Consider the following 65,969-nt stretch of genomic DNA (forward strand, 5'->3'; position numbering starts at 1 on the left):
AGTTAATGGTGCTGTGGCGCCCTCTTGTGGCCACTACCGTACAGCCGTAGTGACGAGGCCAGAAAATGGCGGATTGCACAAATCCCATTTCCCAGTCATTTGTACACACACACATATATGTATAAGGGAAACTTAATTTCGAGCATGTAAAACCCTGATGGCATCCATGTTTCTAAATGCAGCTTGCTCATATTATCATTTATCTGTCATGCATACTGAGGTGGAGCTGATTTCAAATGTGCTTTATCCCACAGGATACCGTAAATACACCTTCTACAGTCCCGTAGACAACTCGGCCACAAGGCAGCTGTGTACTGCCACAAAATAAATTGAATACAGCATGCTAAACATTTTCTCCTATTTTAGTACATCATGCTGTGCAGGAAAATAATACAACATAAGTATTCAAACAGAACAGGCCACCCTCGTGACCGAAAAAACAAAATAACACAGCTAATGATGAGGAAAGGCCACACATGACTTTGTGGAGCATCTTTATTATGCCACAAAATAAAAGCCAGTAGTTCTGAAAGAGGACCTTGCGTTTTTTCTTTTTTTAACTCACCAACAATGACATTCTGACAATGGTGGAAGCTGCTTGTGATATTATAGTTATGTATGGTTGGCTGAGCAGTCGGAGACACAAAGATGAGGAGTGTGGAGGACGAGGTGGGTTTGGAAAGTAGAGAGGAAAAGAAACATTCCTCACGAGTTGAAAATTGGGAGTCAGAGATGGGCGGGGGGGTGGGGTTGAGTATGAAGGTTAGCAGAGAAATAAAAACAGTCATTCATATACCCATCAGGGGAAAAGAACAGATGGAAAGGATGCACAGACATAACTGCGTTACAGAGTCAAACAAGGGGAATGCACACCAGTTCTGCTGAATATACCACATTTATTACTTTTGAACTGATTAATAGAAAGAGCGGGGGCAAGGCCACTCGCATCATTGTCTTTAGAAAACAGGGGGAAGGAGAAAAAACAAACAAGAAAGCAGCCCATAGCGACGATGAATTTACTTGTCCAAGAGAAAGAAAAAGAGGGTAAATAAAGTCCAATGAAGACAGTTAACATAGGGCCCCTCCCCTTTTTTTTAGTTAGATTTAAATTATACAGCGAGCCAGGCTCATCAACTTAACATTTCTTCTGCTTTCACACTCTCGTGGCCCTTTCCCTACTCTTCCTCTCCAGATCCTCCAGACCCTGCCTTCCCCACACACTCTGCCCAACACATGCGAAAAACAAAAGAGGGTCGTCCTTTTACATCTGCAGTCCTCTCAAACCAAAAACATGGCCAGCATGTGTGAAACAGACTCTGGAGTGAGCGTAGTTTGACGCCTGCTTCCGATGAAAATCCACTGAAGAGAAAAACCCCGCTGGGTCCTGGTTGAAGAGTTGAGCATCCTCAGAAGACAGGTGGTGGGGGGGGGGGGGGCAGGGTGTTACAAAAAAAATAAACAAAACAATGAGACAAACTGCCCATTCCTGACTACGGGACACTATCATAAGCCAACACTACAAATTTCTATTGGATTTGTGTGTTTGAGGGAGATTTAAAGACTTGCTCTTGGACCATAAAAACTGAGGATCCTTTCATTTTAAAAAAGGAAAAAAAAGGGGGAAGAAGCAGCATACAAGTGGGTGGGGGGGGGAAGGATATGTTGTGGAATGGGGCAGGGCAAAAAAGATTTCACCTAAGGATGCTATGCATTTAGTTGTAGTCCTATGAATAATCGTTTCCTTTTGTTTTTACTACAAGTTCGAAGTAAGTCTTCAAAGTCAAGAAATCAAGAAAGTCTTCATTTAGTTTTTTTGTCCTTGGTTAATTCTTCACCCCTATTAGAATTTCTTAAAGAGATCTGAATGTGATGATGTAATGGGGTGGACAGGGCTTTAGGAGGGGGGGCATTGCAGTCTTTGACCAAAGCACTGACTGTTACTTGACTCGTCCTTGGCGCTCCTGGAAAACAAACAAAAAGATGGAAGATTACACACGAGAACATACAAGATTTGTATTTTCAATGTGTAGCTGACACAGATTCCCCAAAAACGTCATTCTTTCACGAAGCTAAATGTGCACATCACCATCTTCTATTTTACAGAAAACTCTTGCCCAATTATTAAGGACAGCTACGACACAATTCATAGAAACTTGATTTACGATGGTCAACAGTTCAATGCACTTCAAACAGTCACCGGGTATTGAAATGACTACGTACATATAGCTTGTGTTTATGGTGACGGAGGGAACAAGTTACCTGAATCCTGTAATGAGTCCTGTTGCTTGGGTTGCTGGGATATGGCTCGTTGCCTTGGACCTCCACCTGTCACACAGAGGAGTGAAAGCTGAGCGTAACTGGAACTATTTCACATTCAAACCACAATCACTACTCTTCAAATTCAGATGTTGCAACAGCAGAGGATTGTCATAGAGTCTGATCATGACGTTGATGATGCCAACGCAACTTTGGCAAAGGATAAAATATAGATTACAACTCTGCCTGCAGACCTCACACAGACAACTTGTCACAAATCTGAAAACAATCTTACATTGCAGCATACTATAGTATAACTTGAGATAATGATAGTTCTGGTAACAAACAAAAAAATAATTCTACTTTAAACTTTCACACATCTACCACAGCCGTCACTTCACAAAGTCCGTTACACCGCTGTTGATAAGGGCTCTTTACATCAAATCCAAAATGATCAAAATCATACATAATGTTACTTCAGTAAACTGTATCTGTGTAAATATCTTAGTTGCTGTAAAATATGAGAAAGCAGGCATCAGATAAAGCCACTGGTCTCAACAAGCTCTGGAATATGGACGAAGCATTTCCATAGAAGACTGACAAAACTTACTGGTTTCTCAAGCTCATGTAACAATGCTCAATAATACTCAACAGCAACGTTGTGGCTTTATCAAGTAATTTCCCCTTTAAACATACTGCAAGTATAAGGTAACGCAGATGTGAAAATCCAACTACAAAAACAGTTATTTATATGAACCAGCTGAAAATCACATCACACTTGAGCAGAATTACTTATATGCACAGAATGAAACAAGCCTCTCTCTATCTAACAGCAAAACATAACGATTCACTCGAATTTTATAAGCAGCTGTGTTCAGGAAGGATTCAAAAGAATTGTGGTTTGTCTTGGCATCATTGTTGACTTCATGCATCTTTAGTAAGGCAAGTGTGTTACAAATGCGAGATACAGCTGTGAAAGACATAAAAATCCAAGTATTTAACAGCACCGTGTTCAAATAATTGATCATTCATTTTATGATCCACAACATCTACACATTTCCTCAATTTTTGTTCCATATGCCGATGCTGCTTAATATAACCTGTTTCCACCCAATGAAATGTGTGAGATTCAAATAAAAAAAAACATTCCACATACTGTCAAAAGGCTGCTAAACTGTGTACTTGTTAGAAATGTGTAAATAGCAACAGAAATGTCTGATATGAATGTTGTCTTGAAATCCACTCAGATTTACCATTTCATAGTATCAGCTCTGTAAACATCACCAAGTAAAAGAATTATGGTGTTAATTCTTCTGTGCGTGTTATATTTACGTGGAGGGTTACACATAAGAGATAGTTAACATCTAAACAAGAGAAGATAAATTCAATTTAAATTCAGACAAAGATCTCAATACAGCTATAAACCCTTTAGGTCCTCTTTTGATGTGTAACGTACAAAGCCATGTTGTTCAGCTTACTAGCTGTCAAATAAACAGGCTTCAGATACAACACAAGGTAAAGAGGGCCCCTTTTTTGATTCCTTTCTTTCATCCCTTTATTTAACAGTAACTATGTTACCTTTTTCACACACTCTTCCTCCTCCTGACGCTTCTCGTAGTGAGAAAAGTCATCGAAGATGGAAGTGGTGTGTTTATATCCAGCGATGATCTTTAGCACCTGCCTGGCCTTGTCCAGTGGTACCTCCTGTGTGTCCCGAGAGTTGGTCACTGGCTTGTTTTCGTTGTTCTCCAGTCGAATGTGCCTCAGCTGACTGTTGGGAACGTCCTTAACAAAGATCCAGCGCACATCGAAACGACCCTTCCACTTGTCCTGTGACCACACGCCAGCAGACGTGTTGTAGTCCACGGGTGAGCGCATCTCTGCTACACCACAGAAGTGACCGCTCCCATTGACACTGAAAAGAAGAAAAAGTGGCCCCTTGGCCCCCAACGAGCGGTAGGCCGTGTCGAGCCTCTTGTTGCCATGCTCCGTGCTGCACCAGATGTTGTACTTGATGGAGCGGTGGATGTCATCCTCGGAGTAGCTCTTGATGATAAACACCCGGCCCTGTTTGGGGTTCCAGTCAAAGTCCTTGGGGTTATAACTGTTGACCATACGCAACTTCTCTAGGACCGGGTGAGGCTCAGAGGGAATCCCAGGAACAACACCCACCCCAGAAGAGCTGGGAGGCGACTGGCCTGTTCCATTCCCACCGGCATCCCCAAAACCATTGGCCCTGTTCCGTGGAGGGACCCAACGGGTGGGCTGAGATGGTTGCTGCTGTTGGCTTGGAGGAGGACCCTGGGAGAGGGGAGGCTGGGGCATTGAGGCCATACCTGGCTGCCCAGTGGGTGGAAGCTGATGCTGCCCCATCTGGGAAACAGGTGCTACCAGCTGTCCATTGCTCAGGGGCATGTGTGGGTTCCCTGCAGCAGTAGCTCCGGGCTGCGGGGAAGCCTGATTTGGCGGCTGCCCGTTGCTGGGAACAGGGGGCACCTGCTGAGGGGCGGCAGCTTTAGGCATGGTACCCTTGTTGTCCCAAGTGCCAATGTCCATGTTGTGTTTAATGGGCGGAGGAGGCAAATTGGCACCAGCCATACCACCCTTGGTTTTCAGCTTGGGTTGAGGCTTGGCTGGCTTGCTGGCAATATCGGCCCAGGAAGCGGGCTTGGCAGGGGCAATTGAGACAGGAGGCATGCTGGGAGGTCCCACAGATGACACAGGGCCAAGGGGTCCCCCACCAGGCAAGCCAGAGCCAACCACCTTAGGAGTCATGTCCCCGTTACCACCAGGAGCAACACTGTTGATCTTGAGCCCCGCCATGCCCTGGTCAAGGCTGTTCATACCAGGTGCCTTGTTGAGAGGCTCGTTGGCGGCGGGTGCAAACGGGGACGGCCCATCAATCATGGCCCCCCCAAGGGAGCTGGGAGCGTAGGCATAGCTGCTGCTGTAGCCAGAGCTCTGCGGTGTTGCCGACTGTCCCTGAGAGCTGTTATTGCCCCAAGCCGAGAAGTCGATACCACTGGGGAAGAAGTTGAAACCGTGCTGACCAAGGAAAGGGTTGCTCCCCAGGGGGCCTGGCTGGCCAAACATAGCGTCCGGGAGGTAGTGGGGCTCCCCATTGCTCAGCTGTCCATAGGAGGCCAGGTAAGGCATAGGAGGGTCCCCACCTGTGGACCATGCTGCCTCGTTTAGAGAGTAGGAAAATCCTATGGAGGGGCTGTAGTAGCTGGGCATGTACGAGTCCGACATGGCCGTATAGGCATTGCTCTGAATAGAAAAACATCAAAGTTTTAGTGACAAGAAGAAAAATGTTTCATGCAACAACACCCATTACCAATAACTTAATATACGCATATGTTTGATGAGTATTCCTGTTTTTTGTAGATCCGAAAAGTCAGAACAAGATAAGTTATTTTATGACTATTAATTTATTATTTACCAAATATTCACTATTATTCATTATACTATATTCATTAACTATAGAACTATAAAAATACCAGATTTCCCTCCTATCATCTAATCTGTAAATTCATGACACTTAACTACTTTGTGCTTAGAAAAGCAAATGCTCCTAATGCAGCCACAAATTCTTAAGGTCTTGTATTGTACCCTTGCAAACGAGGATGAGCGTTCACACAAACCTAACACGGCCTCATGGCAACTGAAAACATTTTACTTCAAGTGTGTACATTGTGGCGGAGAACTTGTCTAGTTGTTATTAAAAAGTGAAATAAATCTCTTTCGTGATATGCTCTCCATCTTTAAATGCTCATGTTAAAAATCGGGGGAGGAAGAGAGCATCTCAAACAAAACGACAAATCCATGTGGGCTTGGTGTTGCACAGACTGTGCTCTATGATACACATTGACGTCATGTCAGGGATGTCAAAATAATGAATTAATGCCTGCATACCATATTCTGTTAGTATAAAGCCTGGATAATCAAATGATTCAAGATAATCATATCCTCAAACACATTTTTCATCTAAGGTAGATTGTTAAGTGTCAATACTATTGATGTTCTGAGTCAAACTGCAAATTCAGGCAGCAGGATCAATCAAGGTATTTATAAATGGCCTGAGCTATTTGACCATCATTATTGTGGACTGCTTGACTCTACATTAGTTATATTCCAAGCATAGACTTAATAATTGTAATATTAATTATACACATGCATACAATCTCACTCTTCACATTGGAAGTCAACTCCTAAAATCCAGGTTACACCTGCAGATATTATCCTCCAACTGCACCACAATTATTGGTCACACATATAAAGGATAGCCCCAAAACAAACAAACAAATTAATCATAACTTGAGGGTTCTTCAGTCATTGGTGATAGAGCTGCACCAGTGAGGCAGTACAAGCTTACCTGTCTGGCCTGAGTATTCAGGTAAGGCTCAAACTCATCGTCATTCAAAGTATCCTTTTGTGTCACAGCTCCGTTTTGCACTGAAAAGAAAAACAAACAACGCTGTTAACAAAACACATGTTTGTGTGAGGCTGCACATTAAGACACATTACATGAGATCATTCATTTCCTCATTGGGGGAAGAACACAGTATCTATCACATCAGCATCATCACTGCTTGTTGCATAACAAAAAACACTCTCTGCAATTATTTATGAGTCTCACAGGAAAAGACACTAAGCAGAGCATGACACATTATTACCGCTCAATAAGCTTCAGATTACACTGCATGCAATTAACAATGATGAAAGGGGGACGACTTAGACGCTTTTGTCACTTTGAAACTAAGTGTAAACTTTAAACTAAGACTTGCAGACCCACACGACACAATGTATATTACATGTGATATAGGTCACTGTGTTATAGAAGGACTGAGGGCAGATGAGTGCATGTTTAACTGGGAGGGGGCAGTGGTCCTCGGTTTGTTGTCACAACTCATGTGGTGACATGAGGTTGTGTGTTGCCTCTCTGGAGGTGGAGGAGTGAGACGGACACACACAGGTTGGTTCATGCACATGATCAGACAGCGGGGAGGCGTGAGGCCCGTCAGGACACAGGGACAACATGTCGGAAGACGTGTGTCTCTTTGGTTTAACTTAGCAGCCAAGCTAGCGTTAGCAGGCTAGCAGTGGGGCTAGCTTCACGCAGTGCGCAGTGTCTCCATGTTAACGAGCGCCAAGAGCCCTTTCAACATGACGGACCTGGCTAGCGTTAGCCGAGTGGCTAGCGTGCTAGGACGGCACCTGTAGCCCCAACACCGTGGACATGTCCTACAGTCCCCGGGGTTCTAAGTGTGTGTGTGTCCTCACACGTGTGTCACTCGCAGTACATTGTGTAGCGAGCACAACCAGGAAGATAGTGTCGATGAGAGTCATGTTGCCATTTAACGCCGCTAGTAGCTAGCGAAGAGGAAGCTAATGCTAACAGCGGGGAGCTCGCAAATGACATCTCGGGGATGCAAAGGGAACCCGGGAGCAAGGCAGAGGAATTGCACCTTTGCATTGTTGTGTTACTGAACAACATCTCGACAACACGCACACGGACACGTTCGCTAGGAGCCGGAGAGCTACCGCATCCGCAACGTAAAAAAAAAGATCCGCATTCCCTCCGCCTCCATCGGGTCGCTGTCTTACCTTTATTCGTTTGGCCTTTCGGTCTCTGGATTGGGTCCAGGTGATTCATGAAGGTTTGATTTATGAGAAGAGAGGAAGGGGAAGAAAAAAATAATGGATGGAAGCGATGTGTCTCCCAGCAGTCGGTTCCTCTGGCAGGTGGTCAGGCCTCGGAGCTAAGCTATCCCCCGCTAGCCGCCGCGATGCTGAGAGATGTTGGCCCTCGTCGATGTTCAGAAAACACCTCTCTTTACCTGCTGCTGGAGAAGGCTGCTGGCGGACATGTCTTTCCCCCCCCCGGCGCCTGTGTAACTCTATGTACTCCGAAATTAAAGCGGCAGGGCGTAGAGATGGTGTCGCTATGGAAGAGTTTCAGCCAAGCGCCCCTCTCTCTGCACAGAGCCTGGTGTCTACACAATGGCGGGCTGCAGTTTGCCTGACACACTCCTCAACATGGCTGGGCGGCCTCGTCTACCCACGATGGCATTTATTCACGGCGGACGCGCGCCCCCTTGTGGTGCGGAGGAGCCAGGTACCAGTCGCAGCATCCGAATATTGACCCCATAGCAGCAGATTTTATAATAATAATATGAGATGACATAATTTCCCATTCATTTTGACTTAGACTCTAGAGGTCAAGCTACGTGCTGAGGCTGGGAAAACGGCAAAACTATAAAGTGGGGAAGAGCGGTGAGGAAAAGTAATAATGATAATAATTCATTATTATCTAACTCCCCTTGTAGGATAAACACATTGAGACAAGACAATCACAAATAGGCACAGCTAAGTAATAATAAGTAGCATGCAATACGTATGTGTGTATTTTACTATATTTTTTATATACCTTACACTTAAGTGTTATTATCCTGACACTTAAGTATTGCATGCTACCCTATGATTACTTACTGATGCCTCTTTTTTTACTTTTGCTGCTTTAATATTGCAAATTTCCTCATGGCGTGACCAATACAGATCATCTTTTCTTACGTACTTAAGTGTAATATGGACCCAAAGCAGCATATAAAGGAGTAACTTATAACAACAAAATAATAATAATAATAATATTATGATATAAAATCCTATTTAATAAATGTTGACTTGTTCTATAGAGGCCATGCTACATGCTAAGGCTATAACAGGCAACAATTCAAAACTATAAAAGTAGGAAAGTGGGTTGAGGGAAAAAATACTTTTATAAAGCACTAACCTCCAGTACAAGTAAGTAAAAGATGTTACTTTAATCCATAAGTCTTACGATCAGTAAAGTAAAAAATAAACCCATCTCAATAGAATGAGCCTTTATCACACACTCACAGAAAAACAGCAATCGTCTTTTTCAGGGATGATTTGAACAAAAGAGAGAATTCCTGCCCCTGCCACAAGGTGGACTCCTCGTCTCTGTGATGATTTGTGAATGCAGACGCTGTGAGGTCATGAGCAGTGTAGCTCCTGTGTGGTGTGTAATTACCACTCATCTCCATCGAGGACTATAGACTTTCCGTTTCACTTCCTGTGAATCGCACTAAAGCGTATTCACATACAGATGAAAGACATTTTTTGTCTGCAGATCCCTTTATAGTTGTCGCATCTCAGTAAACAGGCTGTTCATTTATAAAGTGCTACTGCTTTGACATTAATGAGAAGTGTCCATATGTGATACTGGTTCAGTCTGTGAGTCATGCTTTAAGAAGATCAACATAGAATACATTAGACTCTATCTCATCCATTATCATTGTTCCATAGATAAGACAAGACATGGCACAATGAGATCAGAGACAATCCTGTATTAGTCCTGTTTTGTTAATAAGTTAACATGGGGTAAAAGAAAAAGAAAACATCAAAACTATGGCTTATTTTTCATTTGAACCAGTGGGACTCGCTGTTTGTACCATCACTATGTCTTTAGCCATTAACGGTGATTCTCGCTGTAAAATGTCATTTCTATGTATCCCTTGTGCCATTTTTTCCATAAAAATATTGAGGAAAAATTTTAACTTAACATGGGGTAACTCACAATACGTTATGATAAACATACATGTCCCGCGATTACACTAATATCAAGATACAGTGATTCCGCCAAAATAAATATATTGAGAGATAATCATTTCCGATACATGACAACACCTGTCTAAGTGAAGAAGGGAACAAAATGCCCCTGAAGGTAAGGGCATAATCTGGTGTCCGTTTCAAACTGAGGTGAATTAAGTGCATTAAGTCCTATCTGGGTTTAGTCTTTAACAAACACACTGGAACTTGTCCACATGTGCCATCATTCCAGTGCGAAATAACCATAAACTGGCAAAAGTCAAAACTCTATATATATATATTACACTAAATAAGTAAATATCGATATTTATATATCATGAGTCAGGACGACCGTATATTGCCACATCTTTAATTGGTCCCATACATATGATACATGCACTATACACACAAGTAAATACAAAATGTTATATGCATTGTAAACACAGTGTATACAGTGGTTAATGCGTTTCTGTAAGCAGATAACAATGCTGGTTCTCCTTAGTAGCTTTTCGATAACTTATTTTACATCTATCTACGTTTAAAACTTTCACATATGTCATTGTTGTTTAATCAGCAACTTCCTCTCAAACACATCTTATTATCCGCAGTTATTCTTTGCTGTAAGTACCTAGTTTATTGCTCAGAGTTGACATAATGCAGGGCTGTGCATGGGGTTATATGACCCCCACCCCCCAAGTTACTGTACTTATCATTTTTCAGGGCTAAAGGGTTGGTCAGATGGCATGTGACTGAATTGCACCTTAGAGCACACGACACAGGGCCAGGAATAACCCCACTCTTGGAGTCACACACACATCAAATGGCCCGGGACATCGATCTCGAGATTTTCCCTCCAACCCTGTAGAAAATCTAAAATTCACACGCAAATATAACACAACAAAGCTGTGGAAAAAAGATATGGCAGAAGATGGCACAATGTGTGGGACGGTTTCAGGCAAAACGAGGGGAGCAAACCAGTAGCACGACAAGACGCTTGACTTGTGAAACACGCCCAGGACAGTAGCACGGCATGCGTGTATCATATTCTGCCTTTCAACTCTCAATCATTTTTTGGGTGCTTGATTTTTTTCCCCTCCCTGGGGCTTGTTGACTGCTGCGGATTGGACAGGTGGCAAAGCCCGGAGAAGAGCTGGCCATTTACCATCCAATAAAAATAGCTGTGGTCTCCATGATGTCGCCGGAGAGTAAATCATAGCTCCTGACTATACACAGGGAGAAATCAAATGAGAGGAAATAAAAGAGGATCTGTGTTTTTCTTAACACCATCACCATTCTCCATGCCATATCTGCATTTCTCTTTTATTGCCTCGACTCATTTCACTTTGCATTTCGTGCTCTGGATTTCACTCCAGCTCTGTATCAGGTTTCTCCCTCTCTGCAGGTGTTCCCACCTATTTTGTTACGTCTGCATTTTCAGGGGGCGAGTAAATCTACATGACCAGGACGATGTAAAATATCAGACGTCCACAGACCACGTTGGCCTCACCAGCCACCAATAACACTGCCATCTTCAGCCAGTCACACCAGGTACAGTTGCCAGAAAGGGTGTGCGAACTAAAGCCGGAGTCTGATCTCACTCCCATACCTGGCATTCTGAAGCCACAACACCATGCTACCGATGTGGAACCCGATCAGTCATAAATCTTCCCTGTTTGACCATGTGACGTGCCAAATTTGTGATTCTGCCCTCCGTCCACCCTCTGCATCTCGTTTCCCCCCCGTCCGCTGCCATCCACAGTGCCCTTCTAACGGCAGCACCCTCTGGTAGCAGGATTGTCAGGCAGGAAGGTGATAATCCCATATGCCCAGATTTTGTTGTTTCTGTGTGCAGCTTCCATGTGTTCTTATAGCGTTTTCTTTGGCTTATATACATGTGTGAGTGTGTGAATTTGTGATTGTGTGTGCATAACTCCGGTGACCCAGCGGCAGTTTGGTGGCAGGCTACTCTTGGTAACAGGATGTTAGGAATGTAGCACTTGTCAGCCTCTCCAAGGATGCTGTTAGTTCAAATTCTGTCCGTTTCAGAGGGTTAGCCTTTAATAAACAGTTTGTATCTACCTGTGCAGAAGCTGCCGCCCTGTGTGTGTGTGTGTCTGTGTTTTTGATGTGAAGTGTGTGCAGATTCATTTCTTGGTAATGTGTAAGATTCAGGTGAAAGGGATCTATTAGCAGAAACTGAATATAAAATAATCTCACTGGTGTTTTCACTAGTGTGTTTCACCTAAATTCTATGAATTCTTTTTTTGTTAACCCTTAACCCTTTATATCAGAAGCAGGTCCTCTCTATGGAGGCAGCCATGTTTTTCACAGTAACCTTTTGAGTTTTTATGACAACTGAAGTCTGCCACAGGTTCTCTTTCATGTTTGGAAGGGGAGGGTGAGGTGAGGGGTGATCAGCTGCAACATACAAAATTCACCACTAGATTTCTCTAAATTCTACAGCCTGAACCTTTAAGTAAATCTTTCAAACGTAAACATTATATAAACCAAACACACAAGACTAGTCATAAAGCCAATTCAGTTTTTTTTATTAAAAAACATTGACTATAAAATCTTCATTGCAGATTAACAGGTAGGATTAAAGCAAATATTTCTAACTCAACTCTTCAACATAGACTGTTTATAAAAAGCTCTGCATACATCATCCAGCACAGAAACAACAAAAGAGTGACAGGTTGTTGTCGAACTGTTTGAGGAGGACTCACTTATGACAAGGAATAATTCTGAAGTTGTTCTGGAGCATTAACACAGGCCAAGAAAACAGCCCATTCCAAACAGGCAGGTTTAGGACAGTCACTGAACCTGTCGTGAAACATCAAATTACTCTGACCAAACCCATGAGTTTTGATATAACAGTCAATTAAACAATATCAATAATTATTGCAATATCATTTATCATCAATAGCAATATAATAAAAATCTAACATCGATATAGTGCTTATGCATTGTGCAAGAACAGTGAGGAGTGATAGCACATAAGTGTTTGTCATTCTCTGCTCATAAAGAAGAATTTAAAACCACAAACTTCACTCAGCAAAAATCGGTCTTAAAAACCTAAAAGAAATTACAATGTGACATTTATCCATGTCCTCTGTTCTGAAATATTTTTTGTATTAATGTTGATGTAATATTTGGCCATATCACTCAGCCCTATATTGCAAATAAACTTTTTTGTTTAAGTTTTGAATATATTAAAAACATTTTAGAGTTTTACAATTTTTTTAAGTTCCAAATGACATTTTATGTCATAATATACAGTAGAAATTGATTCTCATTAAAGCTATTAAGGCCACAAACTGTTCTGTGTGATCTCGTGTAAGGTTTCATGTCCCTGCAGGTCGATTTTCAAACTGTGCTGTCATGAACGGAAACTGAGGACGTCCCATTAGGGTCATGCATTAATTGGTGTGAAAACTAAACCCATTATTGGCTGTGGATAGTAGTTGGACAGTAAAATAAAATCTACGTGGTTTCATATAAATAGTCCACAGCAAGTGTGATCTTTAAAAGTCTCTATTCGTGTTTAACTGACTTCGAGACTCGAGTGTGTAGATTCCTGGAGTCCTGCGGTGATCTGTCTGGACACAAGGGAGTTGTTTTAAAGAAGATAATAGCTGCACAGTTGCACATTCTATCACAGAGGATTTACCACTAACATTTGTGTAGAAGGATGAATGAGCCAGACCTGTCCATATGTGGCCCTTTGTGTGTGTGTATATGTGTGTGTGTGTGTGTGTGTGTGTGTGTGTGTGATTCAAATGACACTTTAGTGATGATTTTCAACAGCTGAGATGAGTTTGTGTGGAAGTGGAAAATGGGGCAGCTGTACATCTCTCTCTTGGACACATGCACACACACACACACACACACACACACACACACACACACACACACACACACACACACACACACACACACACGCACACACACACACAGACACACACACACACACACACACACACACACACACACACACACACACACACACACACACACGCACACAACCACATTGAGGCACATAAACAACAGCGGAATCCTGAGGTCCGACCCCCTTGGGACCAAGCCAGACTGAGACCTTAATAAAGGCCTTGTTGTTTCAGGAGGTGGCTTGTATGGTTTCGTGTTCATATCTCAACAAGCCCCACACACTTAAGAGACCACCCCCATAAGCTCAGTGATCACATTGTCTTGATTCGTCATTACATTTTACACTTTGTCTGCTTCTGACATTGTGTCCATTTACTTTAATGATCAGCTATAGCGGGTGGATTAAAGTATGTGCGTGCAGTTACTTCTTTAATGTACGAGGATATTTCTAGCATGGAGTATAAACTATTAATGGTGTTGTTGCAATGTGAATAGTGGTCTAAATAAAACCGGGTTGCCATTACTACCTCGACTGGCCCTGCAACATCTCAGCCAATGGGAGACTTTGTTTGGTCAGACCTCTTTTAAGAGGGGCGGGACCTAGATGTGCTGCAGGGTCACAAGGAGTGATGTAACCTGTGTTTATTTTCGGCATTTACACGTAAGGGTAGACACACGGACACCTCCACACACACACGCACACACGCACATACGCACACAGCAGCAGCAGTAGACTCTTGCACATATTGTTCTTTACATGCAAAAAATGAATGAGCACTGTTTGGTATCACAAATCTACATTACCGACTTACTAAGTTTTGACTTTTGGATCACTGACATTTTTCTAGCCACTGGTTGTCTCACTTGCCGTCTGCCTAGTTTGGTCACTCGATGACAAGTGTTGCGGCCTACACACACACACACACACACACACACACACACACACACACACACACACACACACACACACACACACACACACACACACACACACACACAGGAATGACAGTGGTCTGGCTGTTCCAGCAAACACGGGGTGATTATATTGAGAAAGGTGTGCCTATCACTAAGGACGACAACTGAGACTAAGAGACAGAGAAATTAAGTCATGGCCATTAATACTTATAGCGGCCTCTCTCTCTTCCCTTCCGTCAGCTGCAGCTGTTGATCACGCTCTTGTAACACTGAGCCCTCTAGCATTGCATCACTCTCTTTCTCCCTGACTCTAATGCTGTCCTGCAGTACCCTGCAAGTACGTAGACCTAGAGGCACATATTGTAAAATAATGCTGCTGCAGCAGTGGACTGAAAAAAAGACTTCATGCCACTGTAACGTTCAAACTGAGTGGAGTTACCCTTTCTGATCTGTATATTGATTTGTTTTAGAGATTGACTGAGGTTGCATAATATTTACAGTGTTATTTTTGCGCTGCAAAGTCAGTTGATCAAAACTGTGATGCAATAGGGAGACGAGTGAGAACTAACAGAAGTGAGCAGAATTAGCAGAAGTGAGAACCAACATGTTGCATGTCAGTCATATCCACAGCTATTTAAGAGCATGTTTGGTTCATTAGTACGCCAATAACATGCCACTAGTTATTCATACTATGTGTGATGTATGCATAGTGAGATGTTGGCCAGTCATGTTCTCCATTTAGAGAACGCAGTGCAGCGGACGAGATAACTTCCCCAGGAGCTCGTCCACTAGCGTACATCAGAGACATTCCACCTCATCTGACACTCGTCCACGGAATTCTGCAAATTTTCCACACTATTCTACCAGGCATTCTGAAGTGCCTGTCAAAAAGACTGGCATGCCCAAACACCATCCAGGCACCTGCAAATCCTTCAGGAGAAGAGGCATTACAACCCCACTTTGAGGAGAATGTGACTAACTTGTGTTTTTTTTTTAGGTTTAATGCTTTCTCTGTGTTATCTTTAAAGTCTTTTTTGCATACGGATGCACAAAGAACTCTGTGCTGCAGTGGTGTTTGTTGTTGTCATCGGGTATGTTTGTGTGTGTGTGTGAAAATATCTCATTGTTTGCACTGCTTATAGGTGATAATTTGTCATAGATTTGTGCAGAGTCCCTTTTTCCTCCATGTTGGTATGACCAGTGTATGCAACCTACAGTTGACACCTACGTGTCATTATGGGAACACACACTAAATACTTCAGATGACTCGGAGGTTTACTTGGCAACCGACGGCTGTTTTAAGACGCTGGATACACTTTCAGCTTGGACTGGGCACAAAAGTGTCCACAGGACATGGAAAGAAATAAGAAAAGTCCCTAAATCACATGCATCATGTGGTCATTGTGTGTGGTTGGTTATGAAGCTGAATGACTTCATCCAAATCTATTTTTGTAACTGGATGACATTCTGTTTAACCTTGGTTTTACACCAGGATTAAGATTTATGGAGCTTTAATCAGTCTGAGGTTGTGCCACATTTCCAAGAGGACACTTTTTATTGATTTATATTTGAATAGAAATTGTAATTCTTTCCACAGCAATCACAAACTGTCAAATTGAATTTAAACCTCAGCCAATTGATTTTTAATGATCAAAGTTAATAATCAGTGATGATTATAGATGATAGATGTGATTAGTGAGGGCCTGGTGGTGGTATAGTGGGAGTGTTGGTGGTGATGTGTGTGTGTGGGGGGGGGTTGGAGGTCTGGTAAAGGTGGGAGGGGTTGACACAGAGATGTACAGGACAGGACACCCCTCATGCTTGCTCCATAGACCTCACCACATTTTGCTGCCGCAGCTGCTCTGGCGAGTCTGGCACGGACTTCCACACTAATCCGTTTCGCTGTGACAAATACAAGAAAAATAAGAAAAACAACGGAATGTTCCCGCTTTCTCTCTCGGCAAGGTCGGTTTCCACAGACGAGTGAAGACACCGCTCATTTACCATGAGCTGTTTGGATCTTATGTACCCAGCCTATGGACATTACGCACCGTACGCATCGACTGCTCCTGCCTTTTTCAACAGCTTACAGGTAGGAAGTGAGCAAGTGTTAACGGGATGTTTCTCCTGATGTTCAGTATCTGTGGGAAACGTGTGTAGATAAAGAGCAGGAATAACTATTGCGCCACTTTACGCAGCCTGTGCGTAAAAGCCAAACACCGCATGGATAATCCGTTATGCGTTTTATACATTTGTAATGTGCTAATCGTATGATTTATTACAAATACGTGTATTTGAAATGATGCTGTTCTTGTGTGCCAATCACAGAAGTCGCTCTGCACCCAAAACTGTCGTGTGCGCGCATGAGCCAGTGATGCCACACACAGAGAAAAACATTATGCCAAAGTGTCTGAGAAAATGAGCTCCAGAACAGTGTCCTCTTCAACACCTGTCTTAACCCTGTCCCTGCTTCTCTTCTAACCCCCCCTCCACACACACACGCACGCACACGCACACGCACACGCACACTGACAGGCACCCACAGGTCTGAACAGCACTCCTCCTCACTGCCGGGACTTTATGGACACTCCCAGGGGTCCCGAGGGGATGTCTGGGGGCCCAGGCAACGCAGGATCAGCTTCCTCCTCATCTTCGTCCAGCTCTACTTCATCCTCCTACACGCCGGCGGCTTCAAGGCCAGAGGAGGGGAGCAAGGAGAAGCAGGAGGGCCCCGAGGCAGAGTACCTGACGTCCCGCTGCGTCCTCTTCACCTACTACCAGGGAGACATCAGCAGCGTGGTGGACGAACACTTCTCCAGGGCCCTGAGCTCCTACATGGATGGCGAGGGCAAGCGGAGGGGCCCAGAGCAACAGGGCACAGGTATGCCTCATCACCTGCATGAGTAAAGACTGACATATGGGTGCACACCTGTGCTTGTGTGAGTATTGCAACCCCCTGGTGTTCTCTGAAATCAAAATAACTTTTCATGTTCTAAATTTCCCAACAACATTGTGTAGAGCATATTTGGGCTGGCTACACTCTATTAAGGGATGAGACGATAGACCTAAATCCACCAAGAGGTCGCAGAAACCTCAGCGAGAGTCGCAAGTGAGGGTGTGATAGACAAAAAAGACATTCGTTGTTATTTCATATATTCGTACGCTTTCCCTTCTGAATGTCATTTCACCAGTTAAGTTAACCAGTTAACTACCATGTTTACCACAAACACTCAAGCAAGCCTGATAAAAGTTAAGAAAACCGGGTTCAGGCGTCTTTTCTCCTACATCCTCCGCACTTTCATTATGTGATTTATGGGAGGGTGCCGCTGTTGTCTGTGTGGCGCCTTGCTCTTGCTTTTGAGGCCACACTGGGTGAGCTGACAGTTCTGCAGAGCACAGCAGAGTGTCGGACAGGTGATGTGATCATGTGACAGGACAGAAGGGGCTGCTTGGTGGAGCTGTTGTCCCTGGAGAGGTCAGGGCACAGGGGTCATGGAAGTCGGGAGCTGCAGGCAATCAAAAGGGACTTAAAAAAAAAGGGGTAAAGACTCAAAGTAAAGCGAGGGAGAGCATGTCGTGAGAACAGTTGTGTGCCGTAATGTTGTTTCAGGCTTGTATGGGCATTACTGCTGCGATTCATCCATCGCCTATTGTGATATTGTAAAATGTCTTAGTTGCAAAAACCATGATCCTATTCCACAATTCTCTGAAAAGCTTCAATTAACACCTAGAACTAACAATAATATTCAATATTCATATTTTTTTTCTTTTGTGCTAACTTTCAGTTTGATTGCCCAAAAGTAAAAAAAAAAGCAAAGTATAAGTCAATAAGTAAAGTTGTAAATCCTCTACTGGGACAGTGCAGACGTCCCCTGGATATCCATGTAGGGTCTCCGTCCTCTCTCTCCCTCTCTCTGCTGTCGCCGTTAGTCTCTTTCCGAGTTCAGTCGGACGTCTTCATTCCGGCACTAACACACACCTTCTGCCTCACAACAGATGCTATGTTTATACACGGCCGTAAGCGCACAGCCTCGCCGGCGTATCCCCTTCAAACATCTCGGCGGCTGCCATTCTGACTCTCCCTCCAGCTCTTGCCCCACAATGGCCGTCTGAGTCGCACACAGCCGCCTGCCTGCTGGACATATATGCTGCGGTCTGTGTGACGGCGACAGAGGGAAACACTAGCCCCCAGTGTGCCGCCTGGTGTCTCTTTTCAGAGGAATACCTAAATATAAAAGTGTACATCTGAAAACATATAATGGCTCCCTGACATTCTGTCAAGGGCGAGGGGAGAGGGGGCAAAGGGGGGGGGGGAGCAGAGAAAACAACAGGTGGGGGTGCAGGAGACAGAGGAGCGGGATGGCGGGCGGTAGCACAGGGGCCGGAGTTGCATGTCTCAGTATGTGTGTGTGTGTGTGTGTGTGTGTGTGTGTGTGTGTGTGTGTGTGCATGAGTATGTTGCGAGACTTTCAGAAGCAATGGACTGACATGAGAGTGAGAGATGTCACCACAGCAAGTGATTTAAGGCTCGGGAGCTTTGGGCTGCCTCCAGGTCCCAGCGTCTGCCTTATATAGAATAGTCGGATATAGGGACGCCTCTCTTTCTCTCTCTCTCTCTCTCTCTCTCTCTCTCTCTCTCTCTCTCTCTCTCTCTCTCTCTCTCTCTCTCTCTCTCTCTCTCTCTCTCTCTCTCTCTCTCTCTCTCTCTCTCTCTCTCTCTCTGTCTGCTAGAACGTTGTTGTGTTTATTTCTGTGTCTTGTTGGGGCTAGGGCTGTGTGACAGTATGATCCAATGGGGAAGATATCTGGGCCAGAGGGTGTTGCAGTCATGTGAGTGACATCTACGCTCTAGCACGGGTTCCTTGTCGTCTCGCGTAGCTCCAGAAGCCTTTTTCCATATAACTCAAACTGCACACAGGCTGTGACCCCCCTTCTCCCTCTTTCTCCTTCCCCCCGTGTTAGATACCCCTTCACCCAGCAGCCGACGAAGCTTCCCCCCATCCTTCTGGGACAGTAACTACTCCTCGCCACAGAGCCGCTCCCACTGTGAGACGGGAGCACCCTCGTATTCCATGGACCCGTACGCATCAGGGTTACACCCGGGCCTGCATCCGCACGCTCATCCTCACCCGCACGCTCACCCTCACTCCCATCCTCACCCGGCAGAGAGCTGGGGTTACTCCCAAGCGCAGGCCTACGGGCCACCGAGGCCTCTCCACGAACTTTATTCACCGGCGGCTTTGGAGCCTCACTACGGGCCCCTGCTGATGCCCACGGTGAGGCCACCTCACCTCCCGGCCTTGCCGAGCCACTATGAAGTGGGCAAGCTGGAGCCTGCCGCCACCTGGCCGAGCCTGCTTCCCCCGGGAGACGTCAGCCAGACGCTGGCACTCAACATGGACGCAGGTATACCCACTCAACCCTGTCGAGCTTTTGCAAATAGTGTCGCCAGTTTGTCATCAGAGCAGATACCAAAATCAGAAAACACGAATACACAGACACTCGGTGGTTGACAAATGCAAATCAGATTATTTATGGCCACAATAATATGAGGAACAAAAGTACTGTATGTGTGTATTTGTATGTGTTGGACATAATGAGAACATTCAGCAGCTTTTTTCCACTTTTAATTGCTTCAGCACTTTACCCCAGGCACTGACTGGTATTTACATTACTTAATCAGATACAGAAGAAAACACAACATGCAGCAGCCATTCACATACACACACACACACACACTCCTGCATGTACACATCTGCATTAACTTTCAACCCTTGAAACCTGTGCACAGATGCATACACTTGTGATGTCGAATAGGTCCTGCCACTGACACTCCCACACGTGTGCAGACACACACGCTCACAGACACATTCAATACATCATAATCACCACACAAGCTTCCCCCCCCAACCCCCATGTCTTTCTAAAACAGGATGTTTGGCAACAGTAGACTCCATGACAACCTGTGTTCTGTTGTGCGCCGCAGTCCTCTTCATTGTTTCCTTGTCCTTTTTTCTCAGGCCTCCAGCAGCACAAGAAAGGCAAGGAGCTGTACTGGTTCTAACGAGCCCTTCAGTCACATTGACCAGCCATTACCAGATCCAATTAGTCCCTGGACCTGCTCCGCTATTGAAGCAGCGTGTCCCTTTATCCCCCCTCTCCACCGCACACACACACACACGCACACACACACACACACATACACACTGCATCCCCATCCATCCACCCCCTTCTCTCTGCTCCTGGCCTCCCCTGCCAGTACACAGCCTTGCTCCAGGTCGACGTGTGTGCACCATGGAGATAAAGCAGAGAGAGAGGGAGGGAGAGAGAGAGAGAGAGAGAGAGAGAGAGAGAGAGAGAGAGAGAGAGAGAGAGAGAGAGAGAGAGAGAGAGAGAGAGCACAATCTGTGCCGTTGCTTCCTCTCACTCGTCTCTCCACAGCTTCCCTCTCTCCTGCCGCTGCCGGTGCGGCACAGACCTTGGCGAGGTGCGAGCCCCGGTGACCTGTTTGGACTGAGAAAGACAGGATCACAACAGACTTTTTAAACAGAGGACAGAGAGAAGTGGGGATGAATGAAGGGACAGGGGGATAAATAGCAGGGAGCAGGGATTCCCTCCAACGTCCCTGGTTATCTCTGCCTCATGCTGTTTTGTTGGTACAGTGGCCGTCATCATCCACTTATCTGCATTTGACAAATGCAACATGCAGCGATAAACAGGGCCGGCAATTATGGCGGTTTGTGCTTTGTGACTGTCATCATGATGCCTATTTTTTGGGGGGTTTGTTATTATATATTTTCGCTCTCCGAAATAAAGTGTTTCTATTTATTGGCGTTCATGTGCATTTCTAAAATGTTTGTTTTTGGCCAGTGTTCTGAAATGACTGTGGTTCAGTTTATTGTGTTTTCTAAAGACAGAGGAGCACGAGCATCCTGTGTCGTGGACGGAGCTATCTCGTTCATCTACGAAAGGAATCTCGAGCGGAGAATGAAGATTTCTTTATTTCTCAAAATCATATCAGAAATCTTGGTTCAGTTAAACGAGGAGTTGTTTGCACTGAACGCCTCACAGATTGTGCTCTTTCAATTTGCTGATGTTGTTCCATTTTAGTTCTTGATTCCTCTGTCATTCTTAGATGTTTTGAATGTGGAATTTCTAAACATTTCTGGGATGTATTCTTGTGTGTCATTTCAAATTTTTTTGTGTCGGAAGAGGATTGTGATGTGAATAAATATTTTTATGGTACATTGTCGCATCTCCTAACTATTTCCCTGCATGATATTATAAGTAGTTTCAGAGCTGGTGCTAGTTTAAAGAGCACTGTGTGTGTCGCTGGGCAGACCGGACCCGGGCCTCCGTGTTACACAGCGACACGCAGAAGTTGCAGATACTTTAGCCGCTGTGTGAATCCTCGAAGCAGCCAGATGTGATCAAGGATACACTGAGCGACTGCTCTCATTCAAAAGGGCTTCCATTTGAATTCCTGCTTGCATTCACACTTTGTCACCTATAAAGTGGGAACGAGTGCTGAATGCCAGCAATGTGCAACCAGAGAAGAAGCCAGCCATCCCAGCTATGCATCAAATGTTGCCGTGTTATTGATCTGATAATAAGATTATGCACTGAGGTATGCCGGCCTGAGCCACTGTCACAATTTAGTGGCTGTTATGTGTGACCCCCGCTAGAGAGCAGCCAACTATGTGATTGGCTCTAAGCTGAGGAAACATGAAGAGTAATGAAATTAGAAGAGTTTACCGGGGATAGCGTTCCTCCCAGTTTCCCATGCCAAGCATCTTAGTGCCTTTTTCACACTGGCATTGTCACTGGGGCCAAGGGTTTCCTTTTCACACAGGATCCTCCAGGATCGACTCCATAGTTAGGATGCACCCGCAGCTATTGTCAGATTATGTTACTGAGCTGTCAATGGCCCCGACACAGCAATTACTGCATTAACCAGAATACAGTGACAGTTTGTGTTGAGGAACTTACAGAGATGCTGGATACTACAGAGATATGAGTGGTATGATTCTGCTTCATGAATCAATTAGTGGAGGAAATTCTGTAGCTTTATTGTATTACTGGCACACAATAAAATATGAGTTGACCAATGAACAGAAATACTGCATAAGCAGGAAAATGCTGCCCTCTCCTGGTGTGTTTGTAACACTGCAAGAAATTAAAAAAGGTTGCTTCATGGTGAGGGGTGCCAACATAGACTTCCACAGTAGTTTTTTTCTAATGTTGCATTTTTCAGTCTTGAAATATGTGTTTCCTGTGTAGTGCGCTGATGTGCGTGTTTTGATTTATTTAATGGAAAGGTCGGTTTACATATGTGTAGCCCTACACATTAAATATCAGAATACGATTAACATATGATTATACATCTTTTTTTTTTCTTACTTTATTGCAGGTATTGCCTTACAAGTATTCCGACTCTAAGTGTCAATCGTTCATGCAGCATTTTGCTTTAAATTTTTGCAAGTTCCAAATTGAATTATATATATAACAAAGAAAACATGTGGTCAGGATTTTTTCACCCTAAATCCCAACAGTATATATGTATAAATATATTTGCTGAATTCATTCGGGTCCCTCACTCACATTCAAAATATGTATGGTTTATCTGTTGACCCTTTGGAGCAACCTGACACCTAGGTTGGGAAACATTGATATATAAATAAAATATTTTATAGAATAAACAAACAAGCTCCACATTGACCCGCTACAACAGTAATGCTATCTAATATGTAATAAAAGTGGCAATTTTTGATACAGTAAGTTCAACACTTTGTTGATAACAACACTATAATTTTACTTGGGTAGGATTTAGACTATTTGGAGTTTTACTTGTGATATTTATGTATTTTGTCTTATGTGTTTTTGTGATATTGGTTCTTCAACTTAAAGGATACAAGTACTTATTCAACTATTGTTGAACTGCTTGAGTCATTTGCTTTTTATTTGCAAATTTTAAAGTTATACAGCATTCAAATAATTACAAACAGATATGATACATCAATTTTTTTGTGTCTATTGCTTTTAAATGCAACCAAACTATTATGTGTTCTTTTCAAATAGGGTAGAATCAGAGAAAGTGTACACTGAACTCTTTATCTGCAGGAGACTAACAAACAGGCAGGAGCATGAGGGGTAAATGAGTTCAAGGAGCTCTTTAAACTTGAGTCGCTGAGTCATTATGGTCTGAGGTCACGTAAAAGGCCTTGTGACAGACACACAGACGACAAATCCATCCTCTTATTGCTCAGCATCTTAAACCACTGAGCTAAACACATTGTTGAAACAACTGTGAAAGTTGTTTGTTTAAAGAGTTCAAAAGTCCCCCTCTGCCCCCCCCTCTTCCCACCTGTGTACGGGAAGAGGCAGATGTGAGCTCTGGCACTGTCACTGAACAAATGGCTGGTGTTCAAAATCGAACGAGCTCCACATTGACCCGCTACAACAGGAATGCTATCTAATATTTAATAAAAGTGCCAATTTTTTATACCGTAAGTTCGACACTTTGTTGATAACACTACCATAATTTTACTTGAGTAGGATTTAGAATATTTGGACATTTACTTGTGATATGTATGTACTTCTTATGTGTTTTTGTGATAGTGGTTCTTCAACTTAAAGGATACAAGTACTTATTCAACTCTTGTTGAACTCCTTGAGTCTTTTGCTTTTTATTTGCAAATTTGAAAGTTATACAGCATTCAAATAATTACAAACAGATATGATACATCAATTTGTTTTGTGTCTATTGCTTTTAAATGCAACCAAACTATTATGTGTTCTTTTCAAATAGGACAGAACACAGAGTAATTGTATACTGAACTCTTTATCAGCAGGAGACTAACAAACAGGCAGGAGCATGACATGAGTGGTAAATGAGTTCAATGAGCGCTTTAAACTTGAGTCGTTGAGTCATTATGGTCTGAGGTCACATAAAAGGCCTTGAGACAGTCACACAGACGACAAATCCATCCTCTAATTGCCTTCATTTAAGGAAATCGAAACAATCTTTGAAACCAAATTGAAACTAAAACTAGTAAATTCCTATCGAGACATTTTTAATGGCTGGGGGGGTTATACTGGGTTATCCAGCCTCCTTTTGGGGTTCCTGGTAACTTCCTGTAACTATCTGGGGATGTTCATTTGGAAAATCCAGGATCCTCTCAGGTTTCCTGGTAACTTCCTGTAATTATCTGGGGGGTTTATTATCTTCGTGTGAAAGAAGTTTGTGGCTGATTGGACAGTGCACAGAGGAGCTAAAAATAACCTCATTTTGAAACTGATCATAAGATGGCACATTCACCATCACTAAATACAGACTAATAGATCTGTTCATCAAATTTTTTATCAGAAAGGCTCTGACATTAAAAGCAGTAAATAAGCAAAATGAAATGTTTGGCCTTGCTTGGTTTTGAACCCATGACCTCTCAGCATCTTAAACCACTGAGCTAAACACATTGTTGAAACAACTGTGAAAGTTGTTTATTTGAGGAGTTCAAAAGTCCCCCCCCTGGCCCCCCCTCTTCCCACCTGTGAACAGGAAGCGGCAGATATGGCACTGTCCCTGAACAAATGGCTGTGGTTCAAAAGTCATATCTATGAACTAGAAGCACTGAGAGAATCCCAAGACGACGCCGGACCCACAGATGTGTTTTCTTATGTTTTGAAAGCTAAATCATAGATGACAACCTCCATTTGTGGCTTTGAGAGCAGTTTTAGTCTTTTTTTCACTCCTGTTCAAAAAGGGCAAGACACCTTTACGTACATTTCATACGGAAACAGAAGAATAAGTCGTATACAAATCAGTATACAAAATAGTAATGTCTGCAATGCATTGCTAGGCACCCATAATAAATCCCTCACTACCTGGGAAAAATTCTCAGTTTGTTTGGTCAATCTTCTTTCTGTCTAAATAGCATTTATGTTACTGGCAATTTTATGTGGGGGGAATATGGGGGGAAATTCGCAGAACAGATCAACTCTTGTTGAAGTGTGTGTGGAAACAGAAAGGGAGTTTTGAAGAACAGATATGATTCATGAATGAAATTACAGTAAACCAAATGTATGAATCAGACATGTAAATGCAGTTGTCTTTGTTTTATGTGTATAAGAATATTACTGCCACTAAATAAAAAGTATTCATCTCTAATATCGTAAGTCAAATGTAGAAGTGTGTCCTCTCTAAAAGCTTTTTAGCAGTTTTAGTCAACTGCCTTTGATGGTTTTCAATTTTGAGTTTTTAAGGTCAGTCAAATAACAAATTGATCATTCTCTTAAACAAACCCGTGGGTGAGTGTGTATTTTGTAATGTGACTTTTAGGCCAATACCCTTTTGTAGGGGTGACTCATAAAACACAAATCAGCATCTTAATTTTTTTATATTGGCACTGGGTTAGCCCAATCACATCTTTAAACACCATCTTCTCTGCCAATAGATTATTTAGCTAAATCTTACACACTGCACATTTAACCAAAATACAAAGGGTGTGTCAGACAAGTTGCTTTAATCACTCATCACAAGAAATCAGATGAAAATATAACTAGATTGCATCTTGGCCACCTTGGCACATGCAAGGCAGCAGTTGTACCCACAATTAAAATGCTCATAACTCGGTGAACACCTGACTTTTTTTCTGTCTGACTTAATGAGCTGCTGACAGTCTCACCTTTTCTCTCTTTGACTTTATGAGCAGCTTAAAAGCACCTGACTGGATGCACTGCAAGTTAGAACCATATGGCTGTGGGTTGTAGCACAACATTCTGGGCCTCATACGCAAACACACAGGTGGGCCACCTTCCTCTCTCTATACATGATGTCCCTCACACATACTTTATTTTATTATTATAGTTTTCTTATACAAATTATTTTAGTCTCTTAGGTTGTGTTGTGACATGCACCGATATATTTTGCTGCTACTTGGACTCTGGTACTATTTTACCCAAGCAGATGTTGCATTTTGGACTGGTCAGGCTGTCAATGAAAAATCTGGGACTGTGTCTTTAATTTCTGTGGAGGACTTTGTTCTGATGTCCTCCTATGTGAGAGCAGAGCTTTGTAATGTTCGGAGCTGGGGTCACTCATTTTCAGATGCTCTTTCTTGAGTTCTTATTAAAAGAGGAAATTGGCCGAGTTGAGCAAAGCATTAATTGTAAGTAATTGTTTGTGTGGAATGCTTTCGTAGATCTCAATTGCAGGTTTTCTCTCTCGCTTGGTCCTTCTCTGAAACGAAAAATATAGGATTTTTCTTTAAACAAATGATTCAGGCTCGTCAATGGCCTCGCCCCTTTTGGGGGCCCTGGGAGGTCACAAACCCCCCCACCACCACCAAGCTTCTCTCCTACACACAAACACCCACCCACCCACTATGGCACCCCTGGCTCAATATAAGAGTGGCCCTCTGCCACAGTCCTGCATCACTTGCAGGTGGTTGTACTGCAAACTTCACTTTGCAAATCTGTAGTTAAGAGAGTTCAGTCTCAACTCTTTGCTTTTTCTTCGTGAGCCAGGATGAAGCTTCTGTTGGTTGTTGCTGCTGCTCTGGCTGTGGCCAGCTGTGCCAACGACTCCATGGTAGACCCGGAGTTCCACGCCTGGAAACTCAAATTTGGTGAGGCAGTGTTAACACTTCTTTTATCAAATACAGTATGTGTAAACATTTTATGAATAAGGCTTACTGACCTTTTAGGCCAAAAAATTGAGGCCGAAATTTGAGAGATCTTGCGCTAAGATACACTCGACCCAAAATCAAAATCTCCAAAATGATTCAAATGTTTGTGCCGGAAATGTTATTTGTCAGCTAGTGAACTATCTCTTGAAAAAGTATAGTTTTTCTCGATTCTCTGTCCTCTGATTTTTTCTGTCTGTGGTTGGCAGAAAGATCCTATCACTCTTCATCAGAGGAGGACGATCGCATGCAAATCTGGCTCTGAAACCGTGAAGTGGTGCTGCGGCACAATGCCATGGCTGATCAGGGCAACTCCTCCTACCGACTTGGGATGACCAACTTTGCTGACATGGTATGATATGTCACTGAATTTCTGTACTAAACGCCACCAGTGTAATTTTGTTGCAGTGAGATTATGACAAAACTGTGATCCACATTTTGGATAAAGTAACTCTCTAAACTTTTGTCCTTTCTCACCAGGAACATGAGGAGTTCACACAAAGTGTCTCTCACGGCTGCCTGAGCTTTTTCAACGCTTCTAGGCCTCGCCAGGGCTCCACCTTCCAGCGGTTGAAGATAATCATGAGAAACATGAGCTCTCTGTCACCAACAAAAACAAACTCACCTAAATCACACACACTGCTTCTAAAATCACTGGCCTTCCCACATCCAAAATAACAGACCTGAGCGACAGAACCATTACATGACCAGCACTCACCAACACTTAAATTGTGAAGGGCCCAATTCAGCAGGAGCTTCATATCCTCTGTCATTGCAGCAATACATGACACTACACTTGTACATGTTTTATCGGTGGGTTGCCTCTGCAGTAATGTGTCCTTCTGTGTTGATTGTACTGAAATAATTTGCCCCAAGGGACAATAAAGTCCAAGTCTTCTGTCCCAGTAACTCAAATGGTTTTTTGTCACCATTGTATTTCACTCTCTTCCAGACTGGTTCGCTTGAGGGTCAGCACTTCAAGCAGACAGGGAAGCTGGTGTCCCTGAGTGTGCAGCAGCTGGTGGACTGCTCTGGTAAATATGGCTGCCGTGGAGGCACAGTGGAGAATGCCTTCGATTACATCAAGGACAACGGAGGTATAAACACCGAGGAGTCCTACCCATATAAGGCTGAGGTAAACAGAAAACTTCTATGTGTGTATTACTTACATTATTTGAATACAGCTACTGCATACGATCTGAAACAACATTTGCCATTGTCTTTTGGACTCAACCTTTTGAACAACTAAACTCTGGCTGCCTCTCAGTACAAAGTCCACATTGACCGTTTGAAACAGTCTCTCATTTGCACCCATGACATGTCAACATGAAAGATCAAATAGATTTTTTTTGCTATCATTTCTTTTACTTTTGCCATTTGCCACATTTTGTAGTATTTTTATCATCTATGTTCTATATTGTTGGTATTATTTGTCTTCTTTTTTAAGCACTTTATATTTGCTGTTTTTTAATGTGCTACATAAATAAAGTTATTAATATTAGTATAATGTTGTCTCTGAATTAGGATGGAGAGTGCCGTGTCAAGCATTACACCATTGGTGCCAGATGCACCGGCTACGTACATATACCAAAAGATGATGAAGATGCCCTGAAGGAGGCTGTGGCCACCATTGGACCCATTTCTGTGGACATCCATACCTCTAAACAATTAAGCCACTTATATACATCAGGTCTATATAACATATTTTTCAAACTCTGGAAGAAATGTGAAAAACTTACAATCATACAAGCTAATATGACTAATGTATGCTTATTTTAAGGGGTGTATGATGAGCCGGGTTGCAGCAGCGCAGACTTGACCCACGCTGTACTCGTTGTGGGTTACGGCGAAGAAGGTGGAAAAGAGTATAGGCTGGTCAAAAATAGGTTGGTACACAAATATATTGATATATATCAGTGTTTTTTTCAGTATGCTGTTTTTGAGATAATGATTCAGTTCTATATAAAGCAGCTGAATATGGTTGGTGTTGTGTGTTTGTGTAGCTGGGGGGAAACCTGGGGAGAAAAGGGATACATCAAGATGAGAAGGAACAGTAACAACCAGTGTGGCATCGTTTCTAGAGCCCGCTACCCCCTGGTCCCTGCTACTTTAATGCAACTATTTCGTGCAATATTGAGATTATTGTAAAGAAATAAAGAAATAAAAGCTTTTTGCTTGAAAGATGCTTGTTATTTTGTTCCTTTATTTGTCTGTTTATATATCAAAGAGGTTTCGCTGATGTTCTTACTTGTACATGTTGCCTGGAGGTATTTGACCAACACTGTTTTTTTATCCTTTTAGCTCAGAGTTTTCACAATTTAAGGCCCTGTGACCTCCTCTTTAACATTTACACAAACTGTGTAAAGAAGTGAAACTCTCTATTACTGACAAACTGTGTACCCTTTTTGTATACATTTAAATGATTCATAAATATGCAAACTCCTCAAGAATCCCAGAACACAAAACTTCAGCTTCCCACACAGTGAACTTACTAAACTGTTTGCCCTGAGTCGAGGCTCATGTGTTCAAGGAAGTGAAATCATATTTACATAGCACCTTTCTAAACTGAGCTTACAGAGTCTGTGCTCTGTGCACACATATATAAAAAAAGGCTTTTTAATGTTACAGATATACTTTACTCATAGTTTCTTGAATGTGTGCACGGCAAGTTGGGGGAAAACGTCTCTTGAAGAAAAGTTGTGCATAAATGGAAAGCATATTTTTTAAAACTGATTTCACCCTCATGTCTAAAAGCTCTTTATCATATCTGTGTTTGATGATTCTGTCAGTTAGGACTAAAAACAAAAAAATACAGTAAATCAAATGTAGGGAATCATAAATGTGAATGTGGTTGGGTGTGTATTATATGTTTATGAATGTTACCGAATGGCAAACTCATTATTTTGGCACAGAACAAACATTTTCATATCTCAATATTCGTCAATAGAACTTCAGTCAAATGGAAGTGACTTCTTTTTAAAAGCTTTTGAGAACATTTGATTTATACTGTTTCTAATTGTTTCGTTTTCGTCATTTTAAGTTTGTTTTACTTATTTTTTGTTAAGCCCTTTGAATTATTTCCAAGTTTTTAACATGATTTAGGAAAATGGTATATAAATGGAATGTATTGTTGATCATAAAGGGAGAGTGGGTGGCACAATTTCCAATAACACTTGATCATTCAGGTAAATCCTTTGAACAAAGACTCAGTGAGTGGGTGTAATGTGCCACTGACATTTCTGAGAAATTGAAACACTTCCACCTTGAGTGTCATAATTTAAATAGTAAGGTTTCAACAAGGCGATAATTAGCACATGTGTCATTGTTGCTTTGTGTTTTGCTTTTGTTCTTTGAGAGAATCCCCCTTCCCTACGTGACACGACATTTTCACACAAACAGACTAGACTGTGCTGCTTCTTTATGTGGCTGTAAGAGTCCAAGGGAAGTAGCTGATGAGATCATAATGCTGATGTTCCTCGTTTTGCTTAGGTTGAAAAAATACATTTACCAGAAAACCGGCATCATGCGGACACACCACATGACTGCCTCATTCCCTGTTTCAATGATTGACTCTTCCCCTTTTTTCTTTCTATCTTAATGAGCTGCTGACAATCTTACTTTAACTCTATGACTTTGTGAGCTGCTAAAAAACAAACACCTGACTGGACGCACTGCAACTCATAAACATACACAGCTGTATATAAGAGTGTCGCTCTGGTTCAGCCCCGCATCACCTGGTGGTTGTACCCTCGACCTCACCATACACATCGACATACGGGCAGGTAAGAACACACACACACACATACACACACACACACAACCACACACGGGCATACTTCCTGTACTGCTGGTGCACTGCTGCAAAGAAGAAAGAAAGGCTCATAAAGATAAGAAGGAGTTTGTGAGAGGAATGAAACTGAGATTGATTGAAACCATGAAATAAAGCTGATTCTGTGATGGAGTAGACAGGAAACGTTTTTTTGAGAGAGTTTAGTCTCAACTTCAAGTCACATAGGATTTCGTTTCTTCTTTGTCGCCCAGGATGAAGCTGCTGTTGGTTGTCGTCGCTGCTCTGGCCGTGGCCAGCTGTGCCAGCATCTCCCTGGAAGACCTGGAGTTCCACGCCTGGAAACTGAAGTTTGGTGAGTCAATGTTAACTCTTCTCAGACTGTTTTATCTTATGGTCAAATATAGAAGATGTTCTGTCGTCTGAAGAGATTTTATCTATAAGGCCTACAGACTGTATAGGCCTTATGATATAAGACTTAAATTTAGAGTAATGTGTGCTCAGTTACACTTAAAGGGATAGTTTACCCCAAAATGAAAATTCACTCATTATCTACACAGCACTATGCCGATGGATGAGTGTGCGAAATGTTTGAGTCCACAAAACACTTTTGGAGTTTCAGGGGTAAACAGAGTATTTGAAGTATTTAGCGACCATTTATTCAAACGTAAAAAAAACTCCTCCTCCTCCACACTGCTCCTGAGTTATCATCCAAGTGACTTCATAATTTACAACCTGTCTTTAGTCTAAATGTCCTCTGATTTTTTGCGTGTCTGGTTGGCACTGGCAGGAAGATCTTACAACTCTCCATCAGAGGAGACTCACCGCATGCAAATCTGGCTCCGAAACCGCAAACTGGTACTGGTGCACAATATCATGGCCGATCAGGGCATCAAATCCTACCGCCTTGGCATGAACTACTTTGCTGACCTGGTATGATACAAGGCTGTTTATCGTGCCTTTTGTTGAATTTTTACACAAAACACATTGTCCTTTATTTTATTTTTTTGCAGCAAGATTATGATGAAACCGTTATTTACATTATGGTAAGAACGGCTCTCTATTTTTGCCCCTCCTCCCCAGGAAAATGAGGAGTACAAGCGCTTGATTTCTCAGGGCTGCCTGGGCTCCTTCAACGCTTCTCTGCCTCGTGGTGGCTCCACCTTCCTGCGCTTGCCTGGAGTCACTGATCTGCCACAAACCGTCGACTGGAGGGACAAGGGCTACGTCACTGACGTCAAGGACCAGAAGCAGTGTGGCTCCTGCTGGGCCTTCAGCACAGTATGTAAAACCTTTTTTTTTTTTTGCTGTTCCAGTAACACAGATGATTTTTTTTCCTTGTCTCAAATGAACTTCACCTTCTTCCAGACTGGTTCCCTGGAGGGTCAGAACTTCAGGAAGACAGGGAAGATGGTGTCCCTGAGTGAGCAGCAGCTGGTGGACTGCTCTGGTGACTATGGCAACGAGGGCTGCAATGGAGGCTTAATGGACAATGCCTTCAAATACATCCAGGCCAACGGAGGTATAGACACAGAAGACTCCTACCCGTATGAGGCTGAGGTAACAAAAAACTCTGGTTTGGTTGAAATAACAATATGCAGTCAATGTGGATGTAATTCACTTTATTTTATTGCAGCTACTGTAAACAGTTCAAAACAGCCATTTGTCATTATTGATCTGAGAAGACAGAGTAGAAGTGAGTTGAGAATGTGTTTTGGTTTTATGTGAAAGATACTGCCACCTTGTGGACACAACGTTTTAAACAACTAAACCTTGGCAGGCTCTCAGGTCAAAGTCTACAAGAACTATTCAATACCTCTTGGGTTTGATATGTCAACATTGTAAAACTAATATGGTTATGGTTTGTCTCTATTATTTAAGTTTCTTTTATCCTTCCCTTTTGCTGTATCTTTAAATATACAATTGATCTGCCTTCTATGAGTTTTAATGTTTGTTTTTGAAATGTGCCACATAAATAAGGTCATTCATAATATTATAATGTTGTCTCTGAATTAGGATGGAAAGTGCCGTTACAATCCTGCCACCATTGGTGCCAAATGCACCGGCTTTGTTGATATAAAACAAGGAGATGAAGACGCCCTGAAGGAGGCTGTGGCCACCATTGGACCCGTGTCTGTGGCTATCGATGCTTCTAATGAGTCTTTCCAGTTATATGAATCAGGTCCATACAACATCCTTGTAAGAAATATGAAAAACTGTGTACTTACCAATGTACGAGCCTGACTAATGTGTGTGTGTGTTTCCAGGAGTGTATAATGAGCCGGATTGCAGCAGCACAGAATTGGACCACGGTGTTCTCGCTGTGGGATACGGCAGTGATGGCGGACATGACTATTGGCTGGTCAAGAACAGGTAGATACAATTTATTAGTATATCAGTGTTTTTAAATTCGTTATGCTGTTGTTTTTGAAAATGATTCAGTTCTATATAAAGCAGCTGAATATGGTCGGTGATGTGTGTTTGTGTAGCTGGGGTCAATCCTGGGGAGACAAGGGATACATCAGGATGACCAGGAACAAACACAACCAGTGTGGCATCGCTACTGCCTCCAGCTACCCCCTGGTCTGAGAAGGTGAGGTCGTGATCCGTCCTACTCTCTTCTGCGAAACACACAGATAAACCTGAAACTGTGTGATTGGGTGTTTTTACTGTGCACTAACCGGTTTTTTTTATTGTACTTGCAGGTCTTTCATCTGTATCACATAATTCACTATAATTCCATAGAGCAGCGAACTTATCACTTGACTGATGTTTTTCTTGTTTGAACTGTACCCTGGTGCAATAATAGAATAACTTTGATTGTAAATAAATGTGAAGAAATAAATGTTTTTTCTTTCAGAGAAAAAAAATCAAACCCTTGTGTGTTTGTTGCTTTTGTTTTATCGTCTGTTCTTCCATCACTGTGGCTTCGCTGATATTCTGGGCCTTGTATATAGTGCAGTGTTATTTGGCCGTTAAAGTTTGCCTCCACGACACAAAGGCAAGGCCGCCAGAGGATGATAACAATAATAACTAAGACTAAAACTAAGAATAATAATACATTTAGTTAATGTATTACTTGTTGGCTGGAGGTGTTTTGCCAAAACCCTTTAGCTCAGAGTTTCTCAATCACATTTTAACGACCTCATACAGTTATTTATTTGCCGTGTGAATATATCTGCAATGGATCATGGTTATTATTTCCATACGCTTTGTTGCTTTAGATCAATATAATGTGAACGTATACAAATTTAATTTATTTATTTAATATGACTAAAAGCGTATAAATCACAGCAGTGGTAGGACTGATAATCTGTGTTGTTGGGTTTATGAGTAGAACAATATCTTGATCTGCATGAAGCATACAGTATGTGCAGGTATGCAAAGCACAACAGGTGCCCATACCGAATGTGCAGCTGTCTGTGGCTTCTTGCTGCAGTAGTATGCAAATGTACATTGTCAATCTTGCAGCTGGTGCAAAGAAATGATTGTGTTTCAGAGAAAAAGGTACGACGAGGTTGAAGTAGGGACACCCCCTCGCTCATCTGGCAGTGAGTGCACCCCACATGTGCAGGCTGGAGTCCTCCTGCACATGTGGAAACATCTGCACTGTTCACACACTGTTCTGTCAATAAAGACGACCAAAAATAAAAATGAATCAATAAATGAAAAAGTAAAGCGCTTATTATGTGATTTGCTTTATTTATTTTGTCTTTTTCTCTTTCTAATCTCACACATTTTTCTCTGTACGTATGATTTTCACCCTAATTTATTTAGCTGGATTCTCATGTTTTTATATTGTTCTTACAATATAAAGACTAGCGGTTTGTTGGTCAAATAGTTCTCATCTTTTCCATGAGATATGTGAGATATGAGATATATGAGATATATATATATAGATATATGAGATATGATACAATATAGATTGTTTTTGTCTTCGCATCAACTTCTGTATTTGTTATCTGTGATTTCTGACATCAAACTGCAGATAAAAAACAGCCTTTACCGCTAAATCAGCACATTTACATTTTGGACCCAAGTAAGCATGTTCATTAATGTGCATCGTCTGGTCCCTTTAAATAAATAAACACATAGGCAAAGGTCAACAGTGTATGAAATTAAATGTATATATAGTTTTAGTTTGCACTGTAAACTCACAAAACGATTTGCCCAGAGTCCAGGCTTATGTGTGAAAGCAAGTAAGTAAATTCATATCGCGCCTTTCGGAACCGGGCATGCGAAGCGCTTATACTCTGCTCTGTGCACACATATATTAAAACTTTTATTAATGGTACAAATATACTTTATTCATACATATTTTCATGATCGTGCGGACATCAAGTTGTGTGAAATCTTTGCTTGACTTACAGATTTATCTACATTTTAAAGAAAAGATTCCTTTTTTGGAGGGGAAATTCATTTTATCCATATGTCTCATCATATCTGTCTTCGATGCTTGTACCAGTTTAGATGAGACACACGAAGGCAATGGGCAGGAAGTTTCAGAAGTGGAAAACACATTTTAGGAAAAGTATTATCTCCTCATTCCTGCTTTCTGCTGTCTTTGTAGTTTGTGTTGGATTGGATGGCTTTTCCTTTCTTTTTTTAATCTTCCCTGACATAGTTTTACTTTCTGTCGCATTCTGTGGTTTGTGAAAGGTTATCAGATTCATTCCTCACATGCGGGTACAGGCTCGCAGAGTAAGCAGAGGTACAAGTGAGAGGAGATCTGACAGGCAAATAGGAACATGAGACACAATGGCAGAGGCAGAGGGAGTCTGAAATTATAAACTCTTGACTGATGTGGTAAGAAAAATAAAAAAATAAAAAAAGATAATATGGATTTTAGAGAAATATCTCAGCAGGATGTATTTTGACCTCTATTACTGTCAAAATATTTTACAATCTGACTTTGTAGCTGTCAAGAACATCCCCTCATCACATCTTCCCAGCCTGAAACTTGATCCAGCCAATCCTTGATAATCGGTTTCCATATACACTGCGAATATGACACTGCAGAACAGCAGAAATTAAGGAAATCTATTTTTTCATTCGTCCTTCAAAACCAACGGTGGGAATATTAAAATGTTTCATCATTTACAATACAAATCCTGGAATTTGAGACTACTTCAAAAGCAATGACCAAAATGCATGTTACTCATTAGACGAGCCAGTGTTACGTTGTTATGGCTGCAAACTATAAAGTTGTTGATTCCCATCTTTACTGTAATTCAACCTTTTCTATCTATAGCACAAAGATGACAAATCTAAAAACACAAATCTATAGATCATGTTTGTTCCATCCTCTTGTGTCTTGGTTTGGTCAGTTACTTTAATTCTGTTGCAGATCAGTACGCTGTATTTTGCCATCAGCACCATCATGTAGTTTTCTTTTAGGGCCCAGTTAAGTTTTTATATATATATATATATGTATATATGTCCTTATTTGCCATAACCATCAAAAATGAGGTTATGTTATGTTTGCTTTTTTGTTTGTTTGTAAGCTTGTTGATAAGATAACACAGAAAACTACTGAGCGGATTACTCTGAATCTACCAGATAGAAGAATGCAGTGTGGGTAAAATGTTGGTGTGGATCCGGATCAGATGGAAGATACAGTGACTTTTATCGCTTTTTCATTCTTCTCATTTTTCTGATAAACAAACACTCACCTTTTTCAACTCCCCTCCTGTTTGTATGGATGGATAAATTCCCCTGGTTGTCCTAGACTGCTTTTCTTTCCCTCCACAGCTCACTCCTTCCACACACAGTGTCCCTGTTCAGCTGTACAACCTCCTTGTCACCCTTATTGAGGACACTGATTGACTTCAACCCAAGTTGGCGTTGTAACATTGTTTCCAGGGTAACACACACATATATGGGCCAGATTTGCAATACTCACACCAAAATGTGTGTAATCCCATAATAGAATCCGAGCTTCTTTCAACCTTAATTTGTAATGCTCAAGGCTTTTGCATGTAATCCAGCTAAACAGCAGTACTTAAGTCATTATTCTTACATCTCCATTGAACCTCGAGGCAGTGGAAGGTTGTTTCACTCATCTGTAATCCATGAAGTCTGCTATAAATAAATCTACAATGCTTGAAATTATTTGGGTTCACTTATCATGGGCTCTTCAGTTTTACTGCGCGTAAGACAAAAGAAGTCAAAGGAACAGATGCTGCTGCATTTAGGATCTGCCTTTAAACAGATTTATATATAATGTCCTCTAATTTCTATAAAAAATAACTTCGACTTTGCGAATAAAAGTCGCTGGGGATAAAATAATTGTTATGTGGATAACATCTGTTTTAAATCATTCACACAAAGTTGCTCTGAATGTAATCAAAGCCGTAACACTCGGCGCTTGTAATTCGTCCATTCTAAATGTCACATTAGGTCTGGTTGTGATAACATGTGATGGGAGGTGGAGAAACACCGAGCCAGGGATACAGTGAGGGGGAGAACGTATCAGGGATTTAATCAGCCTGTGTGACATAAAATGTGACCTCGACATCTGACTTTTTTCCACCCTGAGCAGCAGCAGCAGCAGCAGCAGCAGCAGCAGAGCAGTGCTGTGTGGAGGCAAACAGGATAAGTTAACTTAATTGAAAGAGAGATTTAAATTATCTTTTGTCAGGCGAGCCTTGTAACAGAAGACCTGAAAAAACAACACAAAAAATATCATCCCTGCCACTTTTTTAATCACACTACGACATGTGTTCAGCCAATTAGGCCTGAATGATTGTTATCCAGTGACGTTATTGTCATCATTTCCTTGGTTGTATGTGAGTTTATGTCTTTGAGAGTATGAAGGAGGCCATTAGAAAGTGGAAATGATGAAAAATCTCCCAGACGGAGACAAAGGGAGAGGGGGGGGGGGGGGGGGCGCGGGGAAGAGGTGAGGCAAATTAATTGGTTTTGCTAAATCCTCCTCAAACAGCAGAAGCCAATGTGGTTCCACAAAAGGCCATTACCAGTAATCAATTTAAATCTCTTTTACCCTTCCCAAGGAAACCAATTAGGCAATTTAATTAGGCATTTTTGATTTCGCAGCATAGCCGCGGCACACGGGTGGATCGTCCAATTCGCTTCCTGCGGAGAAGGACAAGTGAAAACACTGGGAGCTGTTGCTGGAACAAACAAAGCTATTGATATGAGGCCGGCTGAGGGATCCGGGGGATGAGTGAGGAGGACACGTGGGGAGCAGGGCAGGATTCATGAATCTGGGTTTTTGGTTAAGAAAAAACACTAACAACCTGCTGCGTCTGCTCGACTCTGCCTCTATAATTAAAGTGTAGTTCAAGCTGCAGCTTTTGGCCAAATCTACATCTTAAGTTTGGCTTCCCAGTAAATGTGACTCCGCATTTTGAGCAGCTGATCAGTTACTGCTGGAGGTTTTTGTCTGGAGAGGCTCTTTTTTTTTTTTGGTATCACCACGAGATGGCAGCACTTGACTGCGGATGATAACGTCAGAAGTCCGAGGTGTTGTGGCCTGGAAGTCAGGCAAAGCTCGGGTTCAAAGTCAAATGTACTGCTTTGATTCACATGTCCCTGGAATGCACATGCGACACACACACATGCCAACATCTATGTATACACACACAGACACTCACACACACACTGAGAGACTGCATTTCCCTGCACCAGTGAATCCATTACAGTGTAACAATGCACGATGCGCACACTGAATGTCTGCTTAATCAACAATGTCACCGCACAATTTCAGTATATTGGCTGTTGGGTTGGTACGGAGGAAAGTGTCAGTCAGCCGTGTCTCCCGTCATCACGAACAAACAGCTGCTCCTATGGGGATAGAGACGGGGGCCGTGTTTCGGCGCCTATGTGTTATCCCTCCATCTCCCATCAGCCTCTCTGTCTGCATGCATGTGTACAGCTCCTTGTGTGGTGTGTGTGTGTGTGTGTGTGTGTGTGTGTGTTTGTGGAAATTGGATGTCAACCAGTTTGTCATCGTAATGGGGAACACGTGTGATTGTGACAGACAGAAGTTCTAGTTGACCGCACACACTGCAGAAGCATGCAGGCTCATGCACACACGCACACACACACGCACACACACACACACACACACACACACACACACACACACACACACACACACACACACACACACACACACACACACACACACACACACAGACACACACACACACACACACACACACACACACACACACACACGACACTCACACACACACGACACACGACACATGTAGGGTGTGAACATGTGAACCGAAGCATAACTTTATGGAAAAATGGCTTAAACAAATAATTAGAAACATAAACACATCCAAAGTGAACCCACAGTGGAGGCTAATCCATTCTCACCCTCCATCTTGCCGTTTTAAATCTTCCCTTCATTATCTTTATCCCCCCCTTTTGTTTTCCTACTCATGTCATCTCTCCATCCTCCCCTAGCCAGCTGCATTTCTTGGACAGGGCTCCTGGCTGCGGTCTGAGGGAGGTGAGTGAAGCTAACCGTTTGAGAAAAACAGCTCTGGCAAGGCCAATTACACCCAGACAAAGCACTTTGCATGTTATTGTGTTAGGGATTCATGCTTGATTGACTGAATGGGTTCTAATGAGGCTGGGGAACGACGTGCAGGAAAGGAAGAAACACTCCTACGTCTCCCTGATGGATTGATTCACCCGCACGCCGCACGTACACAAACACATGCAGGTGCAAACACACTATTCGCCCATGGTGCACACTTACAGTATAGAGGTGAGCAATTACATTGCAATGCACGTGGGAGAATTCTTACAGTGAAGATACAGCCAAATCAACTCGAAGGCAAACGACTGCTTTCCCAGGCTGCAGCTGCAATGTATGTGTGCAGAGGAAAGGAGCTGCCTCTGCAGATGTGCCTATGTGAGGCTTCACTCCCACTGGCATCCTTTTATAGTATCACTTCACTAGGTAGAGTTTGATATAGCAACAGATGGAATTGCTAAAGCCTACAGCAGTGTTAAAAAAAAAAAAGTCAGACATTATTCTTGTTGGGCCTGTAAAACAGACGCTGGTTTTATTTCTGTGTTGTGTTGTGCGCCCGGCTGCGACTCCACCAACTTTCACATCTTTGAAGTCTTTTTGTTCGCCGCCTCAGCGGGATGGAAGTTGAAACGGGTATTAGTAGCCACGGGCGAATGAAAATAACAAATGCCAAGTGTGACGTGCGCAAGATCACTGTCAACAGAGTACAAATTGAAAATGAAATTAGCTGGTAACCCCGGACCAGCCTATGAATGTTAAAAGGCAGGTACGAGCTGCATGTTGGGAGGGAGACAGGGAGAGAGATGCACCAGCATACAAATGACTAATCCTTCATTTTCTAAACACACATCTTTAATAGTCAATGAACTGATAGTGTCAGTTATATATCATATGCTGATTTCATTTGATGTGATAGATACTTGAGATACCCAGAGTGTGAAGATACCCTCCTCCTTCTTCAACTTCCTCTTAGTTCTCTTGCTTTCACAACTCCACCTGCTCATCTCCTCGTCTCCTGCATCCGTCTCATTCATCATTTCTCGTTGCCTCTCCTCTCCCTCTCAGCTCTCTCCCCTCCCCCTCACCCATCTCCCCCGCCGTACCGAGGTCAGGTTGAGGGGTCAATTGCCCGGGCGCACCGGCGAGCTTGCTCTTGAAGGAGAAGTCATGTATCTGTCTTCTCCGTCCTATATTCGTGTTTGATGTCGCCTGACAAGTCGCCTCACTTTCACCGGCAGTAACCAACTCAATGCATGTGTGTGCATGAGTTTCCTCCTTCATGTGTGGATGTATGTATCTCTGTGTCCTTTACCTGCCCCTGTCACCCACCCTTGTGTATTTGCCCCTTTATCTCTCTTCCTCTCCAGCACTCTCCACCTTGCCTGTCCATTTTCCTTGTCTGCCCTCCCTCCTCCATCGATAAGCAGTACTAATAAGGCAATTAAAGCCTAATTAAAGAACTCTTCAGGGAGACGGAACGTCCCAGGCAACTTCATGAAGGTAAAGGGAACGGTGTGTTTACTCATGTCGCCCGTAAGCTGCGTCTCACCCTCTCCTGACCACCACCGCAAAGTTTTTAAAAAAGTACAGAGATAATGAAAACCCAGAGGACGTGTGCACACACAGTCTCATCGTGTTTATATATTTGACTAAATTTCCAGATTTCTTCCCGTTACTTTTAGTTGTGTCAAGAAACGGGGCAACGCAAGGTAACTTGCTAATTTGTTCTGCTTCAAGTGTATTTATCCAACCAGCGTCAGCCCACTCGTTGTCAAATTTGCCAAGCGCAGATCAAAGGACCCTGTGCGGCGTGTCAGCCAGGTTACCTCTGCTTGGCGTTCTGAATCAAAGTCACGGATTAAGACGAGGAGAGGGAGGGGCTGGGGATAGTGTGTGTGAGTGTGTGTGGGGTGTTCAAGGACACGCAGCCTAAACTCTTTGGGGTTTGAGCAGCTCCTCACGAAGGGTCTTCGCTGAATCCATGTTGCATTTTAAAAAACATTTTTTTCACACATACATCCCGAAGCTTCTCTTACATCCCGATGCATGCGATCGCTGTGTGCACTTGTAGTCTGAAACAAAATCTTTACCCCTGATTTAGAAGGCACTTACAATGCATTAGCCTTGTGGTAATTACTAGAAACTCAATTAGAAGAAAAACCGCTGAAGACCAGGACCAAACTGGAGGGCTTAAGCTGCAACGCTGGTAAATGGATTTGGAGTTAATTTAGTGAGTCAGAGGGTGAAACAGCCATCAGTGATGTTTTAAGCTGCAGCGAGCAACCTGAGCGCTCAGGGCTCTGTACCGTAGGCTGATCTTCTCTGTAGTCTGCTTTCAATTGGGATTCAGCTTCACTTTGGTTGGAGTGTTACAATTAAATTGCTCTGGGAACTTATTTTTCCTGCCTGTACACACACATACACATATGCATGCATGTCCGTGCACGTGACAATACTTCATCCAACTGTAGTCTATATCGTGTCTGTGATGTTTACACCGGTGTCATTCAGTTCAAATATATTTTATTCATGGTTCTTCGTATGTTCTCCAAAATGCCTCTGGGCATGTTTATGACCTTAAGCAGGAGCTGTCTGTTTCAATTGAATATCTGTTTTCACCTTATATGTCTTCTCCTGCAGTGTCTTTAAGACTAAACATTTCTTCTTGACACCAATATTTGAATACTCCAGACCCACACCATATTGACAAATATTGTTTATTCTTTTAAATATTAAACATACAGAACATGTCTTAGAGAGACTGAATACATTTGGATATACATGAACAGATATTTAGCGTGCACGCCATTACAGGTAAAATATCAGCAAGCAGTATATAATCAATGTGTCTCATAAATTATAATTGGCTAGTAATACATCCCAGGTTGATGGTTTGATGCGTATCTCTTGGTTTCGATGGGTACCTCACACACATCGTGCCTATTGGGACAGTAATACACGGCAAGCTGGTGAGCGGTAGCACATGTTGGACTCTGCCATCTAAATCCAGGGAGAGAGGAGCGAGCAGATGGACTGCACCTTGCAGAAAGTGTGGGTGGTAAAGTCAGCATGTCCCTTTATGTGTACTTGTGAATGCGCCTATTGGCGCCAGCGTGTGTTGGCGCGTGTGTGTTCACAAAGGTGGTGCAGGATCCTGGCTTTTGCCTTGGAGTTAGGGTGTGTGTGTGTGTGGTGGGCGTGCATCGGGAGAGCGCTGCTGTGCCTCCTTCTCCTGGGGACCAGATGGTGATGGAGTCAGTGGCTCCACCCGGCTGTTCTTGACATCATCAGTCATACACAAAGGGGAGGATGGAGAGAAAGAATATATGAGCTTATGTTGTGATTTCAATGGACTTTGACTGTCTCATTCTTTGAGAAGTGTGCCGATTGTTAGGACACAGACACTGTTGACGAAGTGTAAGCTTCTCTTTTAATTTTTATTTTCACGAGACCAAAATTAAAACTCTACAAAAAGTACTCCAGTAGAAGTAAGTACAAGTCTTACATACTTAACTAAATGTACTTCTCAGCAAAATGGATCTAAAGTATCTAAAGTTGAAAACTTGATTGTGCATAATAGACACTCACTTTGCACTTTGTGTAATCCCAGCTAGCGCAAACCTGCACAAGAGTCGTATAATACAATGCATTAAGGTTCTAATGTTTTGTTTTAGAGAGATACAGATTCAACTCTAACATTTTTTAGGCTGTTTTTGGTGCTGTTGTACTGAGAGAGGCTTATAATTAGTTCATCCTTACTGTAAATGTACTTTGTACATTAGGGATTTTGAAATTAAAACTCCTACGAGGAACTTTTCCTTTGTATGATTCTTCTCCCTGCATCTAAACTTAGGCTTTTCCAGCCTGACTGTCGTAAATCTCTGCTCTGACCTCACGGGTAAACCGTCCCAGCTACAGACATTGAGAATAGTTTATAGAAAAAGCCAATGTTCTCCCTGAAAGTCTCATTTGCTGTTGTAGGTCATAAAGAGGAAAGCAATATCTAACTAAGTCCATTTCATTAACAGTTACAAACTCCTTGTAGGGGATTTAATTCAAACCAAATGTTTAGACAAAGCAGGGGATGGATGGGGGTTAAGCTGAGGTGAAACTCGTGAATATACACTCACCACACACCTACTTATTTATGCAATCGATCAGCCAATCATGCATCACACAATAAAATGCAGATGCAGGTCAGGAGATAGTCCGTCCTAGAATGACCAAATCTCTGATCTTTTTCACTGTCAAAAACAAAAAGCATCTAGTAATTGGACAGCAGACAGAACTGCCTTGTTGATTGGGGAGGTCTGTAGCCCAGGTCCCAAATCTTTACATGTGGTGAGCAGAAAAGCTTCTCAGAATGCAATGAACATCCAACCTTGAGGCACACAGGGCACATGAGGTTCCACTCCTCTCAGCCAAGAACAGAAATCGGAGACTGTGCTGGTAAGAGACGTCCAAGAACTAGACAGTTAAAGGAGGGGAAAACGTAGCCTGAGCTGGTGGATCTGGATTCCTGCTGAGGCTGCGAGGTGGTTCGGTGTCCACAACATGAATCCACTCAACCTGCCTCGTGTCAACAGTCCAGGCTGGTGCTGGTGGTGCAATGATGTGAGGAATGTTTTCCTGGCGCACTTCTGGCCCTTTACTACCAATAACCAGCCAACCTGCCAGTATTGTTCCTGAACATGTGCTTCCCTTTATGGCCACAATCTACCCAGCGTGTAACAGCTACCGCCATCATGTTGATGTCACGAAGCAAAAGACTGGTTTCATGCACATGGAAATGAGTTCAGTGCACTTCAGTGGCCTCCCCAGCCACCACATCTGAACCCACTATTACCCCTCTGTGATGTGGTAAAGCGGGAGATTCACAGCAGCTGACAAATCTGGGCAACTGACATGACACAATGAAGATGGCCACACGGAGCAGAAGCTCAATGGAAAGTTGAAAACATATCGTGGAATCAATGCCAACGAAGACCTGAGGCTGTTTTCAGAGCAAAGGGAAGAAACGAACTGCATGGTGAAAGGTCTTTGTCTTTTTTTATTCCGAACAGCTGCTGATATGCTGAATGTCAATACATGTCTCAGCAAGATTATGTACCATGAATCAGAGGGCCTAGAAATCCACTCGTGCTTATTTCAGACTCCACGATGATACCATGTGATTAGTTTGTAAAGTAGAATGAGACCAGCTGCACGATTGGTAAAGGAAGCAGTCATTAAGTTATGAAGAGGTTCTGTTTAAATAAGCCACAATAACATTTCTCTATACGTTTAATTTCTTCCTCACATGGAGTTGAAACATACATACTGAGGCACTTTAGCTGGAAATGTCTCCGTGAATTTCAGCATCTCTTAAGTTTAATCTGAGCAAAACGATCTGCAGTGGAAATTATACAGTAGCTTCACTTTCCTCTCATGTAGCCTGAACTCCTTCAATATTCCCAGGATCCCTCAGGTCCAAAATTACATCCAGTCTTCGGTGGATTGAGGCTTAGCTCATATATAAAGGTCATACATGACTATTAATGAGAATCTTTGTTCCGGCTTGCGTCTCTGGAGCTGGCTAATTGAGCTAGCAACTATTTCCCTACGTCCCTTTTGGATGTACGTACAAACGGACGCAGGGAGAGACAGCTGACACAAGTGTGTCTTTTTTTTCTCCTCCGGTGCTGCCAACTGTGATGGTGCAGCTAAATGAGGCCTGTGATGGACGCCGTGCCAGGCAGCGGCGTTCCAAGCCCGCCGCTTCCCCTTCCCTCGCCGCCTGGCGTGCAGCGCGATGGCCAATCAACTGCTCACACAAAGGAGGAATTAGCATATTCCCTGGCACAAAATCGCACCTTTAATTGCAGCTGCGTTGAACCCATGTTCTCCACACCTCCTCAAAGCTCCGTACTCTGTCTATCTGGTTCCCCTTGCTTTCTCTTTTTTGCACTCTCCCCATCAGCGGCAGCCTCTCCAAGCATGTTTTTTTTTTTTCTGTTATTCTTTCACGTTTCACTTCGTTCCTCCTCCAATCATTCAGTCTTCATCAAACGGCCATTGTGTGAGCTCAGGGGGAGAACGCGGAGAGAAAGGGAAAGAGAAAGAGAGGGATGGGGGCTGGGAATGTGTTTGGCATGCTGTACTATTGGAACGAGGATGTCAGTCTCAAATGATGCTCTCATAATCAGCACATTGGAGCAGAGCGGCTGCACAGAATGACAATATCACGCCTGATGCTATGAACATTTCTGTAGTCTCCCTTTTGGCCTGTCAATCTTTCTTTATCTCTCTGTTTGTGCCGCTTTCCCGTTTCCACCCCGATGTTTTTGTTTGTTTCTTTTGGTCGTGCTGTCCTCGCTCCTCCGTTTTGCTGGCGAGCTTTGCCGTTCGTGTGCAAATTTCCTTCTGCTCGCACCTTGCTTTGCCTCCGGTGTTTCATCTCCATCTTTCGCTCCCGTTTGCTTTTGGCTCCTGCTCGTTTGCCACCACCACCACCGCCGCCGCCACCATCCCCAAACGCCTCAGTTTACTCATTCCCTCCTTTATCTTTATTTGTCTCAATCTCTCTTTCTTGTGTTAATTACCGGCAGCAGAGAGCAAGGTGGGACTTCAAAGGTTTTTCTTGATGCTAATTTTGTTTTTCCTGAGTGGAATACCTGTTTGTGCGCTAAACTGTTTAAATGTTGTTGGTCTTTAGATCTCTCACGCCATCTCCCATTTTCTCCCACTAATAATATGCTCAAAACAGCAACAGATTAAAATATTATATAAAACACTATAGTTATTAGGGGTTTCACAGACTACTCATGGGACAGCAAAAGAGAAGAGTTAATGGCAATTCATCTAGAGCAGTTATGCAGCAGGGGGTGCTGTTGTTGAAAAGTAGTTGTCAAGTCATAAGCTGAGTTGTCATGCGGCATCGACTCGAAACAACGTTATTTACACCAGGTTTTAAGTCTTAAAGTCCACAACCGAAGTTGGGATGCTAGCGGACGTAGCAATGCGAACGCCAAACCCACCCATCGGGGGGTGCCGTGATCCGAAGTGGCCCCAGGCTACGTTACCCCGCCACCGAAGAGGCTATCAGATGAGATTTCTGCCAAATGACCTCGTTTCGAGTCGAATATGAATGTCGAATGACCCCACACGAGCAGTATGGAGGCATGTTATGTTTTTTCTGTAGTTTTATTACGTCTGAAGAAGAGGCCGGTGTTTTTTGGACTCAAACACTTCACCCACCCCTCCATCGGCTTAGTGGTTTGAAGATAATTAGTTTTTATCTGTGAACTATCCCTTTAAGGCCGGAGATGTCCTTGTTTTTAACATAAACCTCATGGCTATCTCAGATAACCTGCTTTTGTTTTGTTTCTCAGAAATTAACGCAACATGTCCACAAGATGCAATACGCATATCATTTTGAATAACGTTTACCACCAAGCACTTATTAATGGCATTCCCTCATGGTGATTAAGTGTTACATGTCTGTGTGCATGAGTCATTTCTCTTTACACTCACCATTTGGGTACGTAGGTAAGTTGTTAGTGGAGCTCGTGCTTCCATATGAATGTGTCACTCACTCACTATTATGTTTATTTCAATACAATAAAATGTGAGCCAAAGGCGCAAGTACTTTTTAAGGGGAATATTTGACAACCACTAAAATGCAGTAGCCGTCAATGTCCTTGTAGTTATGAGTATATTCTAAGTCACCCTTTCATTCACACTGTCACTATCCCCCTTGTAGAGAGTTTCCCCGACCAGACTTGCTGTGCCGTCACATTCATGCGAGTATCATGTTTGTGCATCTGCCTCCCGACTCACTCGTCATCATCGCTGGGCTCAAACAACGCACTACCTCTGCAAACACTGTCACCGCTTTGGCTCTCCCGCTGTACACTGTCACAGTCGCTGTGTGTCTGTCTGCCTCTGTTGTTGCTTGTTGTCTGTCTCCCAGAATTGTTGTTGTGGTAGCGGCGTTTATTCTGCCAGTCAAAGACGAGGCAGCATCACTCATCCTTGTGTTGTGGAGACGGAGAGAGAGAGAGAGAGAGAGAGAGAGAGAGAGAGAGAGAGAGAGAGAGAGAGAGAGAGAGAGAGAGAGAGAGAGAGAGAGAGAGAGAGAGAGAGTGAGAGGCAGCAGTCAGATTCCAGAGTGTAAAGTGTCCCTGGTGATTTACCCAGTTGTGCGTCTGAGATAAGCTGGGGTCTTGACTGCTGTTATGCAGGATTTCCATACAGTTACTTGTGATGCAGGTGCGTGCGGCTCGAGTGGTTTCACATCCAACAGAGACAAAACATGAGGTTTGACCAAACTGCAACCTCTTCATTTACTCCTTCACTGTGACAGTGGCCTCTTCTTCTACTTTTTTAAATTTGAACAATTACTCCTCATTAGCAATAGTTATCTATGTATTTTTTGTATATATATAAATGGAATAACATGCATGTGCTTGTTAGCTAGTGGTGTCTTGTAAATGGCCAATTGCATTGGCATGACACAGAAAAAAAGAGTAAACATATGCATGTGTGTATGTTACACTGATTGATTAAATGCTCTTTTGAGGCAAATGTTAAGTATATTCACAATATCCCAATGATCAAAATAAAATAAATTTAAAGGAAAATTTGTAAGGAACTGTTCATGGATAAATAATCACACTAGAATATCTGATTTGGGCAAATCCAGCATATTAAACCCCTGAAAAACACTTTTAATTAATCCTAATATTCTAACAAAAAATCTAAGAAAAAATATTGCAATGAGTGTTATTCTTTGTTTTACAACATTGCCTGCAAAGGTACGTAATCGGATATAGTAAAGAGCAAAATCTCTGATCTATCTCCCATCTTATAATGTCTATTTTCATCTCGACTGACTTGGGAATGTAAAATTCAAAAAATTTCACTGAGCAATTATTCTTATCTCCCATTCTATTACAAACTCTTTATTTATATAACATCTCTATGTTCATTCCTTGTTCCTTTGTTTTGTATTTATTCTTGCGTCAATATATAACCAGCAAAGTTAGAAGGTCATGGTCGGATGCAACGCCCGCTTTTGAGCACAAAGACTCTTGAATCCCTTTAACACCTTCATTAACGATTCCATTTAGTGTGAAACCTTTAACTTGAGCACCTGCATTACTCTTCAGACATATATCCTTTGATTAATTAACGTTTGTTACATCATATCGAATACATTCTTGTCATTCCAAGGTAATTCTTTCTCCCGACTGGTGAATTAAACCCCTGTTTGTCCTGAATCACTTGAATAAGCCTGAATAGTGCATATGAATGCTATGCTGATATTAGTTTGGCATCCTGACACATGTAAAGATTCAATCCTGTCGAGTTTATAGTTTTTGTGATGGCTGTACAAATGCTTTGTATTGGTGTTTTAAATCCTTTTCAAAGCATCCCCTGAAGCACAGTGATGGTTTCCACGTCTTTATTCACCCAATGTCTCTTTGATCAATTCAAGGCTCCGAGAAAAATCTTACACCCATTACTCTGAATCTAACCTGTAACAAATTGCTTTTGCTATTAGCATATCAAGTCTGCTATGATTCCAGTGCAACACCACAGCACAGAGAATTGAATCCTCAACGTATTCTTACTCTTTTCTATGTAAAGAATAAGTAATTCAACGTGTCTGTGCTCCGCCTTGTTCCTGCTGACAGTTTAATGGTGTAATACAATGCTTTGGGAAAACGTGGGTATAATATTGGATGTATTGTAAAAACAGCCTGCGGACATTTATAGGAAATACATCTCTGCTTGTTATATAGCAGAGATATATGGTCGGAAAAAGAAATGGAAATCTCCAGTTTCCTGAAAAGATACAGCGACAAACTCACATTAATATCATGAATTAATTGGTGTGAAGTGACTTTAACCCCCTTTTGTTTATAAATCTGGGGTTTCAGAGCCACCATGTTCATTAATCATGCAGACAAATCTCAGTAAGCATGCTCTCTGGTATGTGTTTAAGCTGAAAGGCCTGCACAAATAGCCTCTTTATTAATAATGCTTGACGGGGTTTCTGGTTGGAAGCTAAAAGCTCATCAGAAAGCTCTAACTAGTCCCTGGTAGCAGAGACGCATGGCTGCTGCTGGTCTCTAATAAAGAACAGGCTAATTGGTTAATTATATTCATGGACAAAGCTCATGAGTGCCTTGCTTATGGACCTCATTACAAAAGGGCCAGTATTTAAAATGCGTGGCGTAAAGCTGGGGTCAGTCTTCGAGGCTCGCTGTATAATGAACACACGACCACGCGTTGACGAATGAAGGTGCGCTCAGGCCAACACAAACAGACAAAGGCGGGACTCGCTCACAGCCGTTGTACAAATTATCGAAAAAGGAAAGGAAGCGGTGACTTCACATCACGCAGCTCATTAAGGAAAATGGCTCCATTAACATGCTCTGTGCGTGAGCCGCTATTAGACTCGAGCAATCCAACTGATTTAAGGGGAATTGATTTTAATGAACAATCTTGCCGTATGTGACACGAGAGAGCTTACACGTGGCGTCATCAGCCACTCTGTTCCGCTGCGCCTCCGAAGTTACCAGGTTGAAAAACCTATTCCTGGGAAATTTTACTCTCAAACTGCTCAAACTTTTGAAATAGGTCCCAGCAGAGAGCTAAATAAAGGAGAGATGCAGGGAGAGCCGCAGGCTGAAGATGAAAAGCGGAATAAAAGAGGAGAGGGGGGTGCGGCTGACCTGACAGGAAGTCTTTGACAGGGACCCACACGGCAGGTAGCAGAGGTGCAGGACTCTGACACTGAAACTAAGCGCAGAGTCATCCATCACCGTGGCAACTCCGCCTGTCAGCGTGGCAAGCTCAGGGACGAAAGAGGCGGTGCCGGGGCAGATGGGAAGGGAGAACGAGGCCCAGAGTCCTCCACCTGAGGAACCGCGGTAAGAGACAGAGACAGGACAGAAGCCCGGACGTGTGCCCACACACACACAGACACACACACACACACACAGACACACACACACACACACACACACACACACTCACGTCTCCATGACTTCAGAGGACTTTACTTTTTTTTACTTACCCTAACTTTAACCATAGTTACTACTTGCCTGACCTCACCTTTACCCTAACTTTAACCTAAAGTTAACTTCAACCTAAACCTAACCTTAAAACATGTCTTCATCTTGAAATTCAATGTATTACAATATCAGGATTTGTTATTTGTCCCTATAAGGAACACAAGTCCCCATAATGTGAGTGTGACACACATACACATCTTAATGACTTCACAAGAACCTACGGTAACTCGTACATTTCCCAGAGACTAACCTTAACCCTTGTCTAATCTTAATCCTTTTTCTAACTTAAACCTAAACTCACCCCAATCGTAAAACATGTTGTCACAGTAATATATAAGGATTCATGTGATGAAGACTCCCAATGAGGAAGAAGAGTCTCCATTATATGACAGATTCAGGTCCCCGCAATGCAACAAAAATGTAACACACACGTACACTCACACACACACAAGTTAAAAAAGGGCTAAAATGTGTGTTGACCAATGCCCCTTTCTGTCCCTCTGTGCACTCTGCGGACCAGCTGTCTGGAAGAAGTAGATACAGCACATCCATCATCTACCCCCCCCTCCCCCCTCCTATCTGTGAGACCCTCTGGTTGGGCTGCGGCAAAACTGAAAGTGCGCTTGTGTGTTCAAGTGTGTGCGTGTGCATTTGGCAAGGAGCACATGGGCTTTTCATGCTTCTCTCCTCCGAATGTTTTCCATGACAAGGCATGAGCATGCATGTGTGGAGATTATCTCCATGTTGTCTTATTAACAAGTGCTACCATGTTTTGAGGAGCATGAGGACATTTATATAAGCCCTGTTTTCTTTGAGGCCTAGCGGGGGAAGGAGAAGGAGTGATTACAATTTCATCTGACAACATTGTATTTGGTGTGGTTGCGTGCACTTGTTTGTGCGCGCGGCCACATTACAGAAATATCTCCCAACACAATCACTTAGAACAATCAGCTGTATTCAGATATGGCCTGAGCTGTGAGCGCTTAATTTCAACTTCACATCAAATTCACAATTAAGGCTGATTATCATCATCACCAGCTTGTTGTCAAAGGAAATAAAGCAACACAAACAAAATGTTAGCAGGCAGATTAACAGCAAAGTCCCTCAGGAGCAGTTATGAAAGGATTGTGGGTAATGGTCAGCAATTGTTTGAATGGCCTGCGATCAAACTGTCACAACCGGCCGGATGTCACTATAAGCTTGTTTTTAGATATGAACAACAAAGTACACAGCACGACTTTCATTTCCCACAATTACTCCGGTGCCAGATCTGTTTCACTGTGTCAATGTTGTACGCGCAGGCCACTTCATTTAATTTAGATACTGTAAGTCACGGAAGATTAAAATGTAACTCAGTTTGTGCGTCTCTGAGGGAAAAGGCAATCATCAGAGTATCTTATATCCAGTTAGATTACAGGCGAGGCAGATGTCGAGCAAACTGCGATATTGATATTGCTCCGCATTAGAGAAAAATGTCCCACAATCCTCCTGTGATGATGAGAGTACTTGAGTAGCTGCAGTCAAGGATTACTTCTGTGACAAAGTCTCCAGGGGCCACAAGATGAGACCAAATCCTGACGCCTAACAGTAGAGGCTTGACACAAAATTATGTCTGTGGACATAAGATTCCAGGGAACATGTCAAACGTTTGACATGATCCTCAACCACTGTCTGTTGACCCGTTCACACCTGGTAATAACACCCGTCCTGAGTGATCTGATCACAAGTGGTCAGCTATATGTTCAGGTCTGAAAACACCCGAATGCGTCCTGAGATCCGACCAGCGATTCAGTTGATGTCCTCAGACCCACAACAGTTTCACAATGAATTAAACGTATATTCAAGCATCTCAGTGTCCATATATTCATTTGTTTCGTAGCCACCACCACTGATCACCACATAATGGTTAAAGTGGTAAAATCTTTCATGGTTGTGCAAGTTCATTCATTCCTCCCTTCCTGATGTTAATAGAAGGTCTAAAAAGGGCCTGTGTCTGAAATGGCAGGATAATTTATTAAAGGTCATGATGTAAATTAAAGGTTAAACCATAATCAAACTAAATATATATCAGGTTTTCTTCTCATTAGCGTATTCTGATGTGAGAGAATGAACCGCCAGTCGACTGCATAATGCATAGTGCATTGTTTAAATGTGAAATAAATAAAGACTCAACAGTTAGAATTCTGTTCTCAGGGGACTTCAACCTTAGAGCGGGATGAATCTCAAACTGCAGACGTTTAATGCTTGCAACGGAATATTGAATGAGCAATAGATTATTCAAGACCAACAGAAAGGGGAGGGTGGTCCCTCTTCCGATCGATCAGCCTCATCAATACTGAATCTGCTACACGAGACTACACAAGGCTCGAATGGTGAAGCAGAACACGGGCTGAAAAAAGACTTTCACAAGTCAAGTGTACTGAAGATGTCTGTGAATTTGAAGGAGACACAGAAGGAATGCCAACAGCAAACGCATGCGGCCTCTTGGGAGAGCCGCACAGTGTTATCTACAGAGATAGACAATAGATAGACTCAATCACCAGCAGTGGCTCTTTTAGAGAATAGCTTGTAAAAGCACACTTTAAGTGTCTCCTACTCCAGCAATAATGTGATTGTGGCCTTCAGACAACATAATAACAGGGCCTTTAAAACACTGCAGAATGTGTGTCTGTGTGTAGCTCACGCACCAATCAACAGCGCAGACTGGTCTATGAGGTTTGCTACTCCTCCCTAGAGACTGTGCTCCCTCTTACTTTAAAACTTAGCATTTCTATAGATTATTTCACTTCAGAGATTTATCTAATTGGCTCACAAAAAATCACAGATATGAGTGCATCTTTAAAAACTGCGCAACAGAGACGCCGCTCTCATCTGTGGCTTTTCAGTCCATTAAAGCTCTCAGAACATCCACTCAACAGGCATCACTGTGGCCGACTGCAGTACTGGAGCACAAGGAGACTACGTCTAGACCACAGTAATCACTGCTTGTGGCTCTTCAATGGTTCGAGTGACATTCCTTTGAGGTTACTGTACATGGAAGTGTGTATGCAGAAGGAGGATGCGAGTTTGCAAAATCTGTGTAAGTGCATGCAAGTGTCTGCAGGTGAATTTGTATCTTTTTACCATCCTTGCATGTCTGGAAATTGGTGGCTTTAGAGTAGGATCACTTCTACAGGGGTGCGAGAGGATGCTAAGAACCCCCCTGACTAATATAGAGGCGATAAAACTTTTACCAAATCGCTGCTAACTGATCCATATTTTTAGTGGTATTATACCTCATCTCGTAGCCACCCAACCAGAGTCAGCAGGTATAGATAATGGATGATGATTTATACCTCACCACTTACATCACCACTGTAGTACACCCTCAGTTAGCAGTTCATTCTGAGAATCTCTGTGTGTCCATGACCGCAAGACATAATGCACATTGAAAAAAAATTACCCAACTACAATTACAGCTTTGTGGTTGCATGGCTCTACCATCCATGACATATAATACATCAACTTTGAAGGGATTTAATAAAAGGTATTCATTGTATTTTATTTACATAGTAGTGTTGATTTATGGCCTTTGCACAGAAATTGAGAAATCCTGCATCTAAGACTTTAAACTGAGGAATTGGATTGAGGAGTTTTTCATGGAAGTGAAGAAGTAATTTTAAGAATTTATAAATGTTTAATTGAGTTTCTGTTTGTAGAAAAACCACGTCAGCAAATTTATTATGATTTACTTCTAATCGGCTGAAGTTGTGTGTGAATGTTAATATTCAAATTTCATCATATGGTATGTTTCTCTGAACCTGATCCGCGGTAGTTTCTTCTATGAACTGTCATACAGTTTTACTTTAGCTCAATGCTGTTTGCTATCTTCACAGCCATTTCCTCGAAGACGATTTAAGGGCTTGTGTGCAGACAGGTGCTTTGTGTGCATGTGTGTGGGAAATAGATTGAGATAGTTACAGCAGCTACTGTTCTCTTAAATAAGGAATTGTATTATTACTGTGCATAGAAAATTACAGTCATTCTCATGAAACGGCGTCGTCCTCATCTCCCTGACTGATATTCTCATTTATATGTTCTATATAAAATGTAATAGGGAGTCATCTGTGCGCAGGCATTTCCACAGCGATGCAGCGGCTTAAATAAGCACCGACAGTAAATGAGCATCCTGGCAATAAATACTGTATATGTACTGCCATGCGGGGGAATGGAGACGGGCTACTTCACAAAGAAACTAATGAGATTGATTGATTGAATGCTCTTGTTCCTAATTGGCGTAATGAAGGATTAATATCATCACTGGGTATTTGCGAGAGCGATTAAAGTATGTGAACGCTCCAGGACTGTGCAGAAGGAAAAGTGAAGGGAAGAGGAGTCTGTTGTTAGCTGTGCCGGCTGCAAACAAAATACCCACCATTAGTATGGAGGTCACGCTTTTGGTGATACTTAGCTAATTAGCCCCAAACTCAGTATGAGCACCGTTGCAATTATTAGTGGTCATTCTCTTGGCGGCCGTGTAAGTGGTGCCCCGTCTGAGTGGCAGCGTGGGGCCGCGGTCAGAGGTGGGCCCTCAGCTGAGCAGTGATGGATGGCTCTCATGTGCTGGACCAGAAAGACCCTGCTCAAATACGTCTCTGGCTATGGCGCAGTTTAAGACACAAAGATTTACACGGTCGACAACAACACAAAAATGCACAGCTGGAGACAAGCACAAGCAACAGTCCTATATCTCCATTAAAGTATATTTATGTAATCACAAAATTGCATTTCTTTGTTAGTTGTTTCCTAGATTTTGTTCACAGATGCATTTATTCTCTTTGAAGAAGTTTCTGCAAGTTAAAGAAGAAGAGATGTATCGTCCCGGAGTTGAGAAAGAACCACAACACAGGGACAACATTATAAACTATGCATGCCGTCAAAACATTTTTTTTCTTCCTCAACTCATTTTAAAGCATGACAGAAGTATGAATGTTACCATAATTTAGACCTACTCAAATGCATTTGAGACATAGGACATAATATTGAATCATATTTACGACTTATTAGGCCTGAAATTCACATTATTGCATTTAAGACTTTTTAAGACCCAGTGGAAACCCTGCTCTGAGTTTAATTGAGGAAATCCAGATGGATGGTACAATCGGATTTACAAGCATTTGATGTCAAGACTGAATACAAAGGTTTGGTTTGTCGTAAGGTTTTGGAAACTAAAACCAGAGAGAGGCGGTGGACTAGTGGCAGAAACTTGGACTATGGGCAGAAAAGGTCTCTGGTTCGTCTCTGGTTTGACTCCACGGAGAAACAACAAAAAGACAAACCTGGATTGATCTGTCCAAAAATCCAAGAGGATTCTCCCTACCCTGTCTAGTGCCCCTGAGCAAGGCACCTTACTCCCCCAACATCTGCTCCCCGGGCACCGTACATGGCTGCCCACTGCTCTGTGTGTCCTGCACCAGATGGGTTAAAAGCAAATCTATTAAATCAATTAATCTTAATTGTGGAAGGGTTTGCACTCCCAGCTTTCTAAAAGATGTGCCAGGTGACAAATCAGCTACCTGCACACTGACAATAAAAGAGACAAAGACGGTCCAAACAAAAGGGGACACAATATAAAAAACGAATTTGTCCTCTGACTAACAAAGGCAGCCCAAAAGAAACCACAACCAATCCTTAACCAAAGTGATAAGGTAAATCAGAGAAGACGCTCGATGACAAAAAGCTAAGTATTGATTAACACTGTACCCTCCCATCCTGTAACCACGGCGACACAAACCTCTGAGATTTAAAAGCCAAAGGTTTGTTTTCGCCTCTTCCTCTTTTTCCCTCGTAGGTCAGCTCATTCATCTTCAGGCCTGCTGAGACGTCAGAGCAGGGCACGGCTCAATCGATCAGGAAGTCTAACTGCCCTTTGCGTCCACATGCATGTGTGTATGCCAGGGGTCTGACTAGAGCATTTTATTAGCGGCCACAGGGAACGGCAGCAGTGGCCTTTGCTTCTCGCATCGCTTCCTCACCTTCTCCCCTTTCACGTCCGTTAGCGCATAAATACAATCTTCACTCATCCCCTGGTTCGCTCTTACATTTATCCATCTCACAATCCTCCATCCATTCCTAATCCTTCCAGCGGTCTTCTCCCTGTCACCGACCCAATCTGCCTCATCTCCCTTTCTTCTATCCCTCCTCCTCTCTTGCCAAAAGTGAGACGGCCGACAGCTTCATGGTTTGATCCACTCTCCGTTTACCTTTCGTCTTCTGGGGTGACACCTAATTAGCCAGTTGTCATGAGAGGAGGCCGGTTAGTGGGAGAAGGTGTTGCGGCCGGATTATTTCCCCGATAGCAGACACCTGTTGTCGGAGACGGGACGAGACAGCCCCGAACAGAGTGGGTGATTGTAGGATTGAGGCACGAGAGAAGTGAAGGAAGAATGACAGAGGTATTAAGGTGGAAGGTGGTGGAATTAGTGAGCGAGGAGAGATGATTTGAAGGAGCTGAAACAGGACGGGAAGAGAGATGAAAAGGAACAAAGAAGCCGGGGATCCACAATGTCACAGCTGAGTTCTCAGGTGAGACCCTCACCGTCCCGGAGCGGGAGCTAATGAAATATGCCATCACCTCGGAGTCAGAGAGGCTGCCTCAAATAGAATCCTGCATGTCACCGCCCCCGCCCCGCTCCGAGCTGCACTAGGTGATCCGGGACAAAGTGTGGCGATAGCAAACAGAGACGAACGGCATTGGCTGCAGATCACTTAGAAGCCTAAAATATGCAAAAACATTCCCCGCTTCTCCATCATGTTTTCCTAAGTGAAAGACATTTTCTGTGCAGCGTGTGTGCAATGTTGATCAGTGTGTGTGTGTGTGTGTGTTTGTGTGTGTGCATGTATATTTGCATGCATACGAGAACACAGCCAGCCGGCAGCAGCTGCTTCCCACCACTTCTCATTGATAAAGGATGAATGACAGTAATTAGGCAAGCGGAGGTAGCTAATAGCTGGTGTGGGCAGAGAACATACTGTACATGAATAGGAGACTCCATCCGAAAGTGATTGAAGACATTCGACTTGAAGTGTCAGCTACATAAATACACTAATTAGACAGAGGCTGTGTCAGCTTTACTTTCTCCCTCATTCTGTAGACAGTAAAGTAATAATGATGCGTCACTGGTGCATCGCTGTACCCGAGAAAACACAAAAATAGGAACCAACCCATAACAAGGGACTGATTGGGGCCTGCAGCTATATTACATATATTCAAATTTTTTTGATTGATTATTATCAGTTTCCTTTACTTGACCTTTTTAGTCCAAAACTCTCATAGGTACTTTATTTGTGATCATCAAGAGAAAAGGCAGCAAATCCATAACGTTAATTAATTATAAACCAAATTATACGACATTTAAACATATACAAATATCCATACACACACACACACACACACACACATACACACACACACATAAAATGAACAGTGCAATTGTCTACTCACTCACACGCAGTAAAACTGATCATAAATATTGTACACGCATACTTAAAATGTCATTATATCCATTTACGAATACATTATAGTGTTATGTAGAGTCTCATAAAAAACTTCTCATTGTTTACTGCTTATAAATGTTTAATACAATGGTTACAATAAAGTGTTTTTAATGTGCCATGTTGTTACGTGTATTAGTATTATTATATTCATACTTCATTATAGTTAAAAGGTAATTATAGGAAGCATTAGAATGGTCATCAAGTTTTAGTCTTCCCCACGTTGGCCATTCAGTTTCACCAAACTACTGGGAACTTTAAAAAGAGAAAGAAGAATATTACAAAAGAAAGAAGAAATAGTATTTTATAATTTTTTTTGTCATTTCTATGTCAAAAATATAACCTCTGTCGCTCCACAGCAGGACGCCACAAGTGTGCTTACCCGGGTGGACGGAGGATGTGTGGGCTCAGTAAAGCTCTGCAGCATGTCAAGCAGATGATCAAACAGTCTGCTGGTGCTTTAAAACCCTTAAGAAAGTCTACTGTAAAATGCTTTGAACATGAAAACACATTATACACCTCATCAAGTGGTCCTCTGGGAATGCGTGGAAGGAGCCTCTCTCTCTCTCTCTCTCTCTCTCTCTCTCTCTCTCTCTCTCTCGGTTTGTCTGTGTGTGGTAATTGCCAGCCATACAACTAGGATTCACATCATTTCCATAACTGTTGAAATCAAACACGTGCGAATCGTTAAAATCAGCTTTGAATGACAAGGGCCATTAGCACGTGTGATACTTTTCAGAGCAATCAATGCCAAAGCAACTCCGAGCTCGTCGCACCGCTTCCCGCTGAAAGGTCAGGATTCCAGGAGCTCAAACCAGGATAATGACAAACTTCCTTTTCACAGCCTCAGCTCTTTTGAAGTGACAGCTGGAAGAGAGATGAGAGAGAGAGGGATGAGATATGAATGAGAAGATGGAGGAATGCAGTTGGAAGTGATGGAACAGAGAGATTTAGGTAGAATGAAAGATGTGTATATCTATGTGTGGGACACGTGTGAGAGGAGGTGCGCGAGCAGAGCGAATTGGTTTTCGCTATAAAGTTTCACACACACACAGACACACAAACAAACACACACACACACACACAGGTACGTATGCACATGTGACCTGACAGTGTTTAGAATGACTGTTATAGAATTAAAACAGCCTGGGTCATTCTCGACTACAATGACCACAGGAAACATGACACCTGGAACGTGCCAATTTCTTTATTGTAGCATTCTAAAGGCAGACACTGGCCCTATTCCGGCATGATGGTGTTGGAACGCATCCCAGGAATTGGGCAAGAAGTCAATCGCTTTTGTTTAGTGGTTTTACCTGCGTGTATAAAACCCTGATATAGCAGCTATGGTTGGAGCAAAATAGGTATATGAGGAATACTGGTCCTGACAAGGTGACCGTTATTGCTAGAAAAAAGGTCCTAAACACACACACACACTCAATCACACATACTTTCAATTTGTATTGAAACACTTATATTGTTATGATCAAAACAAGCTGGCTTGTACACCAAGCACTTCTGCTGGAGCGTATTAAAGCCTTAAGATGCAGCCTCCACTGTCAGAACTGCTTGTCATATGGTCGAATAGCTTCAGAACCTCCCTCCCTCCAGACCTCTCCAACATCGGACTGGGGGCCGGGGTTGAAGGTGGGGGCAACACTGATTCAGAGATTGGTCAGCTATGTGAAGGTGAGAAAGTAAAGTGGTTTATAACTTCTGTCTTAGGCTTTTTTTGTAAATTGAATACACAATAGTTTTTGCATCTGAAAATGTGCAGTTATCCCGTATTTTAAAAACATCTATAACAGCTTCTCATCCCACCTTCTTGTGTATTCAGAAAACATATCGCATAAAGTAGCAGAATTATCTGATATAAGCTCCTAAATGTTTTTTCTAACCTAATGGAGAATTGACGGAGACAACAGCGCTGTGTGGAGAATACAGCTCCTGGTGCATTACAGCAACGTGAAATTAATCAACTCCATCGATCCGTGATTTCCGATAAGATAAGAAATGTAACATAATCCATTTTGGATACAGAAAAATCTGAGGCTCCTCCACTGATGATTAATTGGACTTTGCCTTCACGCACTCCAGTGATATTTGTTTGAGCTTTTACATCCATTTGACTTTAATTGCAGCACTAATGGTTATGAACCAGAGAATGTACCCTTATCCCCGATAAATCTCCCCACGTATTGTTGCTGAGTCCACAAAGTCAGACTCATGTGAGCTGCAAATGGTGTGATTCAAAAGATTGATACTAATGGCTGAGCCGTTAGTTGCTTTGTTCATAGCTTCTGGTTTCCACTTCTATTCATGTTCTGAAGCAGGATCAAAGGGAAATGATACAAATATGAACACGAAAAACACACAGTCACACACAAGCCGGTGTTTCTTATTCCCTTCCATTTAACTCCAACACACTGAAATCCTCATTTATTCCTGCTACTACTTTCTTTCCCTCCCTCCCTCCCTGCGCCATCGCTCTGGGAGGTTATGAATATGGATAGAGGCTGCTGCAGAGGGGAGAAGAATGGGCCATGGACCACAACCTCCTTTTCCTTTCTCTCACACACAGCCCTTTGTTTTTTTGTGTGTTGTCGTGCTTCTTAACGTCCACTTCCACCTGCTCAGCTTCATATTTGTGCATGGATTTGCTCGGATATGATCATACAATGTTTTTCTGCATATTTTGGTCTGTAGCACGCAGAGCCGCTGAGATTCAAAATCAGATTACACAGGTCATTAATTCTGGGAGAAGGAATCAATAATTTTGTGTAAAAGTGAAGCAATTATGTGGCAACAATAGATGGGAAGGGTGTATCAGTGCTCGGATCAAAGGCTTGTGTTTCATTTGGCCGACGCTCTGGTGCCTGCTGTTTTCCTTCCTCCACCCGATGTAGCTTGTGTGCTGCTCGAAATCCAGGTAACTCTTAGCAGAAAATTACCCTGAAACCACAGCCTGCACTTTGGGCCTGTCTCTGACTACAGCAGAGAAAATGAGGGATAAAAGAAGCTTCAGTGTTGATGAGGAAGACGCGAGTGAGGAAATATCGTCCCCATGTCTCTAAAGGGAGGTTTTGTTGTGAGTAAAACTAGTGCAGCGCTTGTTCTGAACATTCCTGTTTGGAACGGGCTGTTCATTTGCTTGGACTGCGGTTTCAGCTTTCCTTCTGAGGCTGTAAAAGTGAGCTGTAAAGACAAGTAAAGACGAGGGTCAGGAGTCAGTCCACAGAACCCAGAAGCTGCACCCCCGCTGCTGCACAAAGAGCTGCCGTCACTCGATGAGGCCCGGCCACAGAACGCCGGTCACCTGTTTATTCAACGCTGATTATCGTAGAACGTATTGCATATTAACAAAATAAACAAAATCCGACACTTTCTTGGGTGAAGCAAATAAGATGAAGGTTTTGCATTTCGAAAACAGACAGTCAGAGATTCCCTGTAATTAGTGGATAGAATTGTATGTTACAGTCCATGTGTTTCAGCCCATTCCCTCCAAATGCTTCCATTAGCAGCTTTCAGACTTTCAGATCTTCTCCTGACATTTTCAGAGGGGCTGTATTTGAGAACGCTAACATCCGAGTGAGTTGCTCCGGACATTTTCTTGAACCTTTCTTGCCAGCCCCCTAAAAAATGTGTGAGTGAGCCAATGTGAGAATACAGGGGGGACACTTCTAGAAAAATTCCCAACGAGAAAGAGGGCCGACAGTCTGCAATTTCTGGAATTATTGGATAAATGTCTCAAATTGGAATTTAGAGATTTCAATGAATTTTTTTAAAAAATATAAAAAAGAGAACGTGCCAAGCAGCAATTTAGTTTTTGGTGCGGATCCAGATCCCGGATGTTTTTAAAGGATTACTGAAAATCATTTTCTTTTCAACATTTGTGCTAATCCCTCAGGGATGACTACATTTAATTAAAATGAAAAAAATATATCTGGCTAACCCTGTCTATAATTATTGTCTCTTATTAAGTCCAGATGTCTGTTGAAACATTGACAAAACTATTTTAGATGTCCAAGAAGTTTCCGCAAAATGTGCTCCTTGCCAAAGTGTTTCCTGCTAAGAAATGAGCCATTCAGGTGACGTGGCAGCAGGAAAGGTCTGGCCCAACAAATCAGTTTGAGAGTTGGTGAAATCAGTGTACGTCTGTCCCACTGTGCAATATAATGGCAGCCCAATAACCTGCCTGTGAATAATGTATATTAACTGGAACAGCAAAAGAGGGAGTGAGAGAGAGAGCCAGAGCATGGGGAGAGAAGAAATAGAAATCAGGTTTTATCACGGAGCCAGTAAATTACAGATTCTGTTGACAGCTTGTTAGTTGCCGCTTTTATGTCTTTCTCTTTTTTTTGGAGCAATTAAACCAGACAATCGCTCCCCTGGAATTGCCTGACTGAAAGAGGCTTGATACTCAGGAGCCAATATCCCCCTCCTTGCTCTTACTGCCGTAGGCTAGACGCGCTTCTCAAATGTGATAACATGAGTGGCCACACAATGGAGCCAAGTTCCTGCCAATCATACTCACAGTCAATCAAACACAATTGGTTTGCTGCGAAAATGGAAACAATAAACACGGAGCTGTTATGAACTTTTTAGGAGCGCATGATTTTGACGTCTGGTGTTTTTTGGGCAGAGACGGCAGCTTTCAGGGTTGAGTACAAAGGTGAGTCAAACGGCGCCACTGTCGAAAAGTGCTACTCCAACTAGTCCTGCCGTGCTGTATAATTTTTTTCTGCTGCTTGTAAATCAGACAAAGGCAAAAATATTCAAAAGATTGTGTCTTAAAGTTTAACCTTTGCCATCTTCTGAATTCTTTCCTGGCCAAGTATTTCCAGTGCTGGTGCCGTTTCCTCTCTTCCTCCTGTTTATTCACCCCCTTGTTAGTGTGACTGAGACTAGGAAATGAAAAAAAATAGAAACAACACTATTTGACAGGAACCCACAGCAGCTGTCAGAGGGATTCAGGAGTTAAAAACAAAATGCAGCATCGTTTCGGATGGGGAGGGAGAAAGGAGAGAAAAAAGGGAAGAAAGATCTTTTGTTTTGGTACCTGACTTGGGTATAGATGAGATATGAAACAGATGCTGTGACAGAACTGGGGTGATTGAAAACTTGGGAAAATAACATTTCCTGAGGAGTCCTGAAAGATTCCTGAAACAACTCAACATTAAACACAATATGGAGAAGATGTGAACAAAGCCTGGTTTTTATTTATGTAAATCTACAATAACTTTCTGGTTTGAACACATTCCCTGGGAAGCACAAATTGTACAGCCTCATAACGCCACACTTTTCCTCCTTAAACCCTCACAACCTATACGTCTTAATCATCAGCTACCGGCTCCTGTGTGAACACTGTTATCTGAAAGGTTTGCAGTGAGCACGGTTTTTCTCGGAAAATGGCGATATCAGGTATCTGTGCACTTGGCAGAATGTAACAATATGTGAATTGAGATCAAACTGATGAAAACATGATAAAGTCTGCTCGGGCGCTGTGCCGGAGCCTTTTATCTTCTTCTATCCTATCACGACTTGCTTTGCTGTTTCGGCGGACCATTGTTGTTGACACACTCCCTGCCCCTGGTATTACACTGGGGAGCTACCTGCTTGATGGAATAGCACGGAGCAGCCTAAATACTGCAGAGAGAAGCCTAGAACGGTTACTGTGAAGCCCGGTTGGAGCAGCGAAGCCCCCTGATGATAACTGTTTTAACCTTCACGTATATGTACATCACAGCAGGGGATCATCTGGGTCAGACGTGTTCACAACAGGAAGAAATACAGGACAAATTCAGACGAGGCAACACGTGATGTATAAATTCCACTGCGGGCATCACATGTTTTTGTTTAGAGAATATCCAAATCAACACCAGCGTTGGACCTCTGACCAAAAACGAATTTTGTTGTCTTTTCAAGTTGACGTCAACAGCCAACATGTTTACCACGATTGTTTTCATCCCGAGATATTTTATATTGTTCCAGTTTCATATCCGCCACTTGTTGGAAACGTCATCATACACCCACTCTCTGGCTTTTAATATTTCCGACATTTAACACGGTAGCTGTACTGTTCTGGAAAATATACAGACTAAAGTGCATGTCTGAAAGCATATTATGAAAAATCGTTATCGTCCCATCAAATATATATATATATATATTTAAACGGGAGAAGAACTTAACTAACGTAGAAAGGCACAATAAAAGATGAAGCTAAAACTCAACTCATCTTTGTGTTAATCAACAAGCCACGAAATCCAAGCCCGGCCCCAAGTCACGACACTTTCATCCACTCCACCTACGACAGATCACAACATAAAGTGATGCTGCTGCTGATTAGGTGTTGAGAACCTTAGATTTAAAAGTTTTCACCCGCTTTAAAAAACCAAACATCTCATCTCATGAAGCAAAGAATATGCATCGCTTTTTATTCTCTGTGCTTCAACCTTCTCCCCTCAACCTTTTCAGCACTTTACAGTTAAAGAGGCTTTTGCACCCCCAAGCCTATTCCACGCGGAAGAGACTTTGAGGGAATATCACAGAAAGGTTTAAACATTTGAAGCTAAAGAATCAGTTTTGTAAAGGCTGCAGATTTATTTTTGTCCATGAGAGCTTGATCGTGGATGAAGTATGGCGCAACCGAAAACTGAATGACACAATCTCCGGGAGCGATGGGAGGTGGGGAGATTTATCGGGCCTGCCGACGGGTCGAGCAGGTGACTGACAGATGGAGCCAGGGCTGGCCGGCTTGCTGACCAGCTGGTTCCGTGCAGTGGGGGGGCCGCTCTGTGCCTCCACTGGGCCGGTAATCCTCTTCAGCAGCATCCAGTCCCGGCCCTGAACCCTGCGATCCCACACTGTCACCTGCTCGTGACAAACACAGCAGAGAAATGTCCTAGCCGCGTCGTGAGCAAGTAACAGGAAGGAAAAAAAAGAAGAGTGTGTAAAGGCTGGGTAGCAGAAGGTTGGCGGATCAATCTCAGCTGGGAGTTGGCGATGCAATTTGTGACAGCGCGATATTCCCTGACATGATTTCCCCTCCACTGGCCTCCTGCTGCGTCGACACCACACTCCCGCAGATTCAATGCAACATCTTGATCTTTTGAGCTCCACCTTGGCTCCGCATCCCCCCCTTTCCTGCTTATTTCTTCATGCATCACTTCTTCTTTCTCCCTCGCTCTATTATTTTATGTGTCTCGTCTCCACTCCTCTTTTTCGTACATCTTAAAATCCCCCAAACAGACTGATCCATTTGTGATATATGCCCGTCAGTTCACAGATCACATCTCCAGCCAAGTCGGATCTGCTTTCTGCTAATAAGATTGTGAATCTGTCTTATTTTACGGCTGTGCGATATCAATACTGGTTTGGTCATCCCACTAAAACCTCAGATTGCTATATAGCCCATGGAGATTGATACTCATCCCAAAAAAGCAGCCTTTAGAGAAGAGGAAAACATGGAGTAGAAGGTGTGAAGAAAAAGAGAGATAAAACAGGAGATTGATGGAAAGAGTCACTGCATGATATTGGCAGAAATATTAAGCTTAAGACTTTTGGCTGTTGACTCTAAAGCAAAGGAAGCATCCAGAAAATATGAAGCACTCGGGAAAGTAGCAGCTGCACTCAGAGCATAGGGGGGAATGTTAATCTTTCCACAAAATATATACCTGGGTCATGACAGGCTAATATCTCTCGTGACAAATCGGTGCAACTTA

At 42.8% G+C, this 65,969-nt stretch overlaps 3 protein-coding genes and 1 pseudogene across 3 annotated transcripts; 3 read left to right on the forward strand and 1 right to left on the reverse strand.

Moving 5' to 3' along the window:
* Positions 1 to 458: 458 nt before the first annotated feature.
* ythdf2 (YTH N6-methyladenosine RNA binding protein F2) lies at positions 459 to 8,298 on the reverse strand. Its single transcript, XM_061082697.1, has 5 exons — positions 7,864 to 8,298; positions 6,632 to 6,711; positions 3,835 to 5,526; positions 2,260 to 2,325; positions 459 to 1,961 (listed from the first exon to the last, which is right to left on the reverse strand). Exons 1-5 carry the CDS (start codon positions 7,910 to 7,912, stop codon positions 1,938 to 1,940), a joined length of 1,911 nt encoding a protein of 636 aa, XP_060938680.1. The 5' UTR covers positions 7,913 to 8,298; the 3' UTR covers positions 459 to 1,937.
* An 8,377-nt stretch (positions 8,299 to 16,675) lies between these two features.
* vgll2b (vestigial-like family member 2b) lies at positions 16,676 to 20,734 on the forward strand. Its single transcript, XM_061083451.1, has 4 exons — positions 16,676 to 16,762; positions 17,206 to 17,551; positions 19,633 to 20,076; positions 20,691 to 20,734. The coding sequence occupies exons 1-4, from the start codon at positions 16,676 to 16,678 to the stop codon at positions 20,732 to 20,734; spliced, it is 921 nt and encodes a 306-aa protein (XP_060939434.1).
* A 6,346-nt stretch (positions 20,735 to 27,080) lies between these two features.
* Positions 27,081 to 29,531, forward strand: LOC133014931 (procathepsin L-like; annotated as a pseudogene).
* A 1,496-nt stretch (positions 29,532 to 31,027) lies between these two features.
* Positions 31,028 to 33,941, forward strand: LOC133015394 (procathepsin L-like). Its single transcript, XM_061082580.1, has 9 exons — positions 31,028 to 31,132; positions 31,392 to 31,492; positions 31,928 to 32,070; positions 32,221 to 32,418; positions 32,506 to 32,697; positions 33,154 to 33,319; positions 33,405 to 33,510; positions 33,627 to 33,730; positions 33,843 to 33,941. The coding sequence occupies exons 2-8, from the start codon at positions 31,393 to 31,395 to the stop codon at positions 33,724 to 33,726; spliced, it is 1,005 nt and encodes a 334-aa protein (XP_060938563.1). The 5' UTR covers positions 31,028 to 31,132; position 31,392; the 3' UTR covers positions 33,727 to 33,730; positions 33,843 to 33,941.
* Positions 33,942 to 65,969: the final 32,028 nt, after the last annotated feature.

This window comes from Limanda limanda, chromosome 12 (assembly GCF_963576545.1).
Source record: "Limanda limanda chromosome 12, fLimLim1.1, whole genome shotgun sequence".
Taxonomy (NCBI): Eukaryota; Metazoa; Chordata; class Actinopteri; order Pleuronectiformes; family Pleuronectidae; genus Limanda; species Limanda limanda.

Bases quoted from the DNA above. Each gene is read 5' to 3' on its own strand.
- ythdf2 (XM_061082697.1), bottom strand. From the start codon at position 7,912: ATGAATCACCTGGACCCAATCCAGAGACCGAAAGGCCAAACGAATAAA. The intron at 2,326-3,834 runs GTAACATAGTTA...TCTGTGTGACAG, and splicing joins AGGAAGAGTGTGTGAAAAAG to GTGGAGGTCCAAGGCAACGA. The intron at 1,962-2,259 runs GTAACTTGTTCC...TTTGTTTTCCAG, and splicing joins GGACTCATTACAGGATTCAG to GAGCGCCAAGGACGAGTCAA.
- vgll2b (XM_061083451.1), top strand. From the start codon at position 16,676: ATGAGCTGTTTGGATCTTATGTACCCAGCCTATGGACATTACGCACCG. The intron at 16,763-17,205 runs GTAGGAAGTGAG...GCACACTGACAG, and splicing joins CCTTTTTCAACAGCTTACAG to GCACCCACAGGTCTGAACAG. The intron at 17,552-19,632 runs GTATGCCTCATC...CCCCCGTGTTAG, and splicing joins CCCAGAGCAACAGGGCACAG to ATACCCCTTCACCCAGCAGC.
- LOC133015394 (XM_061082580.1), top strand. From the start codon at position 31,393: ATGAAGCTGCTGTTGGTTGTCGTCGCTGCTCTGGCCGTGGCCAGCTGT. The intron at 33,320-33,404 runs GTCCATACAACA...GTGTGTTTCCAG, and splicing joins TTTCCAGTTATATGAATCAG to GAGTGTATAATGAGCCGGAT. The intron at 33,511-33,626 runs GTAGATACAATT...GTGTTTGTGTAG, and splicing joins TATTGGCTGGTCAAGAACAG to CTGGGGTCAATCCTGGGGAG.